At 41.4% G+C, this 61,061-nt stretch overlaps 1 long non-coding RNA gene across 1 annotated transcript; it reads left to right on the forward strand.

The window, feature by feature from the left end:
- The first annotated feature begins 11,907 nt into the window (after nucleotides 1-11,907).
- Nucleotides 11,908-36,000, forward strand: LOC117531568. The gene is made up of 3 exons (XR_004566645.1): nucleotides 11,908-11,982; nucleotides 26,125-26,130; nucleotides 35,918-36,000. It is a non-coding gene; the product is annotated as an uncharacterized LOC117531568 (long non-coding RNA).
- Nucleotides 36,001-61,061: the final 25,061 nt, after the last annotated feature.

A 61,061-nucleotide genomic window follows, 5' to 3' on the forward strand; every position in this document is an offset into this window, starting at 1 on the left:
AAATGGAAGACATACAAGACCATTGATAATTTCCCTCGATCCGGGGTTCCACGCAAGATGTCATCCTGTGGGGTCAAAATGATCATGAGAATGGTGAACAAAAATCCCAGAACTACACGGAGGGACCTGATGAATGATCTGCAGAGAGCTGGGACCAAAGTAACAAAGGCTACACACTATGCAGAGAGGGAATCCTGCAGTGCTAGGTGTGTCCCCTTGCTTAAGCCACTACATGTCCAGGCTCGTCTGAGGTTTGCCAGAGAGCATATGGATGATCCAGAAGAGGACTGGGAGAATATCATGTGGTCAGATGAAACCAAAGTACGAGGGCTGTCCGTAAAGTATAGGTCCTTTTTATTTTTTTCAAAAACTATATGGATTTCATTCATATGTTTTTACGTCAGACATGCTTGAACCCTCGTGCGCATGCGTGAGTTTTTCCACGCCTGTCGGTGATGTCATTCGCCTGTGAGCACTCCTTGTGGGAGGAGTCGTCCAGCCCCTCGTCGGAATTCCTTTGTCTGAGAAGTTGCTGAGAGACTGGCGCTTTGTTTGATCAAACTTTTTTCTAAACCTGTGAGACACATCGAAGTGGACATGGTTCGAAAATTAAGCTGGTTTTCAGTGAAACGTTTAACAGCTGATGAGAGATTTTGAGGTGATTCTGTCGCTTTAAGGACTTTTCACGGTGCGAGACGTCGCGCAGCACTCTCAGGCAGCGTCATCAGCCTGTTTCAAGCTTAAAACCTCCACATTTCAGGCTCTGTTGATCCAGGACGTCGTGAGAGAACAGAGAAGTTTCAGAAGAAGTCGGTTTCAACATTTTATCCGGATATTCCACTGTTAAGGAGATTTTTTTAATGAAAGACGTGCGGGCGGATTGCAGCGTCGGCTCGCAGCCGCCGCGACGCTCCGTCACAGGAAAACCCCTCTGCTGGAAGCCTTAAGGACAAGTTGGAACATCTCCAGCTGATAAACAATTTCTCATATACTCACTCCACTGAAAGCCATCAAAAGCCAACTGGATTTTAACAAATGGTTATCAACACGGAGGTGTTTTTCTGTGCCGTCGCGCCGCGTCGGCTGCGTCCCGACGCGCGGACCCGTCTGCACGTCTTTCATTAAAAAAATCTCCTTTAACAGTGGAATATCCGGATAAAATGCTGAAACCGACTTCTTCTGAACGTCTCTGTTCTCTCACGACGTCCTGGATCAATAGAGCCTGAAATGTGGAGGTTTTAAGCTTGAAACAGGCTGATGACGCTGCCTGAGAGCGCTGCGCGACATCTCGCACCGTGAAAAGTCCTTAAAGCGACAGAATCACCTCAAAATCTCTCATCAGCTGTTAAAATTTTCACTGAAAACCAGCTTAATTTTTGAACCATGTCCACTTCGATGTGTCTCACAGGTTTAGAAAAATTTTGATCAAACAAAGCGCCAGTCTCTCAGCAACTTCTCAGACAAAGGAATTCCGACGAGGGGCTGGACGACTCCTCCCACAAGGAGTGCTCACAGGCGAATGACGTCACCGACAGGCGTGGAAAAACTCACTGCATGCGCACGAGGGTTCAAGCATGTCTGACGTAAAAACATATGAATGAAATCCATATAGTTTTTGAAAAAAATAAAAAGGACCTATACTTTACGGACAGCCCTCGTAGAACATTTTGGGAAAAAATCAACTCGCTGTGTTTGGAGAGAAGATGCTGAGTTGCATTCCAAGAACACCATATCTACTGGAAGCATGGGGCTGGAAACATCATGCTTTGGGGCTGTTTTCTGCAAAGGGAAAAGGACACTGATCCGTGGTTAAGGGCAGAATGAACGTGGCCAGGTATCGTGGAGATTTTAAGACAAAACCTCCCTTCCATCTGTGAGAAGACATTGAAGATGCAACCTGGCTGGTCACCAGCATAACAATAATCCCAACACAACTGCTCCAGCAAAGAAGGAGCGGCTCCGTAAAAGCATTGCAAGGTCCTGGAGTGGCCGAAGCCAGTCTCCAGACCTCACCCATAGAAAATTTGTGAGGGAGTTGAAAGTCCATGTTGCCCAGTGACAGCCCAAAACATCACTGCTGTAGAGGAGATCTGCATGGAGGAATGGACCAAAGTACCAGCTACAGTGTGTGCAAACCTGGTGAAGACTTACAGGAAATGTTTGACCTCTGTCATTGCCAACAAAGATTATGTTCCAAAGTATTGAGGTGAACTTTTGTTAATGAACAAATACTTATTTTCCACCATAATTTACAAATAAATTCTTTAAAAATCTTAGTGTGATTTATTTTATACCCCACTGTAGTTCTATGGTATGCCAGTATGCTAGCCATATAAAAGGGAGAATAAATGCATCTTAAAGTACATGTTGCACCGAAATCATAACAATTCAGATTTAGGCTGTTAGTGACCATCTGATGATCCACCGGGATTACTTTGTGCACTTTTGTGACCAGTTTCAAAGTATATGGCATTAGCAGCAAACAACTATGGAGACATTTGAGAAAAAGTACTTGTGAGTATTTATGTGTTTCCAAAAGGTGACGTAACTATTAGCAGCATCACAGTGTGTACTTGAATGGAATGTAGCTGCTAACATTAAGAACTGATGTAGAGATTAAAAACACCGTAAAAGCAGCAGCCCTGAGAAGATTTAGTGCACCTGCGGCCATGAGTCATGTCATAGAAGCATATATATATATATATATATATAGAGAGAGAGAGAGAGAGGAGAGAGAGAGAGGAGAGAGAGAGAGAGAGAGAGAGAGAGGAGAGAGAGAGAGATGAGGAGAGAGAGAGAGATAGATAGATTGATATAGTGTGAGAGAGAGAGAGATCATTTGTAAGTTCTACTAGTCCTCAGGTGCGGATAGCCAGAGAATAATGTCCAGGTCCACTTGCCCTCAGGTTCTGATCGTGTGCGCGCACAATGTCTGATCCCAGCTCTCGTCAACTTCTGTCAGGATTGTGGCACACTGGATAGAGAGTCCATTATCTCCTGAAAATAGCATCTTCTGAGTTTTTGCAATATGATACATACATCTGCATGTCCAGGCAGTCTGTGGTGGAGACAGTTCATGTCATGATCACAGCAGCAGTAACCAGCATCCTGGCACACAATCAGCAGTGTCATACACTTTAGGTTCCAAAATCTGACAGACCTCTGAAAAAGTTAAGAGTTTTGGGGGGTGAGGTGTTCCATCGTCTATAAACCCGAGCCATCACAAAAGCTCCAAAGCTTCATTATCGGACATACCCACATTCATTTGGCTTTGTCTGTCAGTCAGCAGATGTTTCTTCTCATTCCATTATGTACGTTACATGCCGAGAATTGCTGACAATTGCTGAGTGAGACGTTTTCTGAAAATGCACCTGTTATCTCGCTCAGGGAGAGGAATAAAAAAAAACATCACAGAACCACTAAATTAGAAGTGCATATGTGTAGAGAGACTTACAATCATGAATACTTTGATGTTATGTTTCTAACTGGGATGTTAAAAATTATGTGACATGTCCTTAGGTCTAGACTTGAATATCTCCACAGAATCTGTTTTTATCTCCATAGGGATATCATTCCAGCATAATTACAAAAACAGCTGTTGCCTTCTCACCAAGCTATTGTCCTGTAGCCCATCGCAGCCTTGTGCAGGTCTACAGTTTTGTCCCCTGTGTCCTTAGATGACAGGTGTCTTTTATACAGGTAACGCTTTCAAACAAGAGTAATTAATACAGTGCAGAATAGGAGAGCTTCTTAAAAGATAACTAACAGGTCTGTGAGAGCCAGAATTCTTGCTGGTTGGTAGGTGATCATATTCCTTATTTCATGCAATAAAATGCAAATTAATCATTTAAAAATCATAGTGAGCTTTTATTATTATTATTATTATTATTTTAGATTTTGTCTCTCACAGTTGAAGTGTACTGTTAATGCACTTGGTTCAGTGTGGAAGGTTCCCGGTGTCGAACCCACCCTACCCATTTCTCCATGTAATGTGGAATTGTGTCAGGGCATCCGGTGTAAAATTTGTGCCAATTCAACATGCAGATCCACCTTGGATTTGCGTGGGCGACCCCGAGTACAAACAAGGAAGCTGGCCGAAGGGACTTACTTTTTACAGTTGAAGTGTACCGACAATAAAAATTACACACCTCTCTAGTCTTGTAGGTGGGGAAAACTTCAAATACTTTTTGCCTCACTGTAAACTCCCCGTGTTTATTTGTAAATGATGTATTTAGGCTTGGATCTCATTCGTGGTTTTCATGTATCCCATAATCCCTTGCGTGCCAGAGAGTCGCTGCAGTCAAAATAACATAGAGAATCCACACGATGACAATTATAAATGAATATTATACTACAAAAATGTCATTTTTAAATGCCTTTTCATCACGTTAATAAAAGACTGCTGCATTACACCCTGAAAACTTGCTAAAACAATTATAACAAAAAATCTGTGTCTACTACGTTTAATCTGCGTGGCATTAATAAGCGCAAACCAAATTTCAGACATATATATATATGTCTGAAACAAAGAGGACAAACAGTGTTGTAAAGAATAATAATCAAGACGTTAAAGAGCAAACTTCACTTTCCCCCAGAACGACATGAACAGGAAGCGAGCGTAGATCACAACAGCTCCATTGAAATAACGGAAAGACAGCCTGTGATTCTCACATGTTTACATAAAATAAACGCAATAACAACATCTATAAACCCAGAGAATATATTCACAAGAATTTTAGGCACAATATAAAATAGTTTTATGTTGCGATGTTAATTGTGTTGTCCGTGTATAGCAGTTAAAGTGAAGCGTGATCAAAGCGTATCAATGCAGTTCTCAATGTTACTGAGATCTTGCAGCACGGCAAACTCTCCGAGGTTTTGCAGGATTTGAAACCTGAAAAGCCTCTATACAAGGAAGTTCTGAAATGGAATGCACAGTACGTGCAAACTCCTGCGTCATTGCTCACAAAGGTCAAAACACGTATGTTCATTGTGGCAATGAACATACATGTTTTGCTTTTTTATGGTTCAAGTGATGTGAAATTGTTCTGCACAGATTTGATGACTATTAAAATGAGAAAATTAAAATAATTGTGGAGTCACCATAGGTGCAGTATTAACACTAGCAAGTCAATAAAAATACAACTTGACATGAAATCAAAGATAAATAGACTATGCAATAGTGTAAATTGTGGCTATTTTAACATCTGGCCAAGTGTGACACAAAACTGTTGATGATTTGGCTCAACATGAAGAATAAAAATAATCATAAGTAAATTAAATATATCAACTGAAAAAAAATCTCAAGAAATTTACTTTTAAACGAGAAGTTTGGGACAATTTCCACACAGCAATTCTAACTACATCAAATAATTTTTAATTTAAAATTCTCTTGTTTTTGTCAGAAAGTGTTACAGAGTGCAGCCTGTTAGGTTTACTTTCAATTTTTTAAGCCAACTGACTTTTGACATACAAAACTAAGTTAAAACTGTGCAGCAGTATATTATGTGCAAGTGTTATGTAACTTCTATTTTGGTACCTTTTGGTAAATTTCAGCTGGAACAGTAAATCTAGTTGTGATCATCTGTGTGCTCATGTGTGTGTTGGTGTGAAGATGAGGTGTGATCAGATGCAGTGCCAAACACCTCGAAAACCCAGCCTTTCTCCCACCTCCTCTTCTGACCCGGAGGGTGCCAAATGGCACTGCTGGGGTAATTTACAACTCATTAGGCCACCTTTCTTACGTACTTGTTCTTATGTTTCATATGTGTTTCTTATGTGCAGTCATTAGATCAGAATGTGCCAGTACCAGAGTAACCGGCAGTTTGAGCTTTCTGCTCAAGCTTGCATTCTTGCCATCAGATGTTTCTGCTCATTCCTTTATGTACGTTACATGCCGAGAATTGCTGAGAATGCTGAGTGAGTCGTTTTCCGGAAATGCACTTGTTATCTCGCTCAGGGAGATGGAATAAAAAAAACATCACAGGCCACTAATTACAATCGCATATGTGCAGAGAGACTTACAGTCATGAATACTTTGATGCTGTGTTTCTAACTGGGATGTTAAAAAACATGTGACATGTCCTTTAGGTCTAGACTTGAACATCTCCACAGAATCTGTTTTATCTCCATAGCGATATCAAATCAAATCAAATCAAATCAATTTCATTTATATAGCGCCAAATCACAACAAAACAGTTGCCCCAAGGCGCTTCATATTGCAAGGCAAAGCCATACAATAATTACAGAAAAACCCCAACTGTCAAAACGACCCCCTGTGAGCAAGCACTTGGTGACAGTGGGAAGGAAAAACTCCCTTTTAACAGGAAGAAACCTCCAGCAGAATCAGGCTCAGGGAGGGGCAGTCTTCTGCTGGGACTGGTTGGGGCTGAGGGAGAGAACCAGGAAAAGGACATGCTGTGGAGGGGAGCAGAGATCAATCACTAATGATTAAATGCAGAGTGGTGCATACAGAGCAAAAGGAGAAAGAAACACTCAGTGCATCATGGGAACCCCCCAGCAGTCTAAGTCTATAGCAGCATAACTAAGGGATGGTTCAGGGTCACCTGATCCAGCCCTAACTGTAAGCTTTAGCAAAAAGGAAAGTTTTAAGCCTAATCTTAAAAGTAGAGAGGGTGTCTGTCTCCCTGATCTGAATTGGGAGCTGGTTCCAGAGGAGAGGAGCCTGAAAGCTGAAGGCTTTGCCTCCCATTCTACTCTTACAAACCCTAGGAACTACAAGTAAGCCTGCAGTCTGAGAGCGAAGCGCTCTATTGGGGTGATATGGTACTATGAGGTCCCTAAGATAAGATGGGACCTGATTATTCAAAACCTTATAAGTAAGAAGAAGATTTTTAAATTCTATTCTAGAATTAACAGGAAGCCAATGAAGAGAGGCCAATACGGGTGAGATATGCTCTCTCCTTCTAGTCCCCATCAGTACTCTAGCTGCAGCATTTTGAATTAACTGAAGGCTTTTCAGGGAACTTTTAGGACCACCTGATAATAATGAATTACAATAGTCCAGCCTAGAGGAAATAAATGCATGAATTAGTTTTTCAGCATCACTCTGAGACAAGACCTTTCTAATTTTAGAGATATTGCGCAAATGCAAAAAAGCAGTCCTACATATTTGTTTAATATGCGCATTGAATGACATATCCTGATCAAAAATGACTCCAAGATTTCTCACAGTATTACTAGAGGTCAGGGTAATGCCATCCAGAGTAAGGATCTGGTTAGACACCATGTTTCTAAGATTTGTGGGGCCAAGTACAATAACTTCAGTTTTATCTGAGTTTAAAAGCAGGAAATTAGAGGTCATCCATGTCTTTATGTCTGTAAGACAATCCTGCAGTTTAGCTAATTGGTGTGTGTCCTCTGGCTTCATGGATAGATAAAGCTGAGTATCATCTGCGTAACAATGAAAATTTAAGCAATTCTGTCTAATAATACTGCCTAAGGGAAGCATGTATAAAGTGAATAAAATTGGTCCTAGCACAGAACCTTGTGGAACTCCATAATTAACCTTAGTCTGTGAAGAAGATTCCCCATTTACATGAACAAATTGTAATCTATTAGATAATATGATTCAAACCACCACAGCACAGTGCCTTTAATACCTATGGCATGCTCTAATCTCTGTAATAAAATTTTATGGTCAACAGTATCAAAAGCAGCACTGAGGTCTAACAGAACAAGCACAGAGATGAGTCCACTGGCCATAAGAAGATCATTTGTAACCTTCGCTAATGCTGTTTCTGTACTATGATGAATTCAAAAACCTGACTGAAACTCTTCAAATAGACCATTCCTCTGCAGATGATCAGTTAGCTGTTTTACAACTACCCTTTCAAGAATTTTTGAGAGAAAAGGAAGGTTGGAGATTGGCCTATAATTAGCTAAGATAGCTGGGTCAAGTGATGGCTTTATAATAATGGTTTAATTACTGGCACTTTAAAAGCCTGTGGTACATAGCCAACTAATAAAGACAGACTGATCATATTTAAGATCGAATCATTAATTAATGGTACGGCTTCCTTGAGCAGCCTGGTAGGAATGGGGTCTAATAGACATGTTTATGGTTTGGAGGAAGTAATTAATGAAAATAACTCAGACAGAACAATCGGAGAGAAAGAGTCTAACCAAATACCGGCATCACTGAAAGCAGCCAAAGAGAACGATATGTCTTTGGGATGGTTATGAGTAATTTTTTCTCTAATAGTTAAAATTTTATTAGCAAAGAAAGTCATGAAGTCATTACTAGTTAAAGTTAAAGGAATACTCGGCTCAATAGAGCTCTGACTCTTTGTCAGCCTGGCTACAGTGCTGAAAAGAAACCTGGGGTTGTTCTTATTTTCTTCAATTAGTGATGAGTAGTAAGATGTCCTAGCTTTATGGAGGGCTTTTTTATAGAGCAACAGACTCTTTTTCCAGGCTAAGTGAAGATCTTCTAAATTAGTCAGACGCCATTTCCTCTCCAACTTATGGGTTATCTGCTTTAAGCTGCGAGTTTGTGAGTTATACCACGGAGTCAGGCACTTCTGATTTAAGGCTCTCTTTTTCAGAGGAGCTACAGCATCCAAAGTTGTCCTCAATGAGGATATAAAACTATTGATGAGATAATCTATCTCACTCACAGAGTTTAGGTAGCTACTCTGCCCTGTATTGGTATATGGCATTGGAGAACATAAAGAAGGAATCATATCCTTAAACCTAGTTACAGCGCTTTCTGAAAGACTTCTACTGTAATGAAACTTATTCCCCACTGCTGGGTAGTCCATCAGAGTAAATGTAAATGTTATTAAGAAATGATCAGACAGAAGGGGTTTTCAGGGAATACTGTTAAGTCTTCAATTTCCATACCATAAGTCAGAACAAGATCTAAGGTATGATTAAAGTGGTGGGTGGACTCATTTACATTTTGAGCAAAGCCAATCGAGTCTAACAATAGATTAAATGCAGTGTTGAGGCTGTCATTCTCAGCATCTGTGTGGATGTTAAAATCGCCCACTATAATTATCTTATCTGAGCTAAGCACTAAGTCAGACAAAAGGTCAGAAAATTCACAGAGAAACTCACAGTAACGACCAGGAGGACGATAGATAACAACAAATAAAACTGGTTTTTGGGACTTCCAATTTGGATGGACAAGACTAAGAGACAAGCTTTCAAATGAATTAAAGCTCTGTCTGGGTTTTTGATTAATTAATAAGCTGGAGTGGACGATTGCTGCTAATCCTCCGCCTCGGGCCGTGCTACGAGCGTTCTGGCAGTTAGTGTGACTCGGGGGTGTTGACTCATTTAAACTAACATATTCATCCTGCTGTAACCAGGTTTCTGTAAGGCAGAATAAATCAATATGTTGATCAATTATTATATCATTTACTAACAGGGACTTAGAAGAGAGAGATCTAATGTTTAATAGACCACATTTAACTGTTTTAGTCTGTGGTGCAGTTGAAGGTGCTATATTATTTTTTCTTTTTGAATTTTTATGCTTAAATAGATTTTTACTGGTTGTTGGTGGTCTGGGAGCAGGCACCGTCTCTACGGGGATGGGGTAATGAGGGGATGGCAGGGGGAGAGAAGCTGCAGAGAGGTGTGTAAGACTACAACTCTGCTTCCTGGTCCCAACCCTGGATAGTCACAGTTTGGAGGATTTAAGAAAATTGGCCAGATTTCTAGAAATGAGAGCTGCTCCATCCAAAGTGGGATGGATGCCGTCTGTCCTAACAAGACCAGGTTTTCCCCAGAAGCTTTGCCAATTATCTATGAAGCCCACCTCATTTTTTGGACACCACTCAGACAGCCAGCAATTCAAGGAGAACATGCGGCTAAACATGTCACTCCCGGTCTGATTGGGGAGGGGCCCAGAGAAAACTACAGTGTCCGACATTGTTTTTGCAAAGTTACACACCGATTCAATATTAATTTTAGTGACCTCCGATTGGCGTAACTGGGTGTCATTACTGCCGACATGAATTACAATCTTACCAAATTTACGCTTAGCCTTAGTCAGCAGTTTCAAATTTCCTTCAATGTCGCCTGCTCTGGCCCCCGGAAGACAATTGACTATGGTTGCTGGTGTCGCTAACTTCACATTTCTCAAAACAGAGTCGCCAATAACCAGAGTTTGATCCTCGGCGGGTGTGTCGCCGAGTGGGGAAAAGTGGTTAGAGATGTGAACGGGTTGGCGGTGTACACGGGGCTTCTGTTTAGGACTACGCTTCCTCCTCACAGTCACCCAGTCGGCCTGCTTTCCCGGCTGCTCGGGATCTGCCGGGAGGGAACTAATGGCAGCTAAGCTACCTTGGTCTGCACCGACTACAGGGGCCTGGCTAGCTGTAGAATTTTCCAAGGTGCGGAGCCGAGTCTCCAATTCGCCCAGCCTGGCCTCCAAAGCTACGAATAAGCTACACTTATTACAAGTACCATTACTGCTAAAGGAGGCCGAGGAATAACTAAACATTTCACACCCAGAGCAGAAAAGTGCGGGAGACACAGGAGAAGCCGCCATGCTAAACCGGCTAAGAGCTAGTAGCTGCGCTAAGCTAGCAGATTCCTAAAAACACGCAAAGTGAATAATGTGTAAATAATTTAGAGGTGATTCAGCAGAGGGAGTGCTTTAGTTAAGGCACGTGAAGATTACACTGTGAAACAAATCGTTATCTAGTTAACTAGATCAATCAACTGCGCAGATTAAACAGCTAAACACTGCTGTGCTCCGGAACAGGAAGTGATACAATACTGCAGTGAGAGCCAACCACCAGTAGAGGTTACAGCCTCTCGAGGTCTGTGTGAGCCAGACCTCAGATATCATTCCACCATAATTACACAAACAGCTGTTGCCTTCTCACCAAGCTACTGTCATGTAGCCCATCCCAGCCTTGTGCAGGTCTACAGTTTTGTCCCTGGTGTCCTTAGGCTGGCCATACACTATGCGATATTTTCAATTGTTGCACTTTTCTCCAGCTCAAACTGTGACAAAACCGCAAGGTTTAAAGGTTCAGAGCGCACTATTCATGTTCTCACACTGTACGGCCCGATACTCTGATGCAATCTGACTGCTCACATTGTACGTTCAAAAACCACACGTCGGGCTCGTGTTTCCAGAAGCAAAACGTAACAGTAGTTTTTTTTCTGTTTAAAAAAATGATTTCATGCCTATCAGCGCGCACAGTGAGTGAAATCAGGTGGGGGGAGACGCAACGCATATGCACGTGTGCGCACACACAGCAAACAGCAACATGATTCATGAGAGGACGGTAAAAAAGAAAACAAACATTCATAACAGGTGTTGCTACTTAAACTGTTGTATAAATAAACTATATTTTATACGGAGTCTTACAGCTGTGCAAGGTGTAGCAACTTATCCCTCATCTGTCGTAAATCCTGTTGTCTGTCATATACGTTCAGTCTCCCACCACCTGATTCCACTCACTGTGCGCGCTGATAGGTATGAACTTTAATATGATATTAGGTTATTGCGAGGGAAGGCAGTAAAAAAACAAAAAAAACAAAAAAAACACAAGACTTTACATGAGATCACTGTTTGCTCTCTCCGGTGTTTGCTCATGGACAGTGTGCGAGGTAATCAGTGTGTAGACGCTTGTAGCGCTGCTTCAAAAGCGCGGAACCCTCATGAGCCACGACGGCCGACCAAAATATCAAACAGGTTTGATTTTCATCCGACCATACAATTCCCGATCGGGAGGTGGTCGTGAGATGTTAAAGGCAGCTCGTTACTCCATGTAGACTGCACGATGCAGGACGCACGTTTAAGCTGAAACTCGGCGCGATGCAAAAATACTCGCACGAGTGAATAATCAGCTGAAAAAGGGCCAAAACTCAACCAGTGTAAGCCCAGCCTTAGACGTCTCTTTGGTCTTGGCCATGGTGGATAGGTTGGAGTGTGATTGATTGTGTGTGGACAGGTGTCTTTTATACAGGTAATCATTTCAAACAAGTGTAATTAATACAGTGCAGAATAGGAGGGCTTCTTAAAAGACTAACAGATCTGTGAGAGCCAGAATTCTTGCTGGTTGGTAGGTGATCAAATTCTTGTTTCATGCAATAAAATGCAAATTAATCATTTAAAAATCATACATTGTGTTTTATTATTATTATTATTATTATTATTAGATTCTGTCTGTCACAGTTGAAGTGTACTGTTAATGCACTTGGTTTCAGTGCGGAAGCTTCCCAGTTCAAATCCCACCCCTACCACATTTCTCCATGTAATGTGGAGTTGCGTCAGGGAGGGCATCCGGTGTAAAATTTGTGCCAATTCAACATGCAGATCCACCTTGGATTTGCTGTGGCGACCCCGAGTACAAAACAAGGAAGCAGCCGAAGGGACTTACTTTTTACAGTTGAAGTGTACCGACAATAAAAATTACATACCTCTCTATTCTTGTAGGTGGGAAAACTTCAAATATTTATTTGCCTCACTGTAACTCCCCAGTGTTTATTTTGTCAAATTATCAACTGTTTCTTAAAATTACAAGCAAACAAAAAGTTTTTATTGCCAAGTCATTTAGTCTTGGCAATGGTGTAGTTAGGCTTGGATCTCATACAAGGAAGTTCTGAAATGGAATGCACAGTACGTGCAAACTCCTGCGTCATTGCTCACAAAGGTCAAAACCTGTTTGTTTATTGTGGCAATGAACATACATATATATTTTTTTTATGGTTCAAGTGATGTGAAATTGTTCTGCACAGATTTAATGACTATTAAAATGGAGAAAATTAAAATAATTGTGGAGTTAGCAACACCATAGGTGCAGGAATAACACTAGCAATATTGTGAAAGTGTAGGAACACGGACCCACAACAGGGGGCGTAAATGAACGGGCAATGGATAAGCCAAAACAGTAACAATTTAATGTTATGATGTGCACAATGGAATACAGACAATAACAGGTTTGGAAATACAGTCAATTATACGTTGAGTGACGTGTGGACAGGTTCGATGATAGGAGATGTCCGTCCAGAAAAGAGCCGGATCCCACACGGCTTCCACCGCCAACGGATCTGAAGAACACCGGAGCCGCCAAGTCCTGGGTCCCCAGGTGGCCACCATCTCCAGCTGTCAGACCTGGTACTGCTGGCAGAGAACAGAAACAGTACAGATGAGTGTGAGTTCGCACACTCAGTAATCCCTCAGTCTGTGTTCCTTAGGGAGGGAGAACCTCCACCTCCAATAACACACTCGTGCAGCTCCTGTTTAACCACTTATCTGGTTGGGGTGTGAGGCGAAGCCATCGCTATTCACACCAAACGCCAATCCAGCAGACAAGGAAACACCACAGGAAAACAGCTGCAAAAGAGATCAGACTATGACTCAGTTTAGATTCCGCAGAGAAATTACCTCTATGGTAGCTGATTTCTCGGCGGGGAGGTGGAGTTGCAGTCCGGCCTTTATGTTGATGGTGATGGGTCGTGGATGAGTGACAGCTGGTGCTGATGATGAGTGACAGCTGTCACTCCCAGTTGCTCTGACGCCCTCTCGTGCTTGAAGCCCGCATTTCAAGCAGGGCGCCATGTGGTGGTGGTGGGCCAGCAGTACCTCCTCTTCAGCGGCCCACACAACAAGCAAGTCAATAAAAATACAACTTGACATGAAATCAAAGATAAATAGACTATGCAATAGTGTAAATTGTGGCTATTTTAACATCTGGCCAAGTGTGACACAAAACTGATGATGATTTGGCTCAACATGAAGAATAAAATAATCATAAGTAAATTAAATATATCAACTGAAAAAAATCTCAAGAAATTTACTTTAAACGAGAAGTTTGGGAACAATTTCCACACAGCAATTCTAACTACATCAAATAATTTTGATTTAAAATTCTCTTGTTTTTGTCAGAAAGTGTTACAGAGTGCAGCCTGTTAGGTTTACTTTCAATTTTTTTTAAGCCAACTGACTTTTGACAAATACAAAACTAAGTTAAAACTGTGCAGCAGTATATTATGTGCAAGTGTTATGTAACTTCTATTTTGGTATCTTTTGGTAAATTTCAGCTGGAACAGTAAATCTAGTTGTGATCATCTGTGTGCTCATGTGTGTGTTGGTGTGAAGATGAGGTGTAATCAGATGCAGTGCCAAACACTCGAAAACCCAGCCTTTTCTCCCACCTCCTATTCTGACCGGAGGGTGCCAAATGGCACTGCTGGGGTAATTTACAACTCATTAGGCCACCTTTTCTTACGTACTTGTTCTTATGTTTCATATGTGTTTCTTATGTGCAGTCATTAGATCAGAATGTGCCAGTACCAGAGTAACCGGCAGTTTGAGCTTTCTGCTCAAGCTTGCATTCTGCTCTGCATTCTTGCAGCTTTCCGCTCAAGCTTGCATTTTTGGAGTTGCACTCAAATCTTGTTGTATATATATTTATATATACTTCTATACTACTATTTTTTTAAACAACCTATTTCAAGCATTATGCCAAAATATGTATTACAAGAACACAGTAATTTGATCATCTCACCTTCTTGGGCAAATGGTTCAATCCACGAAGCGCACCTACATTCATCTCTCTCTCTCTCTCTCTCTCTCTCTCTCTCTCTCCGTCTGCAACTGCGTCTGCTCTGGCATGTTTGTGTCACGTGGTGCTGCTGCGGGTGGCGCTGATTTAGCAGAGGCACTGTCCTGTGAGCGCTGGTGGTAACCTCGCCCAGCCGTGCTGTCAAGTGATTGCCAGGTGACTGTCACATTTGCAAGGTATTTATTCACAGTTTATGTCTCTGAATATGAAGAGCAAGTGCAACTTTCTGAAAAGTGCTTATTTTACTCACCTAACTACAACCCCTGGCAAAAATTATGGAATCACCAGCCTCGGAGGATGTTCATTCAGTTGTTTAATTTTGTAGAAAAAAAGCACATCACAGACATGACACAAAACTAAACTCATTTCAAATGGCAACTTTCTGGCTTTAAGAAACACTATAAGAAATCAAGAAAAAAGATTGTGGCAGTCAGTAACGGTTACTTTTTTAGACCAAGCAGAGGAAAAAAATATGGAATCACTCAATTCTGAGGAAAAAATTATGGAATCACTCTGTAAATTTTCATCCCCAAACCTAACACCTGCATCATATCAGATCTGCTCGTTAGTCTGCATCTAAAAAGGAGTGAACACACCTTGGAGAGCTGTTGCACCAAGTGGACTGACATGAATCATGGCTCCAACACGAGATATGTCAATTGAAACAAAGGAGAGGATTATCAAACTCTTAAAAGAGAGTAAATCATCATGCAGTGCTGCAAAAGATGTTGGTTGTTCACAGTCAGCTGTGTCTAAACTCTGGACCAAATACAAACAACATGAGAAGGTTGTTAAAGGCAAACATACTGGTAGACCAAGGAAGACATCAAAGCGTCAAGACAGAAAACTTAAAGCAATATGTCTCAAAAATCGAAAAATGCACAACAAAACAAATGAGGAACGAATGGGAGGAAACTGGAGTCAACGTCTGTGACCGAACTGTAAGAAACCGCCTAATGGAAATGGGATTTACATACAGAAAAGCTAAACGAAAGCCATCATTAACACCTAAACAGAAAAAAAACAAGGTTACAATGGGCTAAGGAAAAGCAATCGTGGACTGTGGATGACTGTATTTTTATTTGTTGGCAGTAAGTGGCAAACCAGCCTGCAGTGCAGTGATGGATATCAGAGCATTTTTTTCAAAAGCAAAAAAAAGCTTCAGGTGAGGTTTGTGCACTCTATAGACCTTATGTGATAGTAGATATGGACACTGAGAATAGCAAAGGATGGAAATTGAAGCTCAGGGTAAATTGAATATGTGTATCAGACTGTGGAGGTGTCTTACTTGTGTTACTGGTGTTTTGGTATGAATTCTGACTTTTAAGTCACACATTTTTATTTTTCTTACTTTTAAGGACTTCATTAGATCTTGTCTGTCCTTTCTACGCTTTGCTGTTAATTCAATAAATAATTCATATTCATATATTTTTTATCCTGAACCCATTTATGTGCAGTGTACCATCTGTGTTCTCCATCCAGCCTTATAGTGGAGTGCTGCTGTAGCTGTGCTAAACCAGGTCCTCCTGCACACGGCACTAAACCTCACTGATCAGAACAACTGCAACTACTGTATTTTTATGACTTACAACGTGGATGTGCGTGCTGCCAGAAAAAACAAGACGTCAATGAGTTTGTAGAATAAATAAATGAACAGCCAAAACTAAAACACAATCTATGTAATGCCTAAAACTGTCTAAATGTAATTGAAAAGTGATACCAGTGTGAGTGTTCTGTACTAAGTACTATGACATAATAATCTGTTAAGATGAAATAAAAAATCTTCAATAACTATAAGCTCATAAGACTAATATAAAACAAGGATAAAATACTTTACTCAGTCTCTGAATATTTCAGACCTGCTCCTAAGTTACAATGTTTTCACTCTGAAATCATGGGAAATTGTATTTCTGGACATCTAGATTTTAAAATTTTTTAAAATGTGCTAAGCACCCTTAAAACTGGAATTCTAAAATCACCTCTGTCTTGCACAGCAGCACTTTGAAACAGCAATCCATGCTTTGCCTCCCGGCTGGATTACTGTAATGCACTTTAATACGGAATTAGCCAGTCCTCCCTTGCACGTCTCCAGCTAGATCAGAATGCTGCTGCCCGTCTGCTAACTGGTGCACGTAAGAGGGAGCACATTACACTTGTCCTGGGCTCCCTCCATTGGCTGCCTGTGCATTTTAGAATATATTTTAAGATTCTTTTTTTTTGTTTTTAAATCTTTAAATGGTCTTGCCCCGCCGTACCTCTCTGAGCTGCTTCATCTTTACGCCCCTGCTCGCCACCTCCGGTCAGCCGATCAGCTCCTCCTGGAGGTGCCGAGGTGCAAGCGTATGCTCAGAGGGGACCGAGCTTTTTCCTGTTGTGGCTCCAAAGATGTGGAACGATCTACCGCACCACATCAGGCAGGCCTCTTCACTTTCTGTTTTTAAAACCAATCTTAAAACCCACTTTTATGCACTGGCTTTAAACCTGGAATGAGATCTCAGTCTGTTTTGATTGTTTTAACTGATTTTACTTGTTTCAGTTTTAATTTTTTTGGGCTTGTTTTTTGTTATTTGTACTTTGTGGTTTGTTGCTTTTTATGTCTCCTCATCTACAGCACTTGGTTTCAGCTGTAGCTGTTGTTTTAAAGTGCTTTATAAATAAAGTTGATTTGATTTGATTCTTTTGTGTCTTCATTACAGCCTTTGAAGATATTAATTTCTGCATGTAGGTAGGAATGAGGTGGATCAGACAGTGATCGGAGAGACCCAAAGCTGCACGGGGAACAGAGCAATAAGGTATCCTTTATTGTGGTGCAGCAGTGGTCAAGAATGTTCACATCCCTGACGGGACATGTTGCAGTATGTCTCATGGCCATGTTCTTGGTCTATTTGATAACTTCATATCTCCTCTGGGACGCCATGGTGCATGCTGTTCTTTAGTTTACCATGCTACACAGACAAAACACTGTTTTAGTTTTACACATATCGTTTATATACCGCACGAGCAGTCAACGCACGTAGATGTCAAATGCAACATTTTTCCAGGAGCTGAGGAGGCGGAAGAGGCAGGCAGAGTGCTGTGTGTGTGACAGCTTGCAAGCTGTTGTAGCAACTCTCTGTTTAGTGAAGGTATCTTTCAATATGACATCTAAAATCGAAGTCTGTTTTCTGTCAGTTTTTGAGTCTTCTGAGTTCCCTCCCCACATTAAGCCGGGAAAATTTGGGAAAACCCTTTCAGACACATGATGTACTGTCTGTATTTGCAGTTCTTGGCTGAGATTTGCTCTGTTAAAATTCCTCAGAATGATGAGCAGGCAGTCTGGATATTTTCTCTCCACATCTGCGATCTGGTCAGCGAGCTGCTGCTGTGCCTCCGTTATGCTCCCCTGAGGTGGAATATAAACACTGACCAGCACAAATGAGGAGAACTCTGGCAGTGAATAGGACGGGCGACAGTTTGAATAAATTTTTCTGGCTGAGGGCTGCACATCCTCCTTAACACTATGACATCTGTACACCAACCTTGGTTTATATAAAGCATGTCCCCCCCCCCCCCCTGTTATCCCAGAGAGCTCCGTTACGTGACCCGCACACAGCAGCTGGCAGTCCGGCAGGTGCAAAGCTCTATCGGGGATATGTTTACCGAGCTAGGTTTCAGTGAAACACAATGCGGCGGATCTGCCAAAGCCTGAGTTTTTTTTCCTGTTCAGGAGCAGCAATATATCAATCTTGTTTGACAGAGAGCGGACGTTGGCAAGGTGAACAGACAAGAGCGCTGTGCGCACCCTCACCATCACAATTTCACAAGCGTGCCTGCTCGTTTTCCCTGCTGGTGTTTCCTGTAAACGCCATACACAGCTGCTGCTCCTCCAACCAAAACATCTGAAAAAACCCCAGGTTTGTTGAAAACCGGTGAAAAAATACCAAAAGATGACAGTCCAATGTTTATGAGGTCTTCCCTGGTGTAAGTGACCAAAGAAGGAGGGCAGAGTGCAAAACTCCCCACAAAACTCACAAAGTACGTAGAGAGCTCAGTACCATGGCGGCCATTTGCAGCATCATCTTTGAGTCATGAATCACAGATCAAGTTTGAGGAGAAAATATGTCCTTAAAGACATTCATGTCCAGTGGTACTGATCCAGACAGCAGCTTTACTCCTGGAAATGTAACAGCAGCACCTCCAACAGCGGAAAACACATAGACAGTGGGAAATACTACATCTGCAGGAAACACAACAGAAGCAGCAAAAACAACATCAGCCATAAACACCATATCAACCATAAGCAGAAAACACTCTGAAAATTCATGAAAAGTATGTATGGGTAAAGATATATATTGGACCAATTTCAATGCATAACACTGGTCAACATTCTTTTTTTCTTGCATGGACTTTGAGAACTGATTTAGGGTCATTTTGGGGTGCTGAATCTGAGCTCAGAATTTTTCTATCACATCATGTTTTTTTTTGTTTTTTTTGTTTTGCAATCTGCATGTTTCGTATTGATGGATTACGCAAAAGCTACTCATTCACCGCAAGAATGCAGCTTTTGCTTCAATGCTTGATACGAGAAATATGTTTTCATATCTAAAATACATGATGTGATTGACAAAAACTAACACCAGATTTGGATTCAGTGCCCCCAAATTACCTAAAATCCATTGAAAAACTCAATGCAAGAAAAATAGTGTTGATGAGTGTAATTCGAATCCAATTACCTTTTATCCACAAATCTGATTGGTTAATCGTGTGACATAAACAGGCGTATAATATATCTGTGAAATATACAAAACAATAGACTGGTGGCCAAATATGTATTACTCCGCGTTCTGACCGATGTCATTATTGTTGAATGTCATTCCTGTACTCCTGTGCGCAACGGCACATGCGGAGTATTGTCGGGATGCGGAACTTTCGAGACACAATTCTTCAGAACACCGCCTGCACGCTCTGCTAGCTGTTAGTGATGTTAGCTCACATTGAGAGAAAACTGCGTGCCGCCACCGAAATGGGTGAATTTAACCACATGAAAGTATTGATGTGAATTCTGTTAGAGAATTACTGTTTCAGATTTGATGGATTTGATGGATTTTCACATTTGATGGATTACTCCGCTCCCTGACCGCTGTTGGAGAGACGGCCTGCTGCCTTACGGCAGTGGCGGCTCCAGAGATATTTTTCTGCAGGTGCTGTTGGGGAGCTTGGAATTTTTATGAGTGTTCTATGGGCTCCTGTGTCGTGACGGCTCTCTGCTAAACCTCTGCCACATTCACAAGCATACGCACACATAGTCACATTCTCATCTATGACAGGCACTAATGACATACAGAATGATGAAAATCACACACACACAAACCTAGGCTACTGTTCAATACAAATATTCACAGACCTCCACATGTAGCCTGTAACCTAAAGGAAAAAATGCCAACAGCAGGCAGAGAGAAAATCTTTCACCTACCATTGATGCCTTCATAACAGCACAATGGACCTATTGTTGTGGTTAAGGGGAAAAGCATCAATGATTTGGTTCCTGTCCAGAGGCCGTGTTCTCTGAGGGGTAATTACCAGGAGTTATGGGCCTTTCACACTGAGTACGTCGGAAGCGCCAAATGCGTCAAAAATTGGTCTAAAAAGCATTATTTTCAGTGAGACGCATTGCTTTTTAAATGCGTCAGAAGCACTGCGTCAAAAGCCGAGCTAAACCAACGCTTCTGACGGAAGCATGCATTGCGGCTTGTCGGCAGGCTGATGCGGTCAAAGTTCAATCCAATCCAACTTTTGACACGCTGAGCTGTGACGTAGCTTCGCGTTGTCCAATAGGAACAACGCGTCGGGCCAAAACACAGAAGACTAGTGGCAGAAACCACTGATCTATACAAAACGGATTGCTGCAAAAACCACTGATCTATACAAAATGGATTGGTGCAGAAACCACTGATCTGTACAAAAACAGAAACGTGTCACAGGACTGTTCATTTATAGAGCAGTTTTCTGAAGAAAAATCCTTGGAAATGTTTTTTGTTGTTGTTTTTGTTGTTTGTTACCTCAGAATTTCTGATTTGTTAAAAAAAAAGTTTAGAACACTTGTAATTAAAATAGCTAAAAAAAATAAAAATAAATGGTTCTTTAGAAACCTTTCGTCTGTAAATTAAAACCACCTGTTATTTCAGATTAGATAATTTCTTGTTTAACGTAAGGAACCTTGGACATTTATTTTTAGACAAATAAAATAACATGGAAACTTGTACATTTTTAAAGTCTGGTACATTGTTTATATCTCATTTCAACCAGAAAAATGTAAATAAATAAATAAATACAAATGTTTATTATAAATGCAACAGGAAATAATTTAACAATGACTGCAGTGTGATTGTAAAGTAGGATTTCTGTGACATACACCTCATGATGAATTTTTTTAATGGCCATTTCAACTTGTAATGTTGCCAAAATATGTAATTGCCTTTAATATTGTTACCAGGACAGAGTCATTTCTAAAATATGAATTTGAGCACAATAAGTGGAGAGCTTCTACCTGTGCAAATGTCTTTTGACTTTGATTCGTGGACATTTTTAATGATCCGTTCATTTATTGTTAAAATATAAAATGAAACAGCTTTTTTAAAAATAATAAAATAGTTGCTGTTGAAAGAGCCTTTTATTTAGAAGCAGGTGATGTTATGCTGGATTCTTGGGACCAGATGAAGGTCTCTTCTGCAGCTTTGAACTCTGGTGGTGTTGCTGAAGACACTTTTGTCCTATTTTGAAAAGCAGAGATGTTTTCTTTCGACTGGACTTCGTAGTGTTCAGCTCATCAATGGAAGTTTGGTTGTCTGCACAGCAAATGTTCCTGACTGGGACAAAAAAAAAATCTTTAAATATAAAGAAACACTAACCAGTTTATATATATATATATATATATATATATATATATATATATATATATATATATATATATATATATATATATATATATATATATATATAAAAAGGAAAAAAAAAAACAATGGAAAAAAATGCCACCCCCCCCCCAAAAAGTTATTTAAAGTTGAAATTTGTGGTCTCCCAAAAAAGCTGTAGCTTTATTTGGTAAAAATAAGAAAGACCATCTACAAATTAAAGGGTTCACTCAGATCAACTGTGCTAAAAAGCTAAGCTAACGTTAGCCGATCACGAAAGCTTCACAGCAGTGCAGAAACGTCACGTTTTACTTTTATTTTATTCTCACCTCGATAAAGCTGCAGAACTAAACTCCGCTGGGCAAACTGGGACTTGGCATATATCCAAAAAGTGGGAGATTTCGGACTCCATCTCTCCGGCTGCCTGCCTCGTTCTGTCCAGGAATGATGCCTGAAAGCCGGCTTCTCCGTGTGGGTCGGCCTGCTGTCGCGGTTCGATCGATATCCCACCAAGTCGTCAGTCCTCCCTCGGTCGGCGTCACTCTGAAAGGTAGCTGAAAAAAGCTTCTCCCAGCAGGGTGATGGGAGAATCGTTCTACTGCTGTTTTTTAAAGGTTTTGTTGTGGTTCAGGTGACCTAAATTCAAGATGACGATTGCTGAACTTTTTTCAGGTTGTGGAAACAGCCAGAGTGTGACGTAGCAATCTCCACCCCCTTGCCGCTTCCAAATCGAAGAGTCTGACATCACGCATCGCCAATGCGTCTGACGGATTGGGAAGTGTTGACGGATTGGCCTGAAGTATTCAGTGTGAAAGGCCCATTACACCGGGTCACTGATTTGTCTGTGCCTACTGCTGTTCCTTAGATAGTCTTTTAGGCCACACAGATTTCACTTCTTTTCAATTCCTCTCATGGATATTTGGGCACCATTTCAACAGCTTGAAACTACACTCAAGCAGACATCATCATTGATGCTGAAAAACGCATCCATGCCTTTGTCTCTTCTAGGCTTGACTACTGTAACTCCCTGCTCTTTGGGATCTCTGGAAATACTTCTAAAGGCTCCAATACATTCAAAACAGTGCATCTAGAATTCTGACAAGAGTATGCAAACAGGAACACATTTCACCTATCATCATCCATCAATGCATCCATGGCAATGCCCCCCACTCACCTGACCTCCTCACTCCCCACACACCCTCCCGTTACACTAATCACAACACTAATCTTCTCCGTCTCCCCTCACACCAAACTTCACACCATGGGAGACAGGGCCTTCTGTTCAGCTGCCCCTCATATTTGGAACTCCCTCCCTGACCATCTGAGGGCTCCACAAACTGTGGAAGCTTTTAAAAAAATCTTGAGACATGCCTGTTTAGACAGGCCTATCACAGGTCTCAATAATTTGAATCTGTTGCATCTTAGTCTTTTATTTTATTCATTTATTTTGGTTTTATTACATACTGTGAGAATGGCCTGGACAGACAGAACTGTGTTGGAGTGTGCAGTGACGGTGCATCGCAGCCCAGTCTCACGTTTTTTTTTTGTTTGTTTTGTTTTTTTGTTTTTTTTGTGCTCCTGTGACGAAATGAGTCAAATTTTCGTGACAGTGTTTTCTTTAAACTCACTATTCCTAACCCTATGCCTTCCCCCCACCCTAACCTTAACCACCCGACCCCCCCGCCGCTTCACTTTTAATTTCATGCAGCCATCATGGAATGAAGTAGAATGAATTCGTGAGGCCCTTTTCATCGCAATATCACGAACCAACAGATTAATGTATATTTCGTGCTGCTGAATCACGACTTGACGTGAGACCTGGTTGTGCAGCGTCAATGACTGGCAAACATGGTGGTGTCATCAGACAGATGCTTGATCATGCACCAGAAACTAAATGGACTCACTGTTTTCTTCACCGTGAAACCTTGCAGCAAAAGAGATCTCACCAGAGGTCCACGAGGTGATGGATGTAAGTGTGAAAACCATCAACTTCATAAAAAAAATTCTGTGAACTCCAGATGTTTTTCTAAGCTTTGTGAGGGCATGGAAGCAGATCATGTCCAGCTGCTCTATCACACTGAGGTGAGATGGCTCTCAAGAGGACTCGTCCTCAAGCGTTTGTTTGAGCTGAGGAATGAGTAAGTAAGTAAGTATATTTATTTATATAGCACCTTTCACAGACAAGGAAAGTCACAAGGTGCTTCACAAAAAAAAAAAACCAATAAAAATACTGAGAATAAAAGACAATGTACATCACAATAAAATAACTCTAAGACGCACACAGTGGTCATAAAACAGCCCTCTCAATACTAAGGACGGATGCCTGGAGAAACAGATGGGTTTTAAATTTGCTCTTAAAAACATCGACAGAGTCCAGCGAACAAAGAGACAAAGGGAGATCATTCCAGAGCCTTGGTGCAACGGCCTGGAAGAGCGATCTCCTCGGGTCTTAAAGTGGGTACGAGGGACCCTCAGAAGGTTCTGATCCACTGACCTCAGTCTCGAGCGGGAGCGTAGACACATAACAGGTCTCTAATGTAGGAGGGAGCCTGGCTGTGCAAAGCTCTAAAAGTCAACACTAGGATCTTAAAATGGAAACGCAACAACACTGGGAGCCAATGAAGAGACTTTAAAATAGGAGAGATATGAGTCCTTTTGCTTGAGCGAGACAGCAGCCTTGCTGCAGAATTTTGGACCTGCTGCAGACGGGACAGCTCCTTTTTGTTCAGACATGAAAACAAACTGTTGCAGTAGTCCAAACGAGAAGATACAAAGCCATGAAGAATCAACTCAAGATCATCTTTTGAAACAACTGATCTGAGTTTGGAAATCCTCCTCAACTGGTAGAAACAGTTTTTGGTTAGCTGCTTGGAATGATGCTCAAATGACATATCTTTATCAAAGATAACACCTAGGTTTCTCAGGCCAGATTTTGCAGATGAGCTCAAGAGACCTATACTGTTTAATCCCCGGAATGACATCATGGGGGCAACAACCAGCACCTCGATTTTATCCGAATTTAACTGCAGCGAATTTGCACCGAACCATTGTTTTTTTTCTCAAGGCAGTTCAGTAGAGAGTCTAATATCTGGATCTCAGGGGCTTTAAATGAGCAGTAATTTTGGATGTCATCAGCAAATAAATGATAAGAAACATCAACGAACTCCTGGATAATCTTTCCCAAGGGGAAAACATAAAGCAAAAACAAAATTGGCCCCAAAACAGAACCCTGGGGTACACCACACGTCAAACTGGCAGAGACAGAAATGATCTGATTTGCAGTGACACTAAAGCCAGAACAGTCCCTGACAAACCAACCGAATTGCGTAGTCTTGTTTGAAGGATTTTATGATTGACAGTGTCAAATGCGGAGGAGAGGTCTAATAGGACTAGAACGGTGCATTTTCCTCAATCCACAGACATCAAAATATCACTAGATACTTTGAGTAGGGCAGTTTCTGTAGAGTGATGCCTGCGGAAACCAGACTGATAGGTGTCAAACATGTTAGAAGTCACTAAGAAGGAAATTAGCTGATCATAAACCACCTTCTCCAAGACTTTGGACTGGAATGGAAGTTTGGAGATAGGTCGGACATTTTTCAGATCAGAAGGGTCCAGATTAGACTTTTTGAGAAGTGGTTCCACAAATGCATGTTTAAAAGAGCTGGGGAATACACCAGAAGACATGGAGACATTTATCAACTTGGTAACCCAGGGGCTAATGACATCAACACATTAACAAGATGTCTACACAGTAGAACATCAGAAGGACATACAGAGGGCTTCATCCTGGTTATCAAAGTTGAAATATCAGCCTGTGTTACAGGATTAAAAAAGGACCATGTACGGGGCAGGCTCAGCAACAACAGGGACACCGTATGTGTGCAAGGGAGATTAGCTTTGATGTCCTGAATTTTGCAGACAAAAAATTTAAGGAAACCATTGCTGTCAGCTTTGCAGGATACAGGTGTTAATGGATCAACAGGACCCACAATAGAGCTGATAGTGTCAAACAGGCCTGGCTGAGAAACCAGCTGCAGTGTTCTCAGTGATGATGCGCCTCTGAGACCTAATCTCAGATCGCACAGGCTCAGGAGTGAAAGAAAAATCAAATAAAACACCAATGGTCACTCATGTGAACATCCTCTATACAGAGGTTGGCAACATTAAGGCCAAGAGAGAAAACCAAGTCAAGAGTGTGACCTTTCTGATGAGTGGGACCAGAAACATGCTGCTCAAAAAGTCTCAGTCAATGTTAAAAGTTCCATTGCAGTGGAAGAAGTGCTGTCATCAACATGAATATTAAAATCACCAATAATTAAAACGTTTTCCAACTTTATTATTGATGATAAAGTCACTAAAGTCCTTTAAAAAGACAGCAGTGTGTCCAGGAGGGCGATAAATCAGCACACAATAAAAAGTCAGCAGAACCAACTTTAAACACCTGTGATTCAAAGGAGGGGAAGGTTTGAGTGTTCATCACTTTGCAAGTGAAACTGTTCCTAAAGACCACCTCGAGACCTACTCCTCGACGAGAGGGGCAAGGCATCCCAAAAACAGAGCATCCATCAGGACAGAGTTCATTTAAATAATTAAACTCCCCTCTCTCTGCCATGTCTCCGTGAGGAAAAAAAATCCAAGTTATGCCTGATAAAAAGTTCAACAGACCCATCCGAGACGAGGGTGACGTCACAGTCTTCACATCGGCCGGGCACAGCAGGATTGGACAAAGACACGGGACGTGGCTACGCGGTCTCCATTTACGTCTGGAAGCCACACGCCGGCCGGCAGGTGCAGACACTGGAAGACACAAAGGCGGAACTCTCCAGCAGTCCCGGCTCCGGAACACCGGCCGCTAAGACCCCGGTAGAGGGCGACGAGGACACACCGACACCACAGCGCGCCTCGAAGAGGAATCGCCCGTAAACACCGGTGATCCAGCATAGCGGTCCGCAGGCGCAAAACCCGTCTGCGCCTCACTTGGACACCAGATCGAACGCCTCGCTTCATCCGCCTCTTCCTCCTGCCTGGAGCTCGAAACAGCAGCAAGCACTCGGTTGAGTCCGGTGGAAAGATAAACGGTGGAGGAAAAGTTTGACTGTACTCCCCAGTCACTAAAAAAGGACTCCATCGACTCTTTTATGGCAAAAAGAGAGCCACGATCGTAACTCCGGAGAGCAGAGACGTGACCATAAGATACTTGAACTGTTATGACCACATTCAATATAAAAACAAACAATAACAATCTATGAAGGAGGACGAGAGCAGTGGCGTTGCCAAGCACAGGCGCCATCTTGTCACCTTACATACAGTACATGAGGTAAAATCATGAATGAGGTTTCTTTTCTCACTGAGAGAAAAAAACTCCTTTTGAACATTACGACACCAACACTAAGTTCACAGCTAAACTTGCCTGTACCTCTGTGACATGTTTTCACTGCTGAATGAGCTAAACATCTCACTTCAAGGGAGAAATAGTAACATCTTTTTTGTTGCAGACAAAGTTCAAGCTTTCAGGAGGAAACTTGCTTTGTGGACTGAGAGGGCCCAGGAGGAGAGAATGGACATGTTTCCACGTTTGTCTGACATTTTGGAAAACTCCCCCCAGGTGAACCTCAGTCATTCAGTCTCTCAGAACCTCACAATTGGCTGATAAATTTGCTGGACACTTTCCTGAGGATCCCAGAGAGGGAGACATGTGGGTTGTGGACCCATTTTCAGTGGATCTCACTAAAAATGATGTTGCTTTGCCCTCACATCTGGAATCACATCTTTTGGAAGTTTCCACTGACAGCACTTTGAAGAGGCAGTGGTCCAAACTGGACCGAGGCTCCTTCTGGATTGTTGTCTCAAAGGAGTTACCCATGTCTAGCACTGAGGGCTGTGAAACTCCTCCTCCCATTCATAAATACATACCTGTGTGAATCAGGATCTCCATTGTGGCCACAACTAAGACCAAAACTCTAAACAGACTCAGAGTATCGCTGGAGGCCCCATTCCACCCAGACTGGATCTGCTCATCTCTGAGAGGCAGGCCCAGGTGTCTCATCAAGAGGTCAACATGAAATGGAAGTTGTAGCATGTTGAAAATGGACTGTTGTGACTGTTCTTAATGTTCATTTGTCACAGATTTGTAGAGTTGTTGAGAATTTTAGTTTTGTTGGAGAGCAAAATAAAGACTGCTAAATTATCAAATGCAGTTTATCAGGCAATATTTTCAATTGCACTTTTATTTAAATTTAGTTATTTACTGAATTTTATTATATTATCACAGAATTTTATTTATCAGAATTTCTCTAAGTATCCAAATCAAAATATTTTGGATTCATGATTTTTTTTTTGTTAATAAGCCTGGCTTGAGCCTTTATATTTTTTCTCACCTGTTCAGTGTTGTTATATGTGCAGGTTTACATACACAATATAAAGAAATGACATGATCACAGTGTATCATATTATTTTACAAGGTTTTTAGCTTGTTAATCTGTATTGAATTCAAATCAAACCAAGACTCAGATCAATTAAAATTAAAGCGTTAATATTTAAATGGGCCTTGGGCTACTTTGTAAAAGGTTGAGAACCCCTGGTCTAATGTCTAGCTTTTTTCATTTTTGCTTTGTTTTCTTTTGGTTTATGAGTCAAAATCTGTTTAGGAGAATGTGGGTGGGTGAAGGGTGGGATATGAGGCAGATCAGCGTGCACACAATTCAAAGTAGTGCGTGATTTTCAACATTGTTTTATTTGTAGGTGTGGTGTCTGAAACGTTTTACGTCTTTTTTTTAAAACCATTTGTTGTGAAAGTGTAGTGACACGGACCCACAACAGGGGGCGCAAATGAACTGTCAATAGATGAGCCAAAAAGTAACAATTTAATGTTGTGAAGGTGCACAACGAATACACAGACACTCTCAGAATCTGATAACAGTCAATCCACAAAGGTGACGTGTGGGCAGGCTCGAGGATAGAAGACGTCTGTCCTGAGAAGAGCCGGAACCACACGATTTTCCGCCGCCACCGAACCTGGTGAATACTGGAGCCGCCAAGTCCCGAATTCCCAGGTGATCACCGTCCCCGACTGTCGGATCTGGTACTGCTGGCGAAGAACAAAGACAGTCAAGTGTGGGTGTGTGCACACCCCGTAACAACAACGGTGGGAATGCCACCTCCACCTCTAACACACACTCGTGCAGCGTCTGTTTAACCACTTATCTGACGAACGTAGGACGAAACAGTTGCGACCCACGCCGGTCCTCTGGTTGACAGCTGCAAAACAATAGCTCTTGGAATCAATTAATACAGGCAGAGAAAGTTACCTTCATAGAAGTACGATATCTCGGCAACGAGGTGGAGATGACGTCTGGTCTTTATGGAGTGAGATGCTGTAGAGTAGATGGGTGACAGCTGTCAAGAGATAATGAGTGACAGCTGTCACCCCCGGCTGTGTCCGTGGCAGCAGCGCCCTCTCGTGCCTGAAGCCTGCACTTCAGGCAGGGCGCCCTCTGGTGGTGGGCCAGCAGTACCTCCTCTTCTGGCGGCCCACACAACACCATTTTTCTTTTGTTTGTACAGATACTTGTTTTGTGTGAACATGAGAAAGTACATGTATATTTGATGTCTGTTATTAAAGGTCCATGTTCTGACTCACAGAAAGTGCATTGTTATGTGTAAATGATGTCACTCACATTTTTCCTACAGTCTGGTTTCAATTCACCATCTCCACCTGGGTCGCCAGTTTTCTCCAAAATATTCATATACATGGGTCAGAGTTTTAGTACAGATACACACATTGGGCCTCATGTATCAACGTTGCGTACGGCGATATTTGAGCGTATATGGGGTGTACACCAAAACGGCTGCGCTACTTGGCATTTATCAATGTGGTCGTTGGCGTACGCTGCACTGAAAAATATACACCAGGTCCAGAGGTGGCGTAAATTTATACACCAAAATGAACCAGCGCTGGAATCCACATAAAAATGAAGATAATCAACATGATAAACAGTGCCATTATACAAATCAATGCATATGTTACATAAATAACACTTTCCTGATTATACTACATAATAATCAATACAAATCCCCCTGTTGCGGGATTGTTATGGAGCACGATCCGTGGCCACAGCGTTACTGCAAAGACAGCGCTGCTCGCCTTTTTCTCCAGACTTCGAGCCTGGAACCAGAGCAGCGCTGAGCTTAACTTCATGTGGTGTGATCGTTTTAAACTATGAAACTGATAATAACAACTGTAGTTTCGTCATTCCCTTAATTCGCCCGTGCTGCAATCAGGTTTTGTCGTCTCCATTCGGTTGTCACAATAAAATAAATACAGAAATACATTTAAAAAATAAAGAAATCTGACAGATTAGGCGTGTCTTAATTGAGCGAACAAATATCCACGTCAAGAATTATTGACATGTGAAAAGAGAATACAGTGGTCCCCTCGCTATAACGCGGTTCACCTGTCATGGCCTCGGAGTCTCGCTGAGTTTTTAGTCCAATTTTGCATGCCTTTTTTTTTTTTTACAGTGTTTAGTGTGTTCTGCGTATCTGTTTATAAGAATCTTGTCGCCCAGAAGAAAAAAGAGCGCCAACAACTACTCATAACTGTTTGTCACTCGGAAACTCACACCTGCTGCAGCCAGGTGTGAGTGGGAAAAGGTGCAGCGTCAGGACGCAGAGGAGCGATCTGTGACATACTGGTCAGTCACTATTAATAATTTCTTATGTGTCCGACCTCGTTCGTTGATCATTAAAATTAATTCGTTAGTTCTAAATGCCATCATAATTATTTATAGGAAAACGTTCTATTTTTATTACTCAAACAAATGTTTGGGCCTGAAAACAGTTTGGTATTATTTTCCTACTAAGGTTTGAACTTTGAGAGTGTTTACACACGAGAGAAAAGTGAGAAAATGTTCATGCCTGATTGAGAAAGTATATAAACTGTAGTGAGGGGTTTTACAGCTTTGAAACGTCTATAATAATTGTAAAAAATAACGCTGACTACATCGCGGTTTCGCGTATTACGGGCTATTTTTTTAGAACGTAACTCCAGCGATTAATGAGGGACCACTGTAACACTTTACTGATTATATACTACAAAACAATTGATATGACAGCCGCTTTTGATGCTCTATTGGCACGCGTCGTGATTGGTGGAGTTCTTTTTCATTGCCGTCTTTCCGGCTTCTATGTCGTAAAATGAGGGTGTGTCTGAAGCAGAATATGAATATTTATGGGCGTGTTTATTATAATTACGATCGTTTCCACCCGCCGCATTTATCAAGATCACGTCAGGCGTACGCCAGAAATGGGCAGGTGCGCACTGCTTGATACATGTCACGGCGACTTTGGTATTTTTCAAGTTTACGCCGTAAATTTACGCCACAAGTGCGCAACATCGATACATGAGGCCCATTGTGCTGTCTGTTTTTTTTTTCAATACATCACCAGGTTTGTGTTGGAGGTGGCGTATGCCTCTTTCACCTCGTGATTTTTACATTACAGCCTTATTAAAAATTGGATGGAATTCGGGGTTTTTGACCCTCAATTTTCTACACACAATACCCCTTAATGAAAATGCAAAAAAAGAGAGGGTTTTCTTTTTAGATTTTTTGCAAATTTATTAACATTAAAAAAACTAAGAAGCTAGGCTGTGTGTCTGCGTGTGGAAGCATGTGCTGGTGGTGTACTGCACCACATACATGGAATTGCCTTGAGGCCATCCAGGCAGACAACCCACCCATTCCAGCATTTCCAATTGTTTACTGCAGCCAGGTGAAACATTGGTGATAAACTGACTGATGACTGACTGATGAACTCATCCCATCTGCTCAATGTGATGTTAATCAGTCAAATCACCTGCTGGAGTCAGTGGCTGCAAAGAAAACCTGAACCCTCTTGGCCCTTTCTGGAATACTTTGGCCACCACTGCTGTAGAGAGTTTCAAGTCCAGACTTAAGACCCATTTATTCTCCCTCTCACATGGCTACTATACTGGCATAGTATGGTACTATGTTTCCTATCCTTTTAAATTCATTTTATTAGTAACGGAACGGGTCACGGCCTCTACTTTATTTAAATTCTGGGTCTGTTAGTGAAGCTTTGGGCCAGTGGCCAACAATCACCTTTGTATTTTCTCTGCTTTCCTGTTGATTTAATGCTGATAATTATACTTTAGGTGTAGTTTTTTCTGGCCGACTGATTCTGCAGAGACGTGTTCCATTACTAATAAACTGAATTTAAAGCATACAGTGGGGCCAAAAGTATGTAGTCAGCCCCTGATTGTGCATGTTCTCCTACTTAGAAAGATGAGAGAGCGCTGTAATTTTCAACATAGGTACACTTCAACTGTGAGAGACAATATGAGAAAAAAATTCCGGAAATCACATTGTAGGATTTTTAAATAATTTATTTGTAAATTATGGTGGAAAATAAGTATTTGGTCACCCACAAACAAGTAAGATTTCTGGCTCTCACAGACCTGTAACTTCTTCTTTAAGAAGCTCTTCTGTCCTCCACCTGTTACCTGTATTAATGGCATCTGTTGGAACTTATCTGTATAAAAGACACCTATCCACAGCCTCAAACAGTCAGACTCCAAACTCAACCATGGCCAAGACCAAAGAGCTGTTGAAGGACACCAGGAAGAAAATTGTAGATGTGCACCAGGCTGGGAAGAGTGAATCTACAATAGTCAAGCAGGTTGGTGTGAATAAATCAACTGTGGGAGCAATTGTAAGAAAATGGAAGACATACAAGACCATTGATAATTTCCCTCGATCCGGGGTTCCACGCAAGATGTCATCCTGTGGGGTCAAATGATCATGAGAATGGTGAACAAAAATCCCAGAACTACACGGAGGGACCTGATGAATGATCTGCAGAGAGCTGGGAACCAAAGTAACAAAGGCTACACACTATGCAGAGAGGGAATCCTGCAGTGCTAGGTGTGTCCCCTTGCTTAAGCCACTACATGTCCAGGCTCGTCTGAGGTTTGCCAGAGAGCATATGGATGATCCAGAAGAGGACTGGGAGAATATCATGTGGTCAGATGAAACCAAAGTACGAGGGCTGTCCGTAAAGTATAGGTCCTTTTTATTTTTTTCAAAAACTATATGGATTTCATTCATATGTTTTTACGTCAGACATGCTTGAACCCTCGTGCGCATGCGTGAGTTTTTCCACGCCTGTCGGTGATGTCATTCGCCTGTGAGCACTCCTTGTGGGAGGAGTCGTCCAGCCCCTCGTCGGAATTCCTTTGTCTGAGAAGTTGCTGAGAGACTGGCGCTTTGTTTGATCAAACTTTTTTCTAAACCTGTGAGACACATCGAAGTGGACATGGTTCGAAAAATTAAGCTGGTTTTCAGTGAAACGTTTAACAGCTGATGAGAGATTTTGAGGTGATTCTGTCGCTTTAAGGACTTTTCACGGTGCGAGACGTCGCGCAGCACTCTCAGGCAGCGTCATCAGCCTGTTTCAAGCTTAAAACCTCCACATTTCAGGCTCTGTTGATCCAGGACGTCGTGAGAGAACAGAGAAGTTTCAGAAGAAGTCGGTTTCAACATTTTATCCGGATATTCCACTGTTAAAGGAGATTTTTTTAATGAAAGACGTGCGGGCGGATTGCAGCGTCGGCTCGCAGCCGCCGCGACGCTCCGTCACAGGAAAAACACCTCTGCTGGAAGCCTTAAGGACAAGTTGGAACATCTCCAGCTGATAAACAATTTCTCATATACTCACTCCACTGAAAGCCATCAAAAGCCAACTGGATTTTAACAAATGGTTATCAACACGGAGGTGTTTTTCCTGTGCCGTCGCGCCGCGTCGGCTGCGTCCCGACGCGCGGACCCGTCTGCACGTCTTTCATTAAAAAAATCTCCTTTAACAGTGGAATATCCGGATAAAATGCTGAAACCGACTTCTTCTGAAACGTCTCTGTTCTCTCACGACGTCCTGGATCAATAGAGCCTGAAATGTGGAGGTTTTAAGCTTGAAACAGGCTGATGACGCTGCCTGAGAGCGCTGCGCGACATCTCGCACCGTGAAAAGTCCTTAAAGCGACAGAATCACCTCAAAATCTCTCATCAGCTGTTAAAATTTTCACTGAAAACCAGCTTAATTTTTTGAACCATGTCCACTTCGATGTGTCTCACAGGTTTAGAAAAAATTTTGATCAAACAAAGCGCCAGTCTCTCAGCAACTTCTCAGACAAAGGAATTCCGACGAGGGGCTGGACGACTCCTCCCACAAGGAGTGCTCACAGGCGAATGACGTCACCGACAGGCGTGGAAAAACTCACGCATGCGCACGAGGGTTCAAGCATGTCTGACGTAAAAACATATGAATGAAATCCATATAGTTTTTGAAAAAAATAAAAAGGACCTATACTTTACGGACAGCCCTCGTAGAACATTTTGGGAAAAAATCAACTCGCTGTGTTTGGAGGAAGAAGAATGCTGAGTTGCATTCCAAGAACACCATATCTACTGTGAAGCATGGGGCTGGAAACATCATGCTTTGGGGCTGTTTTTCTGCAAAGGGAACAGGACGACTGATCCGTGGTTAAGGGCAGAATGAACGTGGCCATGTATCGTGAGATTTTAAGACAAAACCTCCTTCCATCTGTGAGAACATTGAAGATGCAACCTGGCTGGGTCACCCAGCATAACAATAATCCCAAACACACTGCTCCAGCAAAGAAGGAGCGGCTCCGTAAAAAGCATTTCAAGGTCCTGGAGTGGCCGAGCCAGTCTCCAGACCTCAACCCCATAGAAAATTTGTTGAGGGAGTTGAAAGTCCATGTTGCCCAGTGACAGCCCCAAAACATCACTGCTGTAGAGGAGATCTGCATGGAGGAATGGACCAAAGTACCAGCTACAGTGTGTGCAAACCTGGTGAAGACTTACAGGAAATGTTTGACCTCTGTCATTGCCAACAAAGATTATGTTCCAAAGTATTGAGGTGAACTTTTGTTAATGAACAAATACTTATTTTCCACCATAATTTACAAATAAATTCTTTAAAAATCTTAGTGTGATTTATTTTATACCCCACTGTAGTTCTATGGTATGCCAGTATGCTAGCCATATAAAAGGGAGAATAAATGCATCTTAAAGTACATGTTGCACCGAAATCATAACAATTCAGATTTAGGCTGTTAGTGACCATCTGATGATCCACCGGGATTACTTTGTGCACTTTTGTGACCAGTTTCAAAGTATATGGCATTAGCAGCAAACAACTATGGAGACATTTGAGAAAAAGTACTTGTGAGTATTTATGTGTTTCCAAAAGGTGACGTAACTATTAGCAGCATCACAGTGTGTACTTGAATGGAATGTAGCTGCTAACATTAAGAACTGATGTAGAGATTAAAAACACCGTAAAAGCAGCAGCCCTGAGAAGATTTAGTGCACCTGCGGCCATGAGTCATGTCATAGAAGCATATATATATATATATATATAGAGAGAGAGAGAGAGAGAGAGAGAGAGAGAGAGAGAGAGAGAGAGAGAGAGAGAGAGAGAGAGAGAGAGAGAGAGAGAGAGAGATAGATAGATTGATATAGTGTGAGAGAGAGAGAGATCATTTGTAAGTTCTACTAGTCCTCAGGTGCGGATAGCCAGAGAATAATGTCCAGGTCCACTTGCCCTCAGGTTCTGATCGTGTGCGCGCACAATGTCTGATCCCAGCTCTCGTCAACTTCTGTCAGGATTGTGGCACACTGGATAGAGAGTCCATTATCTCCTGAAAATAGCATCTTCTGAGTTTTTGCAATATGATACATACATCTGCATGTCCAGGCAGTCTGTGGTGGAGACAGTTCATGTCATGATCACAGCAGCAGTAAACCAGCATCCTGGCACACAATCAGCAGTGTCATACACTTTAGGTTCCAAAATCTGACAGACTCTGAAAAAGTTAAGAGTTTTGGGGGGTGAGGTGTTCCATCGTCTATAAACCCGAGCCATCACAAAAGCTCCAAAGCTTCATTATCGGACATACCCACATTCATTTGGCTTTGTCTGTCAGTCAGCAGATGTTTCTTCTCATTCCATTATGTACGTTACATGCCGAGAATTGCTGACAATTGCTGAGTGAGACGTTTTCTGGAAATGCACCTGTTATCTCGCTCAGGGAGAGGAATAAAAAAAACATCACAGACCACTAATTAGAAGTGCATATGTGTAGAGAGACTTACAATCATGAATACTTTGATGTTATGTTTCTAACTGGGATGTTAAAAATTATGTGACATGTCCTTTAGGTCTAGACTTGAATATCTCCACAGAATCTGTTTTTATCTCCATAGGGATATCATTCCAGCATAATTACAAAAACAGCTGTTGCCTTCTCACCAAGCTATTGTCCTGTAGCCCATCGCAGCCTTGTGCAGGTCTACAGTTTTGTCCCTGTGTCCTTAGATGACAGGTGTCTTTTATACAGGTAACGCTTTCAAACAAGAGTAATTAATACAGTGCAGAATAGGAGAGCTTCTTAAAAGATAACTAACAGGTCTGTGAGAGCCAGAATTCTTGCTGGTTGGTAGGTGATCATATTCTTATTTCATGCAATAAAATGCAAATTAATCATTTAAAAATCATAGTGAGCTTTTATTATTATTATTATTATTATTATTAGATTTTGTCTCTCACAGTTGAAGTGTACTGTTAATGCACTTGGTTTCAGTGTGGAAGGTTCCCGGTTCGAATCCCACCCCTACCACATTTCTCCATGTAATGTGGAATTGTGTCAGGGCATCCGGTGTAAAATTTGTGCCAATTCAACATGCAGATCCACCTTGGATTTGCTGTGGCGACCCCGAGTACAAAACAAGGAAGCGGCCGAAGGGACTTACTTTTTACAGTTGAAGTGTACCGACAATAAAAATTACACACCTCTCTAGTCTTGTAGGTGGGAAAACTTCAAATACTTTTTTGCCTCACTGTAACTCCCCAGTGTTTATTTGTAAATGATGTATTTAGGCTTGGATCTCATTCGGGGTTTTCATGTATCCCATAATCCCTTGCGTGCCAGAGAGTCGCTGCAGTCAAAATAACATAGAGAATCCACACGATGACAATTATAAATGAATATTATACTACAAAAATGTCATTTTTAAATGCTTTTCATCACGTTAATAAAAGACTGCTGCATTACACCCTGAAAACTTGCTAAAACAATTATAACAAAAAATCTGTGTCTACTACGTTTAATCTGCGTGGCATTTAATAAGCGCAAACCAAATTTCAGACATATATATATATTAGTCTGGAACAAAGAGGACAAACAGTGTTGTAAAGAATAATAATCAAGACGTTAAAGAGCAAACTTCACTTTCCCCCAGAACGACATGAACAGGAAGCGAGCGTAGATCACAACAGCTCCCATTGAAAATAACGGAAAGACAGCCTGTGATTCTCACATGTTTACATAAAATAAACGCAATAACAACATCTATAAACCCAGAGAATATATTCACAAGAATTTTAGGCACAATATAAAAATAGTTTTATGTTGCGATGTTAATTGTGTTGTCCGTGTATAGCAGTTAAAGTGAAGCGTGATCAAAGCGTATCAATGCAGTTCTCAATGTTACTGAGATCTTGCAGCACGGCAAACTCTCCGAGGTTTTGCAGGATTTGAAACCTGAAAAGCCTCTATACAAGGAAGTTCTGAAATGGAATGCACAGTACGTGCAAACTCCTGCGTCATTGCTCACAAAGGTCAAAACACGTATGTTCATTGTGGCAATGAACATACATGTTTTGCTTTTTTATGGTTCAAGTGATGTGAAATTGTTCTGCACAGATTTGATGACTATTAAAATGGAGAAAATTAAAATAATTGTGGAGTCACCATAGGTGCAGTATTAACACTAGCAAGTCAATAAAAATACAACTTGACATGAAATCAAAGATAAATAGACTATGCAATAGTGTAAATTGTGGCTATTTTAACATCTGGCCAAGTGTGACACAAAACTGTTGATGATTTGGCTCAACATGAAGAATAAAAATAATCATAAGTAAATTAAATATATCAACTGAAAAAAATCTCAAGAAATTTACTTTAAACGAGAAGTTTGGGAACAATTTCCACACAGCAATTCTAACTACATCAAATAATTTTTAATTTAAAATTCTCTTGTTTTTGTCAGAAAGTGTTACAGAGTGCAGCCTGTTAGGTTTACTTTCAATTTTTTAAGCCAACTGACTTTTGACATACAAAACTAAGTTAAAACTGTGCAGCAGTATATTATGTGCAAGTGTTATGTAACTTCTATTTTGGTACCTTTTGGTAAATTTCAGCTGGAACAGTAAATCTAGTTGTGATCATCTGTGTGCTCATGTGTGTGTTGGTGTGAAGATGAGGTGTGATCAGATGCAGTGCCAAACACTCGAAAACCCAGCCTTTTCTCCCACCTCCTCTTCTGACCGGAGGGTGCCAAATGGCACTGCTGGGGTAATTTACAACTCATTAGGCCACCTTTTCTTACGTACTTGTTCTTATGTTTCATATGTGTTTCTTATGTGCAGTCATTAGATCAGAATGTGCCAGTACCAGAGTAACCGGCAGTTTGAGCTTTCTGCTCAAGCTTGCATTCTTGCCATCAGATGTTTCTGCTCATTCCTTTATGTACGTTACATGCCGAGAATTGCTGAGAATTGCTGAGTGAGTCGTTTTCCGGAAATGCACTTGTTATCTCGCTCAGGGAGAGGAATAAAAAAAACATCACAGGCCACTAATTACAATCGCATATGTGCAGAGAGACTTACAGTCATGAATACTTTGATGCTGTGTTTCTAACTGGGATGTTAAAAAACATGTGACATGTCCTTTAGGTCTAGACTTGAACATCTCCACAGAATCTGTTTTATCTCCATAGCGATATCAAATCAAATCAAATCAAATCAATTTCATTTATATAGCGCCAAATCACAACAAACAGTTGCCCCAAGGCGCTTCATATTGCAAGGCAAAGCCATACAATAATTACAGAAAAACCCCAACTGTCAAAACGACCCCCTGTGAGCAAGCACTTGGTGACAGTGGGAAGGAAAAACTCCCTTTTAACAGGAAGAAACCTCCAGCAGAATCAGGCTCAGGGAGGGGCAGTCTTCTGCTGGGACTGGTTGGGGCTGAGGGAGAGAATCAGGAAAAAGACATGCTGTGGAGGGGAGCAGAGATCAATCACTAATGATTAAATGCAGAGTGGTGCATACAGAGCAAAAGGAGAAAGAAACACTCAGTGCATCATGGGAACCCCCCAGCAGTCTAAGTCTATAGCAGCATAACTAAGGGATGGTTCAGGGTCACCTGATCCAGCCCTAACTGTAAGCTTTAGCAAAAAGGAAAGTTTTAAGCCTAATCTTAAAAGTAGAGAGGGTGTCTGTCTCCCTGATCTGAATTGGGAGCTGGTTCCAGAGGAGAGGAGCCTGAAAGCTGAAGGCTTTGCCTCCCATTCTACTCTTACAAACCCTAGGAACTACAAGTAAGCCTGCAGTCTGAGAGCGAAGCGCTCTATTGGGGTGATATGGTACTATGAGGTCCCTAAGATAAGATGGGACCTGATTATTCAAAACCTTATAAGTAAGAAGAAGATTTTTAAATTCTATTCTAGAATTAACAGGAAGCCAATGAAGAGAGGCCAATACGGGTGAGATATGCTCTCTCCTTCTAGTCCCCATCAGTACTCTAGCTGCAGCATTTTGAATTAACTGAAGGCTTTTCAGGGAACTTTTAAGACCACCTGATAATAATGAATTACAATAGTCCAGCCTAGAGGAAATAAATGCATGAATTAGTTTTTCAGCATCACTCTGAGACAAGACCTTTCTAATTTTAGAGATATTGCGCAAATGCAAAAAAGCAGTCCTACATATTTGTTTAATATGCGCATTGAATGACATATCCTGATCAAAAATGACTCCAAGATTTCTCACAGTATTACTAGAGGTCAGGGTAATGCCATCCAGAGTAAGGATCTGGTTAGACACCATGTTTCTAAGATTTGTGGGGCCAAGTACAATAACTTCAGTTTTATCTGAGTTTTAAAAGCAGGAAATTAGAGGTCATCCATGTCTTTATGTCTGTAAGACAATCCTGCAGTTTAGCTAATTGGTGTGTGTCCTCTGGCTTCATGGATAGATAAAGCTGAGTATCATCTGCGTAACAATGAAAATTTAAGCAATTCTGTCTAATAATACTGCCTAAGGGAAGCATGTATAAAGTGAATAAAATTGGTTCCTAGCACAGAACCTTGTGGAACTCCATAATTAACCTTAGTCTGTGAAGAAGATTCCCCATTTACATGAACAAATTGTAATCTATTAGATAAATATGATTCAAACCACCACAGCACAGTGCCTTTAATACCTATGGCATGCTCTAATCTCTGTAATAAAATTTTATGGTCAACAGTATCAAAAGCAGCACTGAGGTCTAACAGAACAAGCACAGAGATGAGTCCACTGGCCATAAGAAGATCATTTGTAACCTTCGCTAATGCTGTTTCTGTACTATGATGAATTCAAAAACCTGACTGAAACTCTTCAAATAGACCATTCCTCTGCAGATGATCAGTTAGCTGTTTTACAACTACCCTTTCAAGAATTTTTGAGAGAAAAGGAAGGTTGGAGATTGGCCTATAATTAGCTAAGATAGCTGGGTCAAGTGATGGCTTTATAAGTAATGGTTTAATTACTGGCACTTTAAAAGCCTGTGGTACATAGCCAACTAATAAAGACAGACTGATCATATTTAAGATCGAATCATTAATTAATGGTACGGCTTCCTTGAGCAGCCTGGTAGGAATGGGGTCTAATAGACATGTTTATGGTTTGGAGGAAGTAATTAATGAAAATAACTCAGACAGAACAATCGGAGAGAAAGAGTCTAACCAAATACCGGCATCACTGAAAGCAGCCAAAGAGAACGATATGTCTTTGGGATGGTTATGAGTAATTTTTTCTCTAATAGTTAAAATTTTATTAGCAAAGAAAGTCATGAAGTCATTACTAGTTAAAGTTAAAGGAATACTCGGCTCAATAGAGCTCTGACTCTTTGTCAGCCTGGCTACAGTGCTGAAAAGAAACCTGGGGTTGTTCTTATTTTCTTCAATTAGTGATGAGTAGTAAGATGTCCTAGCTTTATGGAGGGCTTTTTTATAGAGCAACAGACTCTTTTTCCAGGCTAAGTGAAGATCTTCTAAATTAGTCAGACGCCATTTCCTCTCCAACTTATGGGTTATCTGCTTTAAGCTGCGAGTTTGTGAGTTATACCACGGAGGTCAGGCACTTCTGATTTAAGGCTCTCTTTTTTCAGAGGAGCTACAGCATCCAAAGTTGTCCTCAATGAGGATATAAACTATTGATGAGATAATCTATCTCACTCACAGAGTTTAGGTAGCTACTCTGCCCTGTATTGGTATATGGCATTGGAGAACATAAAGAAGGAATCATATCCTTAAACCTAGTTACAGCGCTTTCTGAAAGACCTTCTACTGTAATGAAACTTATTCCCCACTGCTGGGTAGTCCATCAGAGTAAATGTAAATGTTATTAAGAAATGATCAGACAGAAGGGGTTTTCAGGGAATACTGTTAAGTCTTCAATTTCCATACCATAAGTCAGAACAAGATCTAAGGTATGATTAAAGTGGTGGGTGGACTCATTTACATTTTGAGCAAAGCCAATCGAGTCTAACAATAGATTAAATGCAGTGTTGAGGCTGTCATTCTCAGCATCTGTGTGGATGTTAAAATCGCCCACTATAATTATCTTATCTGAGCTAAGCACTAAGTCAGACAAAAGGTCAGAAAATTCACAGAGAAACTCACAGTAACGACCAGGAGGACGATAGATAACAACAAATAAAACTGGTTTTTGGGACTTCCAATTTGGTATGGACAAGACTAAGAGACAAGCTTTCAAATGAATTAAAGCTCTGTCTGGGTTTTTGATTAATTAATAAGCTGGAGTGGACGATTGCTGCTAATCCTCCGCCTCGGGCCGTGCTACGAGCGTTCTGGCAGTTAGTGTGACTCGGGGGTGTTGACTCATTTAAACTAACATATTCATCCTGCTGTAACCAGGTTTCTGTAAGGCAGAATAAATCAATATGTTGATCAATTATTATATCATTTACTAACAGGGACTTAGAAGAGAGAGATCTAATGTTTAATAGACACATTTAACTGTTTTAGTCTGTGGTGCAGTTGAAGGTGCTATATTATTTTTTTCTTTTGAATTTTTATGCTTAAATAGATTTTTACTGGTTGTTGGTGGTCTGGGAGCAGGCACCGTCTCTACGGGGGGGGGGTAATGAGGGGATGGCAGGGGGAGAGAAGCTGCAGAGAGGTGTGTAAGACTACAACTCTGCTTCCTGGTCCCAACCCTGGATAGTCACAGTTTGGAGGATTTAAGAAAATTGGCCAGATTTCTAGAAATGAGAGCTGCTCCATCCAAAGTGGGATGGATGCCGTCTGTCCTAACAAGACCAGGTTTTCCCCAGAAGCTTTGCCAATTATCTATGAAGCCCACCTCATTTTTTGGACACCACTCAGACAGCCAGCAATTCAAGGAGAACATGCGGCTAAACATGTCACTCCCGGTCTGATTGGGGAGGGGCCCAGAGAAAACTACAGTGTCCGACATTGTTTTTGCAAAGTTACACACCGATTCAATATTAATTTTAGTGACCTCCGATTGGCGTAACTGGGTGTCATTACTGCCGACATGAATTACAATCTTACCAATTTACGCTTAGCCTTAGTCAGCAGTTTCAAATTTCCTTCAATGTCGCCTGCTCTGGCCCCCGGAAGACAATTGACTATGGTTGCTGGTGTCGCTAACTTCACATTTCTCAAAACAGAGTCGCCAATAACCAGAGTTTGATCCTCGGCGGGTGTGTCGCCGAGTGGGGAAAAGTGGTTAGAGATGTGAACGGGTTGGCGGTGTACACGGGGCTTCTGTTTAGGACTACGCTTCCTCCTCACAGTCACCCAGTCGGCCTGCTTTCCCGGCTGCTCGGGATCTGCCGGGAGGGAACTAATGGCAGCTAAGCTACCTTGGTCTGCACCGACTACAGGGGCCTGGCTAGCTGTAGAATTTTCCAAGGTGCGGAGCCGAGTCTCCAATTCGCCCAGCCTGGCCTCCAAAGCTACGAATAAGCTACACTTATTACAAGTACCATTACTGCTAAAGGAGGCCGAGGAATAACTAAACATTTCACACCCAGAGCAGAAAAGTGCGGGAGACACAGGAGAAGCCGCCATGCTAAACCGGCTAAGAGCTAGTAGCTGCGCTAAGCTAGCAGATTCCTAAAAACACGCAAAGTGAATAATGTGTAAATAATTTAGAGGTGATTCAGCAGAGGGAGTGCTTTAGTTAAGGCACGTGAAGATTACACTGTGAAACAAATCGTTATCTAGTTAACTAGATCAATCAACTGCGCAGATTAAACAGCTAAACACTGCTGTGCTCCGGAACAGGAAGTGATACAATACTGCAGTGAGAGCCAACCACCAGTAGAGGTTACAGCCTCTCGAGGTCTGTGTGAGCCAGACCTCAGATATCATTCCACCATAATTACACAAACAGCTGTTGCCTTCTCACCAAGCTACTGTCATGTAGCCCATCCCAGCCTTGTGCAGGTCTACAGTTTTGTCCCTGGTGTCCTTAGGCTGGCCATACACTATGCGATATTTTCAATTGTTGCACTTTTCTCCAGCTCAAACTGTGACAAAACCGCAAGGTTTAAAGGTTCAGAGCGCACTATTCATGTTCTCACACTGTACGGCCCGATACTCTGATGCAATCTGACTGCTCACATTGTACGTTCAAAAACCACACGTCGGGCTCGTGTTTTCCAGAAGCAAAACGTAACAGTAGTTTTTTTTCTGTTTAAAAAATGATTTCATGCCTATCAGCGCGCATAGTGAGTGAAATCAGGTGGGGGGAGACGCAACGCATATGCACGTGTGCGCACACACAGCAAACAGCAACATGATTCATGAGAGGACGGTAAAAAAGAAAACAAACATTCATAACAGGTGTTGCTACTTAAACTGTTGTATAAATAAACTATATTTTATACGGAGTCTTACAGCTGTGCAAGGTGTAGCAACTTATCCCTCATCTGTCGTAAATCCTGTTGTCTGTCATATACGTTCAGTCTCCCACCACCTGATTCCACTCACTGTGCGCGCTGATAGGTATGAACTTTAATATGATATTAGGTTATTGCGAGGGAAGGCAGTAAAAAAACAAAAAAAACAAAAAAAAACACAAGACTTTACATGAGATCACTGTTTGCTCTCTCCGGTGTTTGCTCATGGACAGTGTGCGAGGTAATCAGTGTGTAGACGCTTGTAGCGCTGCTTCAAAAGCGCGGAAACCCTCATGAGCCACGACGGCCGACCAAAATATCAAACAGGTTTGATTTTCATCCGACCATACAATTCCCGATCGGGAGGTGGTCGTGAGATGTTAAAGGCAGCTCGTTACTCCATGTAGACTGCACGATGCAGGACGCACGTTTAAGCTGAAACTCGGCGCGATGCAAAAATACTCGCACGAGTGAATAATCAGCTGAAAAAGGGCCAAAACTCAACCAGTGTAAGCCCAGCCTTAGACGTCTCTTTGGTCTTGGCCATGGTGGATAGGTTGGAGTGTGATTGATTGTGTGTGGACAGGTGTCTTTTATACAGGTAATCATTTCAAACAAGTGTAATTAATACAGTGCAGAATAGGAGGGCTTCTTAAAAGACTAACAGATCTGTGAGAGCCAGAATTCTTGCTGGTTGGTAGGTGATCAAATTCTTGTTTCATGCAATAAAATGCAAATTAATCATTTAAAAATCATACATTGTGTTTTATTATTATTATTATTATTATTATTAGATTCTGTCTGTCACAGTTGAAGTGTACTGTTAATGCACTTGGTTTCAGTGCGGAAGCTTCCAGTTCAAATCCCACCCCTACCACATTTCTCCATGTAATGTGGAGTTGCGTCAGGGAGGGCATCCGGTGTAAAATTTGTGCCAATTCAACATGCAGATCCACCTTGGATTTGCTGTGGCGACCCCGAGTACAAAACAAGGAAGCAGCCGAAGGGACTTACTTTTTACAGTTGAAGTGTACCGACAATAAAAATTACATACCTCTCTATTCTTGTAGGTGGGAAAACTTCAAATATTTATTTGCCTCACTGTAACTCCCCAGTGTTTATTTTGTCAAATTATCAACTGTTTCTTAAAATTACAAGCAAACAAAAAGTTTTTATTGCCAAGTCATTTAGTCTTGGCAATGGTGTAGTTAGGCTTGGATCTCATACAAGGAAGTTCTGAAATGGAATGCACAGTACGTGCAAACTCCTGCGTCATTGCTCACAAAGGTCAAAACCTGTTTGTTTATTGTGGCAATGAACATACATATATATATTTTTTTTATGGTTCAAGTGATGTGAAATTGTTCTGCACAGATTTAATGACTATTAAAATGGAGAAAATTAAAATAATTGTGGAGTTAGCAACACCATAGGTGCAGGAATAACACTAGCAATATTGTGAAAGTGTAGGAAACACGGACCCACAACAGGGGGCGTAAATGAACGGGCAATGGATAAGCCAAAACAGTAACAATTTAATGTTATGATGTGCACAATGGAATACAGACAATAACAGGTTTGGAAATACAGTCAATTATACGTTGAGTGACGTGTGGACAGGTTCGATGATAGGAGATGTCCGTCCAGAAAAGAGCCGGATCCCACACGGCTTCCACCGCCAACGGATCTGAAGAACACCGGAGCCGCCAAGTCCTGGGTCCCCCAGGTGGCCACCATCTCCAGCTGTCAGACCTGGTACTGCTGGCAGAGAACAGAAACAGTACAGATGAGTGTGAGTTCGCACACTCAGTAATCCCTCAGTCTGTGTTCCTTAGGGAGGGAGAACCTCCACCTCCAATAACACACTCGTGCAGCTCCTGTTTAACCACTTATCTGGTTGGGGTGTGAGGCGAAGCCATCGCTATTCACACCAAACGCCAATCCAGCAGACAAGGAAACACCACAGGAAAACAGCTGCAAAAGAGATCAGACTATGACTCAGTTTAGATTCCGCAGAGAAATTACCTCTATGGTAGCTGATTTCTCGGCGGGGAGGTGGAGTTGCAGTCCGGCCTTTATGTTGATGGTGATGGGTCGTGGATGAGTGACAGCTGGTGCTGATGATGAGTGACAGCTGTCACTCCCAGTTGCTCTGACGCCCTCTCGTGCTTGAAGCCCGCATTTCAAGCAGGGCGCCATGTGGTGGTGGTGGGCCAGCAGTACCTCCTCTTCAGCGGCCCACACAACAAGCAAGTCAATAAAAATACAACTTGACATGAAATCAAAGATAAATAGACTATGCAATAGTGTAAATTGTGGCTATTTTAACATCTGGCCAAGTGTGACACAAAACTGATGATGATTTGGCTCAACATGAAGAATAAAAATAATCATAAGTAAATTAAATATATCAACTGAAAAAAATCTCAAGAAATTTACTTTAAACGAGAAGTTTGGGAACAATTTCCACACAGCAATTCTAACTACATCAAATAATTTTTGATTTAAAATTCTCTTGTTTTTGTCAGAAAGTGTTACAGAGTGCAGCCTGTTAGGTTTACTTTCAATTTTTTTTAAGCCAACTGACTTTTGACAAATACAAAACTAAGTTAAAACTGTGCAGCAGTATATTATGTGCAAGTGTTATGTAACTTCTATTTTGGTATCTTTTGGTAAATTTCAGCTGGAACAGTAAATCTAGTTGTGATCATCTGTGTGCTCATGTGTGTGTTGGTGTGACGATGAGGTGTAATCCTATGCAGTGCCAAACACTCGAAAACCCAGCCTTTTCTCCCACCTCCTATTCTGACCGGAGGGTGCCAAATGGCACTGCTGGGGTAATTTACAACTCTATTAGGCCACCTTTTCTTACGTACTTGTTCTTATGTTTCATATGTGTTTCTTATTGCAGTCATTAGATCAGAATGTGCCAGTACCAGAGTAACCGGCAGTTTGCGATTCTGCTCAAGCTTGCATTCTTGCTCTGCCATTCTTGCAGCTTTCAGCTCAAGCTTGCATTTTTGGAGTTGCACCTCAAAATCTCGTTGTATAATATTTATATATACTTCTATACTACTATTTTTTTAACAACCTATTTCAAGCATTATGCCAAATATGTATTACAAGAACACAGTAATTTGATCATCTCACCTTCTTGGGCAAATGGTTCCAATCCACGAAGCGCACCTACATTCTCTCTCTCTCTCTCTCTCTCTCTCTCTCTCCGTCTGCAACTGCGTCTGCTCTGGCATGTTTGTGTCACGTGGTGCTGCTGCGGGTGGCGCTGATTTAGCAGAGGCACTGTCCTTGTGAGCGCTGGTGGTAACCTCGCCCAGCCGTGCTGTCAAGTGATTGCCAGGTGACTGTCACATTGCAAGGTATTTATTCACAGTTTATGTCTCTGAATATGAAGAGCAAGTGCAACTTTCTGAAAAGTGCTTATTTTACTCACCTAACTACAACCCCTGGCAAAAATTATGGAATCACCAGCCTCGGAGGATGTTCATTCAGTTGTTTAATTTGTAGAAAAAAAGCACATCACAGACATGACACAAAACTAAACTCATTTCAAATGGCAACTTTCTGGCTTTAAGAAACACTATAAGAATCAAGAAAAAAGATTGTGGCAGTCAGTAACGGTTACTTTTTTAGACCAAGCAGAGGAAAAAAATATGGAATCACTCAATTCTGAGGAAAAAATTATGGAATCACTCTGTAATTTTCATCCCCAAACCTAACACCTGCATCATATCAGATCTGCTCGTTAGTCTGCATCTAAAAGAGTGAACACACCTTGGAGAGCTGTTGCACCAAGTGGACTGACATGAATCATGGCTTCCAAACACGAGATATGTCAATTGAAACAAAGGAGAGGATTATCAAACTCTTAAAGAGAGTAAATCATCATGCAGTGCTGCAAAAGAGTTGGTTGTTCACAGTCAGCTGTGTCTAAACTCTGGACCCAAATACAAACAACATGAGAAGGTTGTTAAAGGCAAACATACTGGTAGACCAAGGAAGACATCAAAGCGTCAAGACAGAAAACTTAAAGCAATATGTCTCAAAAATCGAAAAATGCACAACAAAACAAATGAGGACCGAATGGGAGGAAACTGGAGTCAACGTCTGTGACCGAACTGTAAGAACCCGCCTAATGGAAATGGGATTTACATACAGAAAAGCTAACGAAAGCCATCATTAACACCTAAACAGAAAAAAAACAAGGTTACAATGGGCTAAGGAAAAGCAATCGTGGACTGTGGATGACTGTATTTTTATTTGTTGGCAGTAAGTGGCAAACCAGCCTGCAGTGCAGTGATGGATATCAGAGCATTTTTTTCAAAAGCAAAAAAAGCTTCAGGTGAGGTTTGTGCACTCTATAGACCTTATGTGATAGTAGATATGGACACTGAGAATAGCAAAGGATGGAAATTGAAGCTCAGGGTAAATTGAATATGTGTATCAGACTGTGGAGGTGTCTTACTTGTGTTACTGGTGTTTTGGTATGAATTCTGACTTTTAAGTCACACATTTTTATTTTTCTTACTTTTAAGGACTTCATTAGATCTTGTCTGTCCTTTCTACGCTTTGCTGTTAATTCAATAAATAATTCATATTCATATATTTCTTATCCTGAACCCATTTATGTGCAGTGTACCATCTGTGTTCTCCATCCAGCCTTATAGTGGAGTGCTGCTGTAGCTGTGCTAAACCAGGTCCTCCTGCACACGGCACTAAACCTCACTGATCAGAACAACTGCAACTACTGTATTTTTATGACTTACAACGTGGATGTGCGTGCTGCCAGAAAAAACAAGACGTCAATGAGTTTGTAGAATAAATAAATGAACAGCCAAAACTAAAACACAATCTATGTAATGCCTAAAACTGTCTAAATGTAATTGAAAAGTGATACCAGTGTGAGTGTTCTGTACTAAGTACTATGACATAATAATCTGTTAAGATGAAATAAAAAATCTTCAATAACTATAAGCTCATAAGACTAATATAAAAACAAGGATAAAATACTTTACTCAGTCTCTGAATATTTCAGACCTGCTCCTAAGTTACAATGTTTTCACTCTGAAATCATGGGAAATTGTATTTCTGGACATCTAGATTTTAAAATTTTTTAAAATGTGCTAAGCACCCTTAAAACTGGAATTCTAAATCACCTCTGTCTTGCACAGCAGCACTTTGAAACAGCAATCCATGCTTTGCCTCCCGGCTGGATTACTGTAATGCACTTTAATACGGAATTAGCCAGTCCTCCCTTGCACGTCTCCAGCTAGATCAGAATGCTGCTGCCCGTCTGCTAACTGGTGCACGTAAGAGGGAGCACATTACACTTGTCCTGGGCTCCCTCCATTGGCTGCCTGTGCATTTTAGAATATATTTAAGATTCTTTTTTTTGTTTTTAAATCTTTAAATGGTCTTGCCCCGCCGTACCTCTCTGAGCTGCTTCATCTTTACGCCCCTGCTCGCCACCTCCGGTCAGCCGATCAGCTCCTCCTGGAGGTGCCGAGGTGCAAGCGTATGCTCAGAGGGGACCGAGCTTTTTCCTGTTGTGGCTCCAAAGATGTGGAACGATCTACCGCACCACATCAGGCAGGCCTCTTCACTTTCTGTTTTTAAAACCAATCTTAAACCCACTTTTATGCACTGGCTTTAAACCTGGAATGAGATCTCAGTCTGTTTTGATTGTTTTAACTGATTTTACTTGTTTCAGTTTTAATTTTTTGGGCTTGTTTTTTGTTATTTGTACTTTGTGGTTTGTTGCTTTTTATGTCTCCTCATCTACAGCACTTGGTTTCAGCTGTAGCTGTTGTTTTAAAGTGCTTATAAATAAAGTTGATTTGATTTGATTCTTTTGTGTCTTCATTACAGCCTTTGAAGATATTAATTTCTGCATGTAGGTAGGAATGAGGTGGATCAGACAGTGATCGGAGAGACCCAAAGCTGCACGGGAACAGAGCAATAAGGTATCCTTTATTGTGGTGCAGCAGTGGTCAAGAATGTTCACATCCCTGACGGGACATGTTGCAGTATGTCTCATGGCCATGTTCTTGGTCTATTTGATAACTTCATATCTCCTCTGGGACGCCATGGTGCATGCTGTTCTTTAGTTTACCATGCTACACAGACAAAACACTGTTTTAGTTTTACACATATCGTTTATATACCGCACGAGCAGTCAACGCACGTAGATGTCAAATGCAACATTTTTCCAGGAGCTGAGAGGCGGAAGAGGCGAGGCAGAGTGCTGTGTGTGTGACAGCTTGCAAGCTGTTGTAGCAACTCTCTGTTTAGTGAAGGTATCTTTCAATATGACATCTAAAATCGAAGTCTGTTTTCTGTCAGTTTTGAGTCTTCTGAGTTCCCTCCCCACATTAAGCCGGGAAAATTTGGGAAAACCCTTTCAGACACATGATGTACTGTCTGTATTTGCAGTTCTTGGCTGAGATTTGCTCTGTAAAATCCTCAGAATGATGAGCAGGCAGTCTGGATATTTTCTCTCCACCATCTGCGATCTGGTCAGCGAGCTGCTGCTGTGCCTCCGTTATGCCCCCCTGAGGTGGAATATAAACACTGACCAGCACAAATGAGGAGAACTCTGGCAGTGAATAGGACGGGCGACAGTTTATGAATAAATTTTTCTGGCTGAGGGCTGCACATCCTCCTTAACACTATGACATCTGTACACCAACCTTGGTTTATATAAAAGCATGTCCCCCCCCCCCCCCCCCCTGTTATCCCAGAGAGCTCCGTTACGTGACCCGCACACAGCAGCTGGCAGTCCGGCAGGTGCAAAGCTCTATCGGGGATATGTTTACCGAGCTAGGTTTCAGTGAAACACAATGCGGCGGATCTGCCAAAGCCTGAGTTTTTTTTCCTGTTCAGGAGCAGCAATATATCAATCTTGTTTGACAGAGAGCGGACGTTGGCAAGGTGAACAGACAAGAGCGCTGTGCGCACCCTCACCATCACAATTTCACAAGCGTGCCTGCTCGTTTTCCCTGCTGGTGTTTCCTGTAAACGCCATACACAGCTGCTGCTCCTCCAACCAAAACATCTGAAAAAACCCCAGGTTTGTTGAAAACCGTGAAAAAATACCAAAAGATGACAGTCCAATGTTTATGAGGTCTTCCCTGGTGTAAGTGACCAAAGAGGAGGGCAGAGTGCAAAACTCCCCACAAAACTCACAAAGTACGTAGAGAGCTCAGTACCATGGCGGCCATTTGCAGCATCATCTTTGAGTCATGAATCACAGACAAGTTTGAGGAGAAAATATGTCCTTAAGACATCATGTCCAGTGGTACTGATCCAGACAGCAGCTTTAGTCCTGGAAATGTAACAGCAGCACCTCCAACAGCGGAAAACACATAGACAGTGGGAAATACTACATCTGCAGGAAACACAACAGAAGCAGCAAAAACAACATCAGCCATAAACACCATATCAACCATAAGCAGAAAACACTCTGAAAAATTCATGAACAGTATGTATGGGTAAAGATATATATTGGACCAATTTCAATGCATAACACTGGTCAACATTCTTTTTTTTCTTGCATGGACTTTGAGAACTGATTTAGGGTCATTTTGGGGTGCTGAATCTGAGCTCAGAATTTTTCTATCACATCAGTTTTTTTTTTTGTTTTTTTGTTTTGCAATGCTGCATGTTTCGTATTGATGGATTACGCAAAAGCACTCATTCACCGCAGAATGCAGCTTTTGCTTCAATGCTTGATACGAGAAATATGTTTTCATATCTAAAATACATGATGTGATTGACAAAAACTAACACCAGATTTGGATTCAGTGCCCCCCAAATTACCTAAAATCCATTGAAAACTCAATGCAAGAAAAATAGTGTTGATGAGTGTAATTCGAATCCAATTACCTTTATCCACAAATCTGATGGTTAATCGTGTGACATAACAGCGTATAATATATCTGTGAAATATACAAACAATAGACTGGTGGCCAAATATGTATTACTCCGCGTTCTGACCGATGTCATTATTGTTGAATGTCATTCCTGTACTCCTGTGCGCAACGGCACATGCGGAGTATTGTCGGGATGCGGAACTTTCGAGACACAATTCTTCAGAACACCGCCTGCACGCTCTGCTAGCTGTTAGTGATGTTTAGCTCACATTGAGAGAAAACTGCGTGCCGCCACCGAAATGGGTGAAGTTAACCACATGAAAGTATTGATGTGATCTGTTAGAGAATTACTGTTTCAGATTTGATGGATTTGATGGATTTTCACATTTGATGGATTACTCCGCTCCCTGACCGCTGTTGGAGAGACGGCCTGCTGCCTTACGGCAGTGGCGGGCTCCAGAGATATTTTTCTGCAGGTGCTGTTGGGGAGCTTGGAATTTTTATGAGTGTTCTATGGGCTCCTGTGTCGTGACGGCTCTCTGCTAAACCTCTGCCACATTCACAAGCATACGCACACATAGTCACATTCTCATCTATGACAGGCACTAATGACATACAGAATGATGAAAATCACACACACACAAACCTAGGCTACTGTTCAATACAATATTCACAGACCTCCACATGTAGCCTGTAACCTAAAGGAAAAAATGCCAACAGCAGGCAGAGAGAAAATCTTTTCACCTACCATTGAATGCCTTCATAACAGCACAATGGACCTATTGTTGTGGTTAAGGGGAAAGCATCAATGATTTGGTTCCTGTCCAGAGGCCGTGTTCTCTGAGGGGTAATTACCAGGATTATGGGCCTTTCACACTGAGTACGTCGGGAAGCGCCAAATGCGTCAAAAATTGGTCTAAAAAGCATTATTTTCAGTGAGACGCATTGCTTTTTAAATGCGTCAGAAGCACTGCGTCAAAAGCCGAGCTAAACCAACGCTTCTGACGGAAGCATGCATTGCGGCTTGTCGGCAGGCTGATGCGGTCAAAGTTCAATCCAATCCAACTTTTGACACGCTGAGCTGTGACGTAGCTTCGCGTTGTCCAATAGGAACAACGCGTCGGGCCAAAACACAGAAGACTAGTGGCAAGAAACCACTGATCTATACAAAACGGATTGCTGCAAAAACCACTGATCTATACAAAATGGATTGGTGCAGAAACCACTGATCTGTACAAAAACAGAAACGTGTCACAGGACTGTTCATTTATAGAGCAGTTTTTCTGAAGAAAAATCCTTGGAAATGTTTTTTGTTGTTGTTTTTGTTGTTTGTTACCTCAGAATTTCTGATTTGTTAAAAAAAAAGTTTAGAACACTTGTAATTAAAATAGCTAAAAAAAATAAAAATAAATGGTTCTTTAGAAACCTTTCGTCTGTAAATTAAAACCACCTGTTATTTCAGATTAGATAATTTCTTGTTTAACGTAAGGAACCTTGGACATTTATTTTTAGACAAATAAAATAACATGGAAACTTGTACATTTTTAAAGTCTGGTACATTGTTATATCTCATTTCAACCAGAAAAATGTAAATAAATAAATAAATACAAATGTTTATTATAAATGCAACAGGAAATAATTTAACAATGACTGCAGTGTGATTGTAAAGTAGGATTTCTGTGACATACACCTCATGATGAATTTTTTTAATGGCCATTTCAACTTGTAATTGTTGCCAAAATATGTAATGGCCTTTAATATGTTACCAGGACAGAGTCATTTCTAAAATATGAATTTGAGCACAATAAGTGGAGAGCTTCTACCTGTGCAAATGTCTTTGACTTTGATTCGTGGACATTTTAATGATCCGTTCATTTATTGTTAAAATATAAAATGAAACAGCTTTTTAAAAATAATAAAATAGTTGCTGTTGAAAGAGCCTTTTATTTAGAAGCAGGTGATGTTATGCTGGATCTTGGGACCAGATGAAGTCTCTTCTGCAAGCTTTGAACTCTGGTGGTGTTGCTGAAGACACTTTTGTCCTATTTGAAAAGCAGAGATGTTTTCTTTCGACTGGACTTCGTAGTGTTCAGCTCATCAATGGAAGTTTGGTTGTCTGCACAGCAAATGTTCCTGACTGGACAAAAAAAAAAATCTTTAATATAAGAAACACTAACCAGTTTATATATATATATATATATAATATATACTATATATATATATATATATATATATATATATATATATATATATATATATATATATATAAAAAGGAAAAAAAAAAACAATGGAAAAAATGCCACCCCCCCCCCCCAAAAAGTTATTTAAAGTTGAAATTTGTGGTCTCCCAAAAAAGCTGTAGCTTTATTTGGTAAAAATAAGAAAGACCATCTACAAATTAAAGGGTTCACTCAGATCAACTGTGCTAAAAAGCTAAGCTAACGTTAGCCGATCACGAAAGCTTCACAGCAGTGCAGAAACGTCACGTTTTACTTTTATTTTATTCTCACCTCGATAAAGCTGCAGAACTAAACTCCGCTGGGCAACTGGGACTTGGCATATATCCAAAAAGTGGGAGATTTCGGACTCCATCTCTCCGGCTGCCTGCCTCGTTCTGTCCAGGAATGATGCCTGAAAGCCAGCTTCTCCGTGTGGGTCGGCCTGCTGTCGCGGTTCGATCGATATCCCACCAAGTCGTCAGTCCTCCCTCGGTCGGCGTCACTCTGAAAGGTAGCTGAAAAAAGCTTCTCCCAGCAGGGTGATGGGAGAATCGTTCTACTGCTGTTTTTTAAAGGTTTTGTTGTGGTTCAGGTGACCTAAATTCAAGATGACGATTGCTGAACTTTTTTCAGGTTGTGGAAACAGCCAGAGTGTGACGTAGCAATCTCCACCCCCTTGCCGCTTCCAAATCGAAGAGTCTGACATCACGCATCGCCAATGCGTCTGACGGATTGGGAAGCGTTGACGGATTGGCCTGAAGTATTCAGTGTGAAAGGCCCATTACACCGGGTCACTGATTTGTCTGTGCCTACTGCTGTTCCTTAGATAGTCTTTTAGGCCACACAGATTTCACTTCTTTTCAATTCCTCTCATGGATATTTGGGCACCATTTCAACAGCTTGAAACTACACTCAAGCAGACATCATCATTGATGCTGAAAAACGCATCCATGCCTTTGTCTCTTCTAGGCTTGACTACTGTAACTCCCTGCTCTTTGGGATCTCTGGAAATACTTCTAAAGGCTCCAATACATTCAAAACAGTGCATCTAGAATTCTGACAAGAGTATGCAAACAGGAACACATTTCACCTATCATCATCCATCAATGCATCCATGGCAATGCCCCCCACTCACCTGACCTCCTCACTCCCCACACACCCTCCCGTTACACTAATCACAACACTAATCTTCTCCGTCTCCCCTCACACCAAACTTCACACCATGGGAGACAGGGCCTTCTGTTCAGCTGCCCCTCATATTTGGAACTCCCTCCCTGACCATCTGAGGGCTCCACAAACTGTGGAAGCTTTTAAAAAAAGTCTTGAGACATGCCTGTTTAGACAGGCCTATCACAGGTCTCAATAATTTGAATCTGTTGCATCTTAGTCTTTTATTTTATTCATTTATTTTGGTTTTATTACATACTGGTGACTGTTTTATCTTAAGAGTTTATGTTTTTGTTCTCTTATTTATCCTTGGTTTTATTTTTTTCACTGTAGCACTTTGAGATTTTTATTAATGAAAGGTGCCTTATTATTATCATGACATTGTTGAACGTCATGTCATTGAACGTCATGTTACACTCATTTTGTGTAAAACAATCAGTTCTGTTGGTGAATGTTTATTTTCTTTTATGAGTGGAATATTTATCTAATCACATACGAGGTCTGTTAGAAAAGTATCTGACCTTATTATTTTTTTCAAAAACTATATTGTTTGAATCGTGCGCTTGCATCAGCCAAGCTTGAACCTTTGTGCGCATGCGGGAGTTTTTTCACACCTGTCAGTTGCGTCATTCGCCTGTGGGCAGGCTTTGAGTGAGCACTGGTCCACCCCCCCCTGCGGATTTTCATTGTCAGGGAAATGGCTGAGCGACTGCCACTTTGCTCCATGAAACTTTTTTCAGAAACTGTGAGAGACAGCCAGGTGGAAACCATTCGGAAGATTCAGATGGCTTTCGGTGAAGATTCTATCGGCGTCACACGGATTAAGGAGTGTTACAACCGGATTAAAGACGGCCCACAGCGGTAGAGGGTGCGCCGCGCTCCGAGCAGCCATTGACAGGCAAAAAACACCTCCGTGTTGGAAGTCTCACAGGACATGTTGTGGCATGTCCAGCTGTTACACAATTTCTCAGATACTCACTCGACTGAAAAGCCACCGAAAGCCGTCTGAATCTTACGAATGGTTTCCAACACGGAGGTGTTTTTTTGTTGTGCGCCATGAGCAGCTCCGTGCCGACGCACGAATTCCTCCGCATGTCTTTCATTACAAAATCTCCTGTAACAGTTGAATGTGCCACAAAAGTGCCGATGTCCACCTTTTCTGCGATTTCTCTGGTAGTCAGACGACGTCCCGGATCAACACAGCCTTCACTTTGGAAATGATGTGGTCGTTTCAGCCTGTCGATGGCCGCGCGGAGCGCGGCGCGCGCTCCGCCGCTGTGGGCCGTCTTTAATCCGGTTGTAACATTCCTTAATCTGTGTGACGCCGATAGAATCTTCACCGAAAGCCATCTGAATCTTCCGAATGGTTTCCACCTGGCTGTCTCTCACAGTTTCTGAAAAAATTTTCATGGAGCAAAGCTCCATGAGTCGCTCAGCCATTTCCCTGACAATGAAAATCCGCTGAGGGGGCTGGACCAGTGCTCACTCAAAGCCTGCCCACAGGCGAACGATGCAACCGACAGGCGTGACAAAACTCACGCATGCGCACGAAGGTTCAAGCTTGGCTGATGCAAGCGCACATGATTCAAATCCATATAGTTTTTGAAAAAAAAACAAAATAAGGACGGATACTTTTCTAACAGACCTCGTATATCTGGAGATACCAGAAGTGTCTTACTGTGGAAAACTGAAAGGATGATGTCGTCGCCCTGCCGCTGTAACATGTTCACAGTGTCATTTAGCAGTCTAATTTTGGAAAAAAATATATATATTTTTTCTTGGTGGTGGGACAAGTGCTGGCATCCTCCAGCTCAGTCTGAGAAACTCACCCAGAGCAGAGAGACACTGAGGGACGTCTTTAAAAACTCAAATTAATTAACACATTTCCAGACGTCATCTTACAAAACAAGGGTGTCACGTACAGAACAGTTTTCATCTGTGAAGATTAATTCTGGCAACAGGTAAGAATAAAAGACTATATTTAATCTGTGAGCAGGCTTCCAAAGTGTTAGCTGTCATTGCTAAATTAGCCTCACATCTTCTCCATTTTTTTGTAGAAGCGTTACAGCACCACATACAGGCCTGACGTGTACTACAGCATTTTCATGCAGTTACACTGGATCTGTGACAACGGAGATATTTGTTGAATGGAACACTTTTTGAAAATGACAAAGAAAAAGATTGTATAGCAGAAGTTCAGTTTCAGTGAAGACAAGGCCTTAAAGACATGGGATGAAATTAAATAAAGATAATAAATGAGGAATTATTTTATTGGGGGTGCTATTTGAAATCCAGGGGGAGCTCTAGCACCCCTAGCGACCCTTTGGCGCCACCAATGCCTCGCCGACCGAATTACCTACAGAAAAATAAACCGTGCAAACGATGGAATGGGATTAAAATAGGAATAACCCCCTTTTTGTCTGATGATGTGTCGGACGTTCATGCTGTTATATACGGTCTAAAATATCCGTTTTATCGGCTCCACTAAGGTGTCGCTGATAAAGCAATATTTTTGAGCATATATCCCAGCATGATTCATCATCAGACACAACCAGGTTATTCCCTAATTATACATTCTTTCCAGCCATTTGAATTTGAACTACAACAAATGCTGAAGGTGTCAGGTCAATGCTGGAACTATCCTTAGTCAGTCCCAATGGGCAACACAGTTGTTAGCTTTCATTAATTATTATAATCATGTGACACAGTTGTGCCTTATTTTATACAGTAGTGTTCAGAATAATAGTAGTACTATGTGACTAAAAAGATCAATCCAGGTTTTGAGTATATTTCTTATTGTTACATGGGAAACAAGGTACCAGTAGATTCAGTAGATTCTCACAAATCCAACAAGACCAAGCATTCATGATATGCACACTCTTAAGGCTATGAAATTGGGCTATTAGTAAAAAAAAGTAGAAAAGGGGGTGTTCACAATAATAGTAGCATCTGCTGTTGACGCTACAAACTAAAAACTATTATGTTCAAACTGCGTTTTTAGCAATCCTGTGAATCACTAAACTAGTATTTAGTTGTATAACCACAGTTTTTCATGATTTCTTCACATCTGCGAGGCATTAATTTTGCTGGTTTGGAACCAAGATTTTGCTTGTTTACTAGTGTGCTTGGGGTCATGACTCTTGGGGTCTTGACTCTTGTAGAGAAGAATAAACGTTTATTCTTCTCTACAAGAGTCAAGACAGAAGTCAAACTACCAGAGCAAGAATTGTAGCTGAGGAAGCTTCTGTGATTTGAAGCAAAACGTCCTCACGTCAAGCAACCCAGTCCAGTCGAAGATTCAAGCTTCTCTACTATGGAAACCACCTGGACAACTGAGAGCCTACACACTTTAACTATTAGAGAAAAAATTACTCATAACCATCCCAAAGACATATCTTTATGTTCGGCTGCTTTCAGTAATGCTGATATTTGGTTAGACTCTTTCTCTCCGATTGTTCTGTCTGAGTTATTTTCATTAGTTACTTCCTCCAAACCATCAACATGTCTATTAGACCCCATTCCTACCAGGTTGCTCAAGGAAGCCCTACCATTATTTAATGCTTCGATCTTAAATATGATCAATCTATCTTTGTTAGTTGGCTATGTACCATAGGCTTTTAAGGTGGCAGTAATTAAACCATTACTTAAAAAGCCATCACTTGACCCAGCTATCTTAGCTAATTATAGGCCAATCTCCAACCTTCCCTTTCTCTCAAAAATTCTTGAAAGGGTAGTTGTAAAACAGCCAACTGATCATCTGCAGAGGAATGGTCTATTTGAAGAGTTTCAGTCAGGTTTTAGAATTCATCATAGTACAGAAACAGCATTAGTGAAGGTTACAAATGATCTTCTTATGGCCTCGGACAGTGGACTCATCTCTGTGCTTTTGTGACAGTGGACACCCTCTCTACTTTTAAGATTATAGTTAGGGCTGGATCAGGTGACCCTGAACCATCCCTTAGTTATGCTGCTATAGACTTAGACTGCTGGGGGGTTCCCATGATGCACTGAGTGTTTATTTCTCTTTTTGCTCTGTATGCACCACTCTGCATTTAATCATTAGTGATTGATCTCTGCTCTCTTCGACAGCATGTCTTTTTCCTGATTCTCTCCCCTCAGCCCCAACCAGTCCCAGCAGAAGACTGCCCCTCCCTGAGCCTGGTTCTGCTGGAGGTTTATTCCTGTAAAAAGGGAGTTTTTCCTTTCCACTGTCGCCAAGTGCTTGCTCACAGGGGGTCGTTTTGACCGTTGGGGTTCTTCTGTAATTATTGTGTGGCTTTTGCCTTACAATATAAAGCGCCTTGGGGCAACTGTTTGTTGTGATTTGGCGCTATATAAATAAAATTGATTTGATTTGATTTGTTCTTTGGCAAATTGTAACCTCTTCTGCACGTCTTTTATTTAACAGAGGGACTTTGCGGGGGATTCTTGCAAATAAATTAGCTTTACACAGGCGTCTTCTAACTGTCACAGCACTTACAGGTAACTCCAGACTGTCTTTGATCATCCTGGAGCTGATCAATGGGTGAGCCTTTGCCATTCTTGTTATTCTTCTATCCATTTTGATGGTTGTTTTCCATTTTCTTCCACGCGTCTCTAGTTTTTTTTGTCCATTTTTAAGCATTGGAGATCATTGTAGATGAACAGCCTATAATTTTTTGCACCCGCATATAAGTTTCCCCCTCTCCAATCAACTTTTTAATCAAACTACGCTGTTCTTCTGAACAATGTCTTGAACGTCCCATTTTCCTCAGGCCTTCAAAGAGAAAAGCATGTTCAACAGGTGCTGACTTCATCCTTAAATAGAGGACACCTGATTCACACCTGTTTGTTCCACAAAATTGACGAACACACTACTATTATTATTACTTTTGCCACACTACTACAACCCCTGGCAAAAATTATGGAATCACCAGCCTCGGAGGATGTTCATTCAGTTGTTTAATTTTGTGGAAAAAAAGCAGATCACAGACATGACACAAAACTAAAGTAATTTCAAATGGCAACTTTCTGGCTTTAAGAAACACTATAAGAAATCAAGAAAAAAAGATTGTGGCAGTCAGTAACGGTTACTTTTTTAGACCAAGCAGAGGAAAAAAATATGGAATCACTCAATTCTGAGGAATAAATTATGGAATCACCCTGTAAATTTCCATCCCCCAAACTAAAACCTGCATCAAATCAGATCTGCTCGTTCACATTGACCCTATGCCATGACATTGAGCCTATGTGTCTTTTTGCAAGGAACGTTTTCACAGTTTTTGCTCTATGGCAAGATGCATGATCATCTTGAAAAATGATTTCATCATCCCCAAACATCCTTTCAATTGTCCAAAATATCAACGTAAACTTGTGCATTTATTGATGATGTAATGACAGCCATCTCCCCAGTGCCTTTACCTGACATGCAGCCCCATATCATCAATGACTGTGGAAATTTAGATGTTCTCTTCAGGCAATCATCTTTATAAATCTCATTGGAACGGCACCAAACAAAAGTTCCAGCATCATCACCTTGCCCAATGCAGATTTGAGATTCATCACTGAATATCACTTTCATCCAGTCATCCACAGTCCACGATTGCTTTTCCTTAGCCCATTGTAACCTTGTTTATTCTGTTTAGGTGTTAATGATGGCTTTCGTTTAGCTTTTCTGTATGTAAATCCCATTTCCTTTAGGTGGTTTCTTACAGTTCAGTCAAAGACGTTGACTCCATTTTCCTCCCATTCGTTCCTCATTTGTTTTGTTGTGCATTTTTGGATTTTTGAGACATATTGCTTTAAGTTTTCTGTCTTGATGCTTTGATGTCTTCCTTGGTCTACCAGTATGTTTGCCTTTAACAACCTTCCCATGTTTTTTGTATTTGGTCCAGAGTTTAGACACAGCTGACTGTGAACAACCAACATCTTTTGCAACATTGCATGATGATTTACTCTCTTTTAAGAGTTTGATAATCCTCTCCTTTGTTTCAACTGACATCTCTCGTGTTGGAGCCATGATTCATGTCAGTCCACTTGGTGCAACAGCTCTCCAAGGTGTGATCACTCCTTTTTAGATGCAGACTAACGAGCAGATCTGATATGATGCAGGTGTTAGTTTTGGAAATGAAAATTTACAGGGTGATTCCATAATTTTTTCCTCAGAATTGAGTGATTCCATATTTTTTTCCTCTGCTTGGTCTAAAAAAGTAACCGTTACTGACTGCCACAATCTTTTTTTCTTGATTTCTTATAGT

The sequence above is a fragment of the Thalassophryne amazonica genome, chromosome 18, assembly GCF_902500255.1.
Source record: "Thalassophryne amazonica chromosome 18, fThaAma1.1, whole genome shotgun sequence".
In the NCBI taxonomy this organism is placed as follows: Eukaryota; Metazoa; Chordata; class Actinopteri; order Batrachoidiformes; family Batrachoididae; genus Thalassophryne; species Thalassophryne amazonica.